This window comes from Acipenser ruthenus, chromosome 3 (genome assembly GCF_902713425.1).
Source record: "Acipenser ruthenus chromosome 3, fAciRut3.2 maternal haplotype, whole genome shotgun sequence".
Taxonomy (NCBI): Eukaryota; Metazoa; Chordata; class Actinopteri; order Acipenseriformes; family Acipenseridae; genus Acipenser; species Acipenser ruthenus.
The window spans coordinates 52,469,548-52,541,636 of record NC_081191.1 but is presented as its reverse complement, the minus strand read 5'-3'; the positions used below and the strand labels follow the sequence as shown (position 1 = coordinate 52,541,636).

Genomic DNA, 72,089 nt, shown 5'->3' with positions numbered 1-72,089 from the left:
AGGACCTAATACTGATCCCTGTGGTACACCACTGGTTACCTCGCTCCATTTTGAGGTTTCTCCTCTAATCAGTACTTTCTGTTTTCTACATGTTAACCACTCCCTAATCCATGTGCATGCATTTCCTTGAACCCCTACTGCGTTCAGTTTGAGAATTAATCTTTTATGCAGGACTTTGTCAAAAGTTTTCTGGAAATCTAAATAAACCATGTCGTATGCTTTGCAATTATCCATTTTCAATGTTGCATCCTCAAAAAAGTCAAGTAGGTTAGTTAGACTAAAACCATGCTGACTGGCTCCCTGGATATTGTTACCATATAGGTAATTTTCCATTTTGGATGTTATTATAGTTTCCATAAGTTTACATATAATAGAAGTCAGGCTTATTGGTCTGTAGTTACCTGGTTCGGTTTTGTCTCCCTTTTTGTGGATTGGTATTACGTTTGCTATTTTCCAGTCTGTTGGTACAACCCCTGTGTCAAGAGACTGTTGCATGATCTTGGTTAGCGGTTTGTAAATAACTTCTTTCATTTCTTTGAGTACTATTGGGAGGATCTCATCCGGCCCAGGGGATTTGTTTATTTTAAGAGCTCCTAGTCCCTTTAACACTTCTGCCTCTGTTATGCTAGTTATTTAAAATTGGATAGGATCAGGTCGACATGTCGGGCATGTTGTCCGTGTCCTCCTTTGTAAAAACCTGTGAAAAGTAATCATTTAATATATTTGCTATTTTTTTTTTCTTCATCTATGATTTTGCCATTTGTGTCTTAGACATTTAACCTCCTCTTTGAATGTTCTCTTGCTGTTATAATATTGGAAAAACATTTTGGAACTGGTTTTAGCCCCCTTAGCAATATTGAATTCTATCTCTCTCTTGGCTTTTCTAACTTCCTTTTTGACTTGTGTTTGCAGTTCCAAGTACTCTTTCTGTGTACTTTGTTTTTGGTCCCTTTTAAACGCTCTGTAAAGTGCCTTTTTCCGCTAAATATTTTTTTTTAAATTATCTTTTAAACCATTTTGGCCATTTTGGAATGTCATTGTTTTGTGCATCTAGTACTACATTTTTAAAAAACAGCCATCCTTTTTCTGTGGATGTGTGGCAATGCTTCTCTTTTTCTACACGCATTTCGAATGTCATTGTATAACCGATTATTTTGCTCAGCGTCTGAATTTGGCAGTCTATAGCATGCTCCTATTATTATGCCCTTTGAATTTGTGTCCATTATTCTGACCCATATTGATTCGACATTGTTTTCTTTGTCCTGATTTAACACCTGGGCTTCAAGACTATTTCTTATGTATAGCGCTACCCCTCCACCTCTTCTGTCCTGCCTGTCTTTCCTATACAGTGTGTACCCACTAATATTATATTCGTCTCCATCACTCTCAGACAACCAAGTTTCTGTAACACCTATAACATCGTAGTTACTTGTTAGTGCAGTAGCTTCAAGTTCTAACATTTTGTTTCTGAGACTTCTAGCATTAAGATAAATACATTTAATAGTTGTCTTACCTGAGTTGTTGCCCTTGTTTTGATGTGGTCTCCCTTCTGTTTTTTTGTTGTTTTCTCCCCCCTTCCTTTCTAGTTTAAATGCTTCTGGACCTCCTCAAGGATCCTTTCTCCGAGTAGATTGGTTCCCTTTCTGTTTAAGTGCAGTCCGTCCCACCTATATAGATAGTCCTTGTTGTAGAATGTGCTCCAATGTTCAAGAAAGGTGAAGCCTTCCTGTGTGCACCACGATTTCAGCCATGTATTTTGATTATGTATTTCCAGCTGTCCATATGGTCCTTTGCAAGGTGCCGGCAGTATCCCAGAAAATACCACAGTTTTGGTCTTGTCTTTTAATTTCCTTCCTAGCTCTCTGAATTTGTTTTGCAGGGATCTTGGTCTGTCTCTTCCAATGTTGTTTGTACCGATGTGGATGACTACTACCGGGTCGTCTCCTGTTCGTTCTAGGAGCCTGTCCATTCTCAGTGATGTGCTTGACAGAGGCTCCTGGAAGGCAGCACACTGTTGTAGTAAGGGGTTCCAAACTGCGAACTGAACTTACTGTATTTATCAATATGGAGTCCCCAACAGTCATGACTTCCCTTCTTTTTGCTGCCTGGCCAGCACTGTTTATAGGGTCCTGGATGTTGTTTCTTTCATTCTCTTGATGTTGGTTTTGGTCATCTAAATGTTGGTGGCTCAAATTTGTTGGATGTCTGGATTTCTGGTGGTTGTGTTTGACAAAGTTTCTTTAATTCCCTGCTTCTGCCTATCTGAAACCAGCTGTTTCGACTCTCTTCCATCTCCCTGGTGGCTTTCAGTCTGCTAGGGGTGCAGACTTCCAGGAATTGTGGGTGTGTCAGCTCCTCAAGCTCCTGTTGCTGTCTCATTTCCTCCAGCTCCTTTTCTAGCAGGTTTAATCATTGAAGCAACACAAACTTGGTTGAGCTCTGTTGGGTTTTCTCGGATTTCCCACATCATGCAGTTGTCAGAAATTACTGGCTTGACCATTTTTTTTTTTGGAAGTTTAGTTTAGCTTCTGCAGCTGTCAACCTGTTTTCAACTGCTTTTAACTGCGTTGAACTTATTCACACATACTTCTCCCACGACGTCGCTTCCACACGCTGTCGCTGGGAAGACTGCCTCCCTTTTGTTTGTTTGTGCTGCGGGCTCCACCCCTCCCCCGTGTCTCAGAACGCCGCAGAATTTGAATCAGCTGCTCCGAGTATCAGCTTGTTATCAGAAAAATACACGCAGCTGTAAGGCTTTTAGGAAGGAAATTAAAAGACAAGACCAAAACTGTGGTATTTTCTGGGATACTGCCGGCACCTTGCAAAGGACCATGTGGACAGCTGGAAATACAAAATCAAAATGCATGGCTGAAATGGTGGTTTACAATTTTAGAAAAGCAAACTATGAAGGTATGAAACAGAGACTAACAGAAGTAGATTGGAGTAAAATAGAGAAAACATCCACAGAAAAAGGATGGCTGTTTTTTAAAAATGTAGTACTAGAGGCACAAAACAATTAAATCCCAAAAGTAGACAAATCTAAATCTAAAACAAAATGGCCAAAATGGTTTAATAGATCAATTAAAAAAAATATTCAGCGAAAAAAGACAATTTACAGAGCGTTTAAAAGGGACCAAAAACAAAGTGCACAGAAAGAGTACTTGGAACTGCAAACACAAGTCAAAAAGGAAGTTAGAAAAGCCAAGAGAGAGATAGAAATCAATATTGCTAAGGGGGCTAAAACCAGTTCTAAAATGTTTTTCCAATATTATTACAGCAAGAGAACATTCAAAGTGGAGGTTAAATGTCTAAGAGACACACACATATGGCAAAATCATAGATGAAGAAAACAAAATAGCAAATATATTAAATGATTACTTTTCACAGGTTTTTACAAAGGAGGACACGGACAACATGCCCCACATGTCGACCTTTTCCTATCCAATTTTAAATAACTTTAGCATAACAGAGGCAGAAGTGTTAAAGGGACCAGGACTCTTAAAATAAACAAATCACCTGGGCCGGATGAGATCCTCCCAATAGTACTCAAAGAAATGAAAGAAGTTATTTACAAACCGCTAACCAAGATCATGCAACAGTCTCTTGACACAGGGGTTGTACCAACAGACTATAAAATAGCAAACGTAATACCGATCCACAAAAAGGGAAACAAAACCGAACCAGGTAACTACAGACCAATAAGCCTGACTTCTATTATATGTAAACTTATGGAAACTATAATAAGCTCCAAAATGGAAAATTACCTATATGGTAACAATATTCTGGGAGACAGTCAGCATGGTTTTGGAAAAGGGAGATCGTGTCTAACTAACCTACTTGACTTTCTTGAGGATGCAACATTGACAATGGATAATTGCAAAGCATACAACATGGTTTATTTAGATTTCCAGAAAGCTTTTGACAAAGTCCCACATAAAAGATTAATTCTCAAACTGAACGCAGTAGGGATTCAAGGAAATGCGTGCACATGGATTAGGGAGTGGTTAACAGGTAGAAAACAGAAAGTACTGATTGGAGGAGAAACCTCAAAATGGAGCGAGGTAACCAGTGGTGTACCACAGGGATCAGTATTAGGTCCTCTGCTATTCCTAATCTACATTAATGATTTAGATTCTGGTATAGTAAGCAAACTCGTTAAATTTGCAGATGACACAAAAATAGGAGGAGTGGCAAACACTGTTGCAGCAGCGAAGGTCATTCAAAATGATCTAGACAGCATTCAGAACTGGGCAGAGAAAACTGAAAAGTATTGCATGCAGGCAATACAAATGTGCATTATAAATATCATATGGGAGATACTGAAATTGAAGAAGGCAACTATGAAAAAGACCTAGGAGTTTATGTTGACTCAGAAATGTCTTCATCTAGACAATGTGGGGAAGCTATAAAAAAGGCCAACAAGATGCTCGGCTATATTGTGAGAAGTGTTGAATTTAAATCAAGGGAAGTAATGTCAAAACTTTACAATGCATTCGTAAGACCTCACCTAGAATATTGTGTTCAGTTCTGGTCACCTCGTTACAAAAAGGATATTGCTGCTCTAGAAAGAGTACAAAGAAGAGCAACCAGAATTATCCCGGGTTTAAAAGGCATGTCATATGCAGACAGGCTAAAAGAATTGAATCTATTCAGTCTTGAACAAAGAAGACTACGCGGCGATCTGATTCAAACATTCAAAATCCTAACAGGTATAGACAATGTCAACCCAGGGGACTTCTTTGACCTGAAAAAAGAAACAAGGACCAGGGGTCACAAATGGAGATTAGATAAAGGGGCATTCAAAACAGAAAATAGGAGGCACTTTTTTACACAGAGAATTGTGAGGGTCCTTCAAGAAGCTGTTTGATAAGATTCTATGATCAATATGCTACTAACAACCAAACGAGCAAGATGGGCTGAATGACCTCCTCTCATTTGTAAACTTTCTTATATTCTTAATGTTTTCTGATTAAATTAAATCTGGAATTGCTATAAAGATGTAATTCCTCCTTTCTGCTTCTAACTGCGTTGTACTTGTCCATTCATACTTCTCCCACGATGTCGCTTCCACGCGCTGTCCTTATATTAAAACCAATTTTAATAGCTACCTGTGACAGGGATGGCTGGACTCAGGCCAGAGAGGAGGTACTGCAGGTGTTTTCTTTTTTTCTTTTTAATTTTTTATTTTTGTTTGTGAGGATAGAGGATGGGGAGGAAGAGCTGCAAAAAGCAGCAGAAGCAGCAGCAGCCGCAACAGCAACCACAGCAGAGTAAGAGAGTTTGGACCCCTGGACTGGGCGACTGAGCGATTGAGCAGGAACAATGGAGGGCTGAAGGGGCCAGCTGGACAGGGATGGCTAAGTGGTGACGTCAGGCCAGATACAGGAAGAATAACACTCAAAGGTGTTTGCGCCGTTTTATTTTAACAAACACAAAAATAAAATAAAAGGTTTGAACAAAAACCACTGCTCACAGAGCAAAATAAAAAAGATCAATGAAAACAGATAACGAACACAAAACACAGGTCAGGCTGAGCAGATTGCTTTAGTTGATCCTATGGTTATTTTAATCACTATTTTTTTCTCCTCTCGAACACCCACCCCTTGCAGCCAAAGCAGCAGGTCATTGCCGGTTAACTGGCTATTAATTCTCTCATTACCCCTCGGCCATAGTCTGCACAGGTAGAATTATTATGCGTGACTGCCAGCTAATTCAATAATTACGAGCTGACAGTCACGCATTCCCATGAGGTATTTTAAAACAGAAACAATACATCATGGCAGATGGCACCTTGCTCGTCCTTGCCAAACAATCATATTTAAACATAATAATAATAATAATAATAATAATAATAATAATAATAATAATACTACAACAAAACATATACAAAATTATAAATGGCCCCTTTTCATGTGCAGGGCTCCTCGCCCTGCCACATATCCCCCCCCCCCCCCCCTTGTGCAACACACCCTTGGCCCCAATGGACATCTCCCGCCTTAGTCCCAAAGTCCCGGAAGAGGGGAAGCAAGTGGTCCATGGGGGCAGCCATGGTGGGAGATCATTCACCCCCCACTTCTTCGTGGCTGGCAGCTCCCTCTTCTGAGGCTCCACCCACATTCCATCTGGCAGCGAAACTGCTGCAGGAGAAGCTGGTCTCCTGACACCCCCCCCCCCCCCCCCCTTCTTCATGGCCGGCAGCTCCCCTGTGGGGCTCCGGCCACAGTATTTCCATGGCAGTGACCCCAAGCGAAGCAGAGCCGGCAGCAACCTTAGGCGAAGCGGGACCGTCAGAAGCCCTAGGAGACATAAAAGAAATATCTCTCCCAGGCAAAACACCACAGCAGGCAACCCCAGGCAATGCTGCGCAGCAGGCAACCCCAGGCGATCCAGACGTGACATCCCCGAGCGGTGACGTGCTGGCATCCCCCGGCGAACAGGCAACTCCGGACCCTCGGGAGGTGATGGTGGCAGTGAACCCTCGGGAGGCGACGGCGAGAGGGGAGCCCCTGGCCATGAAGGGGACAGCAGGCGCTCCACTTCTCCCAGTGGTGAAGGTAGAGGTAGCTCCTGCTCCTCTCCTCTTGGTGGTAGTGGAGGCAGAGGCAGCTGCTGCTCCTCTGCCTGTGAAGGCGGCAGGGGCTCCTCCCTCTCTGGTGGCAAAGGCGGCAGGGGCTCCTCCCCCTCTGGCGGCAGGGGCGGCAGGGGCTCCTCCCCCTCAGGCGGCAGGGGCTCCTCCCCCTCTGGCGGCAGCGGGGGGGGATCAGCAGGCATGCTCCCTCTGCTGGTGGAGATGGGCACAGCAGGCACCCCTCTGTTAAGAGGAAGCAGTTGAGTGAGGAATGCCCCAGCTCTCCACAGACTGGGCACCAGCAGATGATCATGACAGCGCGGAGGATGGCATCCCAGCTGCTCTCCTCTGGTGGCTTGGTCGGGCCAGCAGACACTCTTCCCCTGCTGGTGCAGGCTTAGATGGTGGACGTTTGGGCTCCTCCCTCTTGGGCATTGAGGACAACTGGGTCTGGTCTACTGCCCAGAACCATTCTGTGGCGTCCCCAACCAGGCCCTGGTTCCAGGCCTCCTCATATTGGGGATCACCATAGGGGCAGTCTTCCCTCACATGCCCGAACTCGCCACAGGCGTCACACATGGGGGCCCCTTCAGCCCTCCATTGTTCCTGCTCAATCGCTCAGTCGCCCAGTCCAGGGGTCCAAACTCTCTTACTCTGCTGTGGTTGCAGTTGCGGCTGCTGCCGCTTCTGCTGCTTTTTGCAGCTCTTCCTCCCCATCCTCTATCCTCACAAACAAAAATAAAAAATTAAAAAGAAAAAAAGAAAACACCTGCAGTACCTCCTCTCTGGCCTGAGTCCAGGAGTCCAGCTGGACACCACGCGTGACAAGGATGGCTAAGTGGTCGGTCAGGCCAGATACAGGAAGAATAACACTCAGGCAGTACTGCGGTGCAAAAGCGTTTGCGCTGTTTTATTTTAACAAACACAAAAAATAAAAGGTTTGAACAAAAAACACTGCTCACAGAGCAAAATAAAAAAGATAAACAAAAACAAATCACAAGCAAAAAACACAGGTCAGGGTGAGCAGATTGCTTTCACTGATCCTATGGTTATTTTAATCACCATTTCTTTCTCCTCTCGTTCGCTCTGTTCCTCCTCTCGAACACTCACCCCTTGCAGCCAAAGCAGCAGGTCATGGCCGGTTAACTGGCTATTAATTCTCTCATTAACCTTCAGCCATAGTCTGCACAGGTAGAATTATTATGCGTGACTGCCAGTTAATTCAATAAATATGAGCTAACAGTCACACATTCCCATGAGGTATTTTAAAACAAAAACAATACATCATGGCGGACAGCACCTCACTTGTCCTTGCCAAACAATAACAACTTCGGCTTTTCCCTGTCATATTTAAACAAAATTAATAATAATAATAACAATAATAATAATAATAATAATAATAATAATTAGAGTTGCAAGCAACTATACGGTTTCCAAGCAGTTATCATGAAATTTAAGCGCATTGGTTGTTATAGATGAAACGTTATCATCACAAATCATTTTGGACACAGCTGTGTCAATTTTGGCAAAAATATTGGAATCACTGGTTTGTAGTAAATTAAAATGTTATTTGGATGCAAACAACATTCTAACTAGCTTTTACAGTGAAATGCATTTAAGCAATCAGCTTCATTCAATTGCAGGCATTAGTTCCCTGAGGCCTGCACAACTCAGAAGTTTGAAGAATTTATATGCAGCGGTGTTTGTGTTACAGACAGCAAACATTTGGACAAAACACCTCTGTCCATTATGTGACCAATGAGCACCATCTAGTGATCAATGATGGGCATGTATGTGTTTTTATATTTGCATATATCTGCAATCTTTATGGAGTAATAAGCATGTTTTTTAAAATTGAACTAGTAGAGGTCAAAGGTCATGGTCATTGAAACTTTGATAGAGCATAGATGTGTTCCTATATGTTTTCCATACCAACCATGGCTTTATCTACATTCTCTAAGCACTTGTCCAATTTTACATTTGACCTTTAGGAGAGGTCAGAGGTCACAGGCAACAACATTTTTTTATAGAGCATACAGTATATGGGTTCCTATAAGTGTTACATAACAATCATGACTATCTGCAATCAATAAGAAGTTAGACCAGTTTTATAACCAGTTGCGTATTCTGATGATATCATCCGGCATGGCTGCCATGTTTTTCACAGTAACAACTTCCCTTGAACAAGCGTAACAGATGACCATAGTGAGATGTTTTATTCTCGTATGACACGGTGAAATTTGAAGTGTTTATGTGCAATGGTGCTAGTGTTATGAAATGTGCAAAATGTGGCCAAAACATCAGTATACCATCCATGTGACCAATCAGCTCCATTTAGTGGTGGAGATTACTTCCCATAGGTCTCTAGAACTGTGTAAAGTTTGAAGAGTTTCAATGCAACAGTGTTTTTGTTATGCAATACGCAAAATGTGGGCGAAACGTCAATATGGCCGCCAACCATGTGACCAATCAGCTTCATTAAGTTATAGGCATTACTTCTCATAGTCCTCTACTATTATACAAAGTTTCATACGTCTACTGCATTGTACCAATGACATATACTGCAAAATGATCAATGCTGAAATCTCATTGGCCCACAGCAGCCATGTTTTTGCTGTAGCAACTTCCCTTGAACAACCGTAAAAGATAATCATACTTAGATCACTTATGCTCATTTTTGCTTCAATCAGATAAGCGGTTTCTCAGAAGATGTTTGTGTGTTATTGATGTTACGCAATATGGCTGCCATACCACGCAACCGATCAGCTTCTGATGCACGTGCCCCAATCTTGGACTATCCCTTAACATGTATAGCAAGTTTCAGAACTCTGCATGTTACATAACAACCATCTGCAGTCAATAAGAAAATATGGGAAGTTTTACAGCCAGCTTTAAATGTGACCTTTAGCAGAACCATACTATATAAACATATTTATGTATTACACATTACACTTCTTGCATTACCTGTAGTGCTCATATAAACACACCAGTTTTGTAAAACAACAAAAGTCACTTCTAATAAATTACAAACATACAAACCTTGCAATTCTGTTCAATCCACAACAAATCAAAACTAATTTATATCAACACGCATCCTATATTAAATAATAAAACATAAACACTTTATATAAATAGTATATAAATAGAGTATTTCAAAACTACTATGTGTAAAAATCATACATGCACAGCACACTGAGCTATTTCAGTATAACGTTTAAAAGGGACATTATTTAATACAGGGTTAAAGTAGGTTTAAGAAAGAGCTGAAGTTAATATTCAAATATAAAAGTAGTATTATTAAACTGCTTTTATGTAACGTTTACCAGGGGCAGTATATAATACCAAATTAGTCGTGGGTTTTTAAAAAATGACTACAGTTAAATGCTTTAGCTAAAAAGTATTCACAAGTTAGTCACCATAAATATAAAACAAAGAAGAGAGAAATGGGACATTTGAGAGACAGTCTTACTAAACTCTGTAGGTATTGTGTGATCACTTCCAGAATTTGTTTCCAAAGCATGTCTGGGTTAGGTCTGTGGAAAAGGTGGCAACCCTACTTACAGTGTGGGAGTCCGTATGTGTCGCCTACAGTTGTGTATATGCCTGCATGACCACGAGGTTATTTAAAGTAAACAAACAACATTACTCTGGTCAGCTGCAATTATACTAAAATGTCAGCTTTTTGGGGGGATTCTCCATGAATAACCGTGCGATCTTTACCGTTACAATTGTATTTCATAGAGCAAGCGATTCTGAAGAGTTTTGTGTATGACTTTTATTCATTATAAAAGTTAGTCAATCGAAATTGCTCAAGCGTACAGGTGGAAAATGTGGATGTGAAATGAGTGTGTTTTCATCTGTGGTTCACGTTGAGCTGCTAAACAGCAATTTAAATGACAGTGTTTTAGAGAATATTTATTGTAAAATGTCTGTTTTAGGAGGATTCACTGTGAATAGCCATGCGATCTTCACAGATACAATTCTATTTGATAAGAGCAAGCAAACACTTACTGTGTGTGAGCATGTGTGCAGTTGTGTAAAGCCTGCATGTCCACGAGGATATTAAGTTAAGTAAACAAACAACATTACGCAGTTTGTTTGTTTTTCCAGTGGGTACTGTTGAACTGCAACTGAATCAGACCTGATTTATCTCTAAACACAGCCCTATAAATACAACTTAATATAATTAATATATGACATCTGTCATATATTAACATTCTCCTGAAATTATATTCATGGTAGCTTAATAAAACTAATTTGTTCATAAGTATTACAAAGCGCGTATAACTTTTGTCTCAAGACCTTGAATTTTGCAATTAGGTTTGTTGTTAAATTTGCAGACGACACAAAAATAGGAGGAGTGGCAAACACTGTTGCAGCAGCAAAGGTCATTCAAAATGATCTAGACAGCATTCAGAACTGGGCAGACACATGGCAAATGACATTTAATAGAGAAAAGTGTAAGGTACTGCACGCAGGCAATAAAAATGTCCATTATAAATACCATATGGGAGACACTGAAATTGAAGAAGGAATCCATGAAAAAGACCTAGGAATTTATGTTGACTCAAAATGCTCCTATATAGTAGAAAGTGTTGCATTTAAATCAAGGGAAGTAATGTTAAAACTTTACAATACATTAGTAAGACCTCATCTAGTATATTGTGGTCAGTTCTGGGCACCTCACTACAAAAAAGATATTGCTGCTCTAGAAAGAGTGCAAAGAAGAGCAACCAGAATTATTCCTGGTTTAAAAGGCATGTCATATGCAGACAGGCTGAAAGAATTGAATCTATTCAGTCTTGAACAAAGAAGACAATGCGGTGATCTGATTCAAGCATTCAAAATTCTAAAAGGTATTGACAATGTCGACCCAGGGGACTTTTTCGACCTGAAAAAAGAAACAAGGACCAGGGGTCACAAATGGAGATTAGATAAAGGGGCATTCAGAACAGTAATTAGGAGGCACTTTTTTACACAGAGAATAGTAAGGGTCTGGAACCAACTCCCCAGTAATGTTGTTGAAGCTGACACCCTGGGATCCTTCAAGATGCTGCTTGATGAGATTCTGGGATCAATAAGTTACTAACAACCAAATGAGCAGGATGGGCTGAATGGCCTCCTCTCGTTTGTAAACTTTCTTATGTTTATACTAAAAACACTTTAAAACATACAAATAACCAAACGAATATTGTATTAAACAAAATTTGTGCGGTAGGTTTATACTAGAAACACTTTAAAACATGCAAATAACCAAACGAATATCGTATTAAACATAATTTATATATTGATATGATTAGTGTGTCAGCTTACCTGCAGCATGTAACATGGCCGAATTGAAGAAACATTCTGTGCTCACTTCCCCATGGTTGCCATGGCAGCTGTCAGCAGTGGTCGGAATGTGTAATTGCAGAGGTGGAAAGTATCATTTCAATGTAAAAATTGACAAAACTGGCCTGTCATCCGTATTGATTGGCTCATATTGTTTAATGTAACAACTTTTCCTGAATAACTTTTTTAGAAGACAAAACATAGATAATGACTTGCAATACATATTCATTATGAACAATGACCCTAATGGTACTCCTTAAGGCATTATTACCAGTAATGTTCACGTTTGACCTTTAGGAAAGGTCAGAGGTCACGGGCAATGACATTTTTTCATAGACTGCATATGACTTCCTATATGTCTTCAGTAATAACTATGGCCCTATCGGCATTCCCTAAGGAGTTATAATTTCAACGTAAATTCCAATATGGCCGCCACGACGTGTGAGCAATCTGTTTCAATCTTCAGCAGTTATTACTTTCCAATGGTCTGTACAATTGTGTTGACATTGAAGAGCATAAGTGCAACGGTGTTCTTGTTATGGGCTGCGAACGTTTTTTTTTACAATTATCAATATGGCCGCCAAACCATGTGACCAAAATGTGTCATTTTCATATTGCCAGTACTTCACGTGAGTCTCTATGGTCATATAAAGTTTCATGACTGTAGTTTATTGCACCTTGGATTTATGCACGAATGTATGAAAATAGAGCCATCGTGAAACGGTTATTTGCGCGCCACGGCCATGTTTTCTAACGAAAAAGCATGGATTTTACAAAAGGTAGAAAGGACCTGGTCATGAACATGGGTGCCAATTTAGGTGTCAATTGACATTGCGGTTTAAGACAAGAAGATTGTTGACTATTTGGCGCCAATCCAGCGTAGCGGGCAAAGTAATTGTTCAATCGACCTCAATTGAACATACGTTTTTTTTTATAGGCCATTGCTGCACTATCTGCTGCCATTGTCAAAGTTCCACCTTAAGTTGTTTTTAAAGGCAAGAGTTTTGAAAAATTCCCCAAATTTCCACGAGATCCAATATGGCGGTCGAAGCATGTGACTTTTTCATTTGGGGACGCCAGTCTGGTTGTCCAGCCATAGGCATCTACTTACGTATGCGTTTTCATAACTCTGCGATGTTGTTTGTGCGGAAAAATAATGGTAGAGTTGCGAGCAACTTTACGGCTTCCAAGCAGTTATTGTAAAATTTAAGTGCATTGGTTATTATAGATGAAGCTTTATCATCACAACTGTGCTAACTGTGTTAATTTTGGCACAAATATTGGAATTATTGTTTAGTAGCCAATTTAAATTTTATTTGGATGCACACAAAATTCTAAATAGTATGCAGTCATATACTTTGAAAATAATGCATATAAGAGGCTAACATTGTTCTAAATTCAAAATCGCTCTGTTTGAGTTTGTGTGCGTGTGGTGACCTATTCTTAATTTTGCAATATAAAATAAAGTCTACAGCATGTATTGGTTCTTGTATATTTTAATGCCACTATCATTTAATGTGCATTTTTAAAGCAATAGAAAGTGATAGTGTAATGACTGGCTATCAGGGGTGCCTGGCAAATGCACAATTCACCATATTTAATTGTGACCAAACCGCTACTCGGACATAACATGTGCACGATTCATGAGTAACACCACTCGAATCCTATGCCAAGGAATTATAAACAGGACAGAGGAGAGAAGAAGCTGGAACAGAACCCAGAGAGACAGTACTGGGTCATGTATATTTTAATGCCACTATCATTTAATGTACATTCATAAAGCAATAGAAAGTGATAATAGTGTAACGATTGGCTATCTGGGGTGTCTGGCTTCGTTGCCACACATTCAGAATTTGCGATTGTTGTTTTATCAGTTTAGTCTTTAATAATTATAATTATAACTATCACTGTAGTTATGAAATAAAAAAAAAACATATCAGTAAAACGAATAGTGCAGTTTTTTTTGGCTTGTGTTCAGCTACGACAGCATTTAAAAAAAAAATGTGATTACAGAACATTTGTGTACAGCCCGAGAAGACGGTAATTTCTTTGTGTGTATCAGTATTGCCTGCATGTCCACGAGGTTATAAGTAAACAAACAGCATTACGGCTGAGAAGCTCGAATTATACTAAAATGTCCGCTTTTTGGGGGGATTCTCCATGAATAACTATGCGATCTTTACAGTTATAACGCTATTTTATATAGCAAGCGATTGTGAAGCGTTCTGTCTATACATTTGATTACCAAAAATAAATATTTCAATGAAAGATACGGCCCCAAAGTCCCCCCCCCCCCCCCCCCCCCCCCCCCCCCCCCCCCCCCCCCCCCTCACATGCATCTTTTAAATGGATTACACACGCGGTTTCATTTCAACAGATTCGTGACTGTTCTGTCGTAAAAATAACACTGTGTAACAATTTTTTTTTTTTTTTTTTGGTTCCTGGGTAGTGTTATTTCCTAATTGCTTATGCCTCAAAAGTATAGAAAATGGCTATTATTCACCACAAACTTTGCTTTTGTGACCAGGACAGTGATATTTTGAAATTTACCTATTTTCCAGAACATTCCAGATAGATTCAGTGCTGAGTAAACTTGGAGTAACTTCTAGAACTTTCCAGTAATATAAATAGTAGTATAAATACAGGGGCCTTAAGCCCACCAGTTCAGTTTAGTTCCAGCTGCCTAAGTGGATACATATCTGCATTTTTCTGAGATGGCATCAAGAGGCTGCAAGCATCCGGCAGACGCATTTTGCTATGTCTGCGGCCAATTTATCAAGACAAGAGCGAAAAAGTACTCCGTGGAAGCATCTGCTAAGATGTGTGAGGCGGGACTGGCCACAGCAGAGTTCTCTGTGGGGAGGAACAACGTCAAGTGGGAGCCACTGGTGGACCCCCGGAAGGTGCTGATGCCACCACTGCACATCAAATTGGGCCTTATGAAACAATTTGTCAGAGCTCTAGATAAGGAGTCGGCAGCCTTCAAGTACCTTCAAGACTTCTCCCCTAAGCTGACTGAGGCAAAGGTCAAAGCCGGTGACTTCGTTGGACCACAGATAAAGAAGATCCTGGAGTGCAATGAATTCCCCAAGAAGCTCACTAGTAAGGCGAAAGCGGCTTGGAACAGCTTTGTCGCAGTGGTTCGGGGCTTCCTGGGCAATCACAAGGCCAAAAACTATGTGGAGCTGGTTGAGACTCTGGTGAAGAACTACGGCACAATGGGCTGTAGGATGTCCCTCAAAGTCCATATCCTTGATGCTCATCTTGATCAATTCAAGGAGAACATGGGAGCGTACTCGGAGGAGCAAGACGAGCACTTCCACCAGGATATACTGGACTTTGAACGCCGCTACGATTTCCATTACACGAGAGTAGATGTTAAAACTTCATGCTGATTTGAACTCGGCTCTCGCCAAGATAAGCACCAACTAAGACGTAGCTTTACAGTAAACTAATGTGATCCATATGCGTCTCCATCCATTTACGTTTCCTTCCATATGATGATGTAGATATCCTTCTGTCTGGTGTTAATGGCTGAAGTGTAATGCTGGCTCCAGGGATCAGCTTATTTTGCCTCCCTGGCGCATCAGCACACACAACGGCTGCGATGCTGGCTCCAGGGATCAACCAAAGTGCGGCCTCCCCAGCGCATCAGCATGACAACCGTCTGGATTGAGCTAAGTAGGGTACATCTCTGGGGTTTTCAAGTGGGCACCTTCCATCCTCAGTGTTTCGTCGACTAGCCCACGACACCTCAAGAGGGCTCGACGGTGATTCTGGCGTCCCAGCATCACCCCCCTCCGTCCCCCACTCAACTCAGCCCAGCTTACTTACCTGTCCCCAGCCAGAATCTTTCCGTCTCAACCACAGCCAGTTGCTGCTCCTCTCTGCTGCTTCAGATAAGTTCTTCACTGTGCGACGCAACTCTTGGCCACTGAATCCGACGTCTCTGAGAATGTAGAATGTGCCACAAATCCTCGACAACCCACTTCCACTGGGTAAACCCGAACTCTCCATCCTCGCTGTTCCGCTTCAGTGGCTAGTTGAGCATACCGCAGTTTCTTCCTCTCATACGCCTCATCTACAGCGTCCTCCCATGGCACTGTTAACTCTACCAGGTGAACAAGGCGTGCTGATCCAGACCACAAGACAATATCTGGTCGAAGGTTAGTGGTGGCAATCTCAGGTGGAAAAATAAGCCGTTGACCAACATCTGCCAGCATATTCCAGTCTCTAGCAGCTTCCAGTTGTCCTGGGCGAGGATTGGTTTTAACACCTTTTCTTGGTGGTTGCTCTCCTGGGCGGAGGAATGTTGTCTTTTGTGTGTAATGTTTTGATGGAACAGGTGGCAACTTATTGGTCATGTTACGCTTGTCTTCCAATGCTAAGGCCAAACATCGCAGCACCTGGTCATGGCGCCAAGTAAACCGTCCTTGGCTAAGAGCCACCTTACATCCTGTCAAAATGTGCCTTAATGTTGCAGGTGATGAACACAAAGGACATGAGGGATCCTCTCCTACCCAGAGGTTTAGGTTCTGTGGTGATGGGAGAACATCATATGTTGACCTGATGAGGAAACTGATCCTGCTCTGTTCCATTGACCATAGGTCTTGCCAGCCAATCTTGCGTTGTTCCACACTCTCCCATCTCATCCATTCTCCCTGTTTGGCCTGGGAAATGGCCTTTATACACCTCATCCTCTCCTCCTGCTTTTGCACCTCGTTGACTACCAGCTTCCTTCTTTGAGCTGGGGCCGCCTTGTGCCATGTAGGAGGAGTTGAACTGAAACCAAGACCCCCTCTTCCATGCTGAACTTGCCCCATGATATCACCAATTCGAAGGGCAGCCTTTGCATCTTCCACAGCTTTCTTTGCCGCCCACTTTCTTCCAGTTTTCAACACAGGTGCTGCCTCCCTTACGCATTTATCGCGTGACTCTACTAATGTCATTTCCAGTCTGACCTTGGCGCACTTAAACTCCTCGGTTAGAGCAGAGACTGGTAGCTGCAGTATTCCTTTACCATAAAGTCCCACTCTGCTGAGGCAGCGTGGAACTCCCAACCATTTCCTGATGTATGAACTGATTAAAGCTTCCAGCTTCTCTACTGTTGTCAAAGAAACCTCGGCAGTAGACCAAACTGAAAGCACCAGAGTTTTAGTTTACCTGGTAGAGCGCAGCTGTCTATGCTCTTCAACCCTTCCACTGCTTGTTGTCTAACTTCTCCCACACGAACTGTGTCCTTTAGATCCCCGTCGTACCATCTCCCAAGACTCTTCACTGGCTTCTCAGACACTGTTGGTATTGCCTCACCATTAATGAAGAATGTTTTATCTACTACTTTGCCTTTAATTATAGAGATGCTCCTTGATTTAGTGGGCTTGAATTGCATTCGTGCCCATTCAATGTTATTGGTTAACTTGCCCAATAATCGATTAGTGCAGGCTACTGTTGTAGTCATGGTTGTCATGTCATCCATGTATGCTCGAATTGGTGGTAGTCGCATTCCAGAAGCCAAGCGCTCTCCTCCTACTACCCATTTTGATGCCCTAATGATTACTTCCATTGCCATGGTAAAAGCCAGTGGAGAAATGGTGCATCCTGCCATTATTCCAACCTCTAGGCATTGCCATGTAGTGCTGAATTCTGAAGTTGAAAAACTGAATTGCAAATCTCCAAAATAGGCTTTCACTAAATTTGTTATTGTCATCGGTACACTGAAAAAATCAAATGCTGCCCAAAGTAGTTCATGTGGCACTGAACCATATGCATTAGCCAAATCCAGGAATGTCACATGGAGCTCCTTCCTCTCCTTTTTAGCTGATTGAATTTGTTGCCAGATCACATTGATGTGTTCTAAGCAACCTGGGAAACCTGGAATGCCCGCTTTTTGTATTGAAGTGTCAATGAAGCAGTTCTTTAATAGGTAAGCTGACAATCTCTGAGCAATAATGCTGAAGAAAATCTTGCCTTCTACGTTTAATAGGGAAATGGGACGAAACTGACTGATGCTTGTAGAATCTTTTTCTTTAGGTATAAAGACTCCACCTGCTCGGCGCCATGCTCTTGGTACAACCTGTTTTTCCCATGCCACTTTCATCAATTTCCACAGAATTCGTAGAACTCCTGAAGCACTCTTGTACACTCTGTACGGAACTCCATTAGGCCCTGGAGATGATGAAGCCCTTGCTTTTTTCACAGCTTGCTCTATTTCTTTCCACTTAGGTGCACAGTCCTCCATTTGGTATTCTGGTGGATTGATAGGTGGGATGTCTGACGGAATTGACATAGGCTCCTGCCTTTTTGAATCTGTATGTGTTTCCTCCAAATATCTCTCCAGCTCAACCTTAGATGCTTTTAGTGTGCCATTCTTCTCACTGGTGAATAACTTCTTTACAAATTTGAATGGGTCTTTATAAAAGTTAGTTCTCGCACGCTCCTTCTTTTTGTAGCGTTTCCGTAGGCGCTCAGCTCTGCGCAATGTTGCAAGCTTATCTTTTATGACCCTTTGTAAGAGATTGAGTCCCTCCTTCTGACTTTGTTCTGCTCTTCTCCATTGGTTCCTCAGCTGTCTCCTTTCTCTAACTAAGCGTTCAATCTCCTGCTGCCGTCTAGACTTTCCAGGAATAGTTTGTACTTTTTCCTTCCTTTTTTCAACTCCAAACCTCTCACTTCCATATGCGTAGATGATGTCCCCAAATTTATCCAGCTTCTTTTCAACTGTTCCACTTAATCTTTCCAATGCAACGCAGAGATCTGTGTTTACTGTGTCCCATGCAGTTTTCTCACAAGCTCTTGGCCATTTAACTCCAGGCTTGTGCCCGTTGAGGTTCTTTTCTCTCTTATGCTGGTTTGTCTGACCGGGTTCACAAGGATCATTAGGTTCATCACTAACTGTGTCCATGCAAGTCCTCCTCACATCTATGACAGGGGTGCTGATATCCTGCGAACTGTGGTTTGCTTCCTGTCGCTGGATTTCATTCGACTGACTTGACTGACTTCGTAAGAAGTACTGATCAATGCGAGGCCCTTGTCCCTTCTCCCTCAAGCATTTCATTCTCCCTTGATGAATCTTCAAACCCCTGACCGTTGTCGCCTTGCTCCAGCCGCAGACACAAACCTGGAGTTCCATGTCTTTGTTAACTGCAGATCTTGAACTAGTCTTTTGTGAAGTACTCTCCATACTCATATCCGTTTCCGTTCCCAAGTCGTTAACCGTGTTGTCCAACGTTGAGTCATCTTCCGCCCCCGCTCTCGCAGACTCTAGGGGTATTTTTCTCTTTAATTTCTTAGAAGCCTTGGGCGGGTGTCTCCAGCATCCTGTAAACACAGAGCTGGATACTGCCGACAAGGGTAGCTAACCCTTACCAGCCCCAATGGGGTCTCTTTCCTCCTGTCAGCTGTCTCTCCAGGCTGTCACAAGGTCTTTCCCTTGTTGCCAGCTGCACTATTCACAGCAGTCACTGGACGTATCCAGATCTTCATGATTTCCATTACACGAGAGTAGATGTTAAAACTTCATGCTGATTTGAACTCGGCTCTCGCCAAGATAAGCACCAACTAAGACGTAGCTTTACAGTAAACTAATGTGATCCATATGCGTCTCCATCCATTTACGTTTCCTTCCATATGATGATGTAGATATCCTTCTGTCTGGTGTTAATGGCTGAAGTGTAATGCTGGCTCCAGGGATCAGCTTATTTTGCCTCCCTGGCGCATCAGCACACACAACGGCTGCGATGCTGGCTCCAGGGATCAACCAAAGTGCGGCCTCCCCAGCGCATCAGCATGACAACCGTCTGGATTGAGCTAAGTAGGGTACATCTCTGGGGTTTTCAAGTGGGCACCTTCCATCCTCAGTGTTTCGTCGACTAGCCCACGACACCTCAAGAGGGCTCGACGGTGATTCTGGCGTCCCAGCATCACCCCCCTCCGTCCCCCACTCAACTCAGCCCAGCTTACTTACCTGTCCCCAGCCAGAATCTTTCCGTCTCAACCACAGCCAGTTGCTGCTCCTCTCTGCTGCTTCAGATAAGTTCTTCACTGTGCGACGCAACTCTTGGCCACTGAATCCGACGTCTCTGAGAAACCGGGTTGTAGAATGTGCCACAAATCCTCGACAACCCACTTCCACTGGGTAAACCCGAACTCTCCATCCTCGCTGTTCCGCTTCAGTGGCTAGTTGAGCATACCGCAGTTTCTTCCTCTCATACGCCTCATCTACAGCGTCCTCCCATGGCACTGTTAACTCTACCAGGTGAACAAGGCGTGCTGATCCAGACCACAAGACAATATCTGGTCGAAGGTTAGTGGTGGCAATCTCAGGTGGAAAAATAAGCCGTTGACCAACATCTGCCAGCATATTCCAGTCTCTAGCAGCTTCCAGTTGTCCTGGGCGAGGATTGGTTTTAACACCTTTTCTTGGTGGTTGCTCTCCTGGGCGGAGGAATGTTGTCTTTTGTGTGTAATGTTTTGATGGAACAGGTGGCAACTTATTGGTCATGTTACGCTTGTCTTCCAATGCTAAGGCCAAACATCGCAGCACCTGGTCATGGCGCCAAGTAAACCGTCCTTGGCTAAGAGCCACCTTACATCCTGTCAAAATGTGCCTTAATGTTGCAGGTGATGAACACAAAGGACATGAGGGATCCTCTCCTACCCAGAGGTTTAGGTTCTGTGGTGATGGGAGAACATCATATGTTGACCTGATGAGGAAACTGATCCTGCTCTGTTCCATTGACCATAGGTCTTGCCAGCCAATCTTGCGTTGTTCCACACTCTCCCATCTCATCCATTCTCCCTGTTTGGCCTGGGAAATGGCCTTTATACACCTCATCCTCTCCTCCTGCTTTTGCACCTCGTTGACTACCAGCTTCCTTCTTTGAGCTGGGGCCGCCTTGTGCCATGTAGGAGGAGTTGAACTGAAACCAAGACCCCCTCTTCCATGCTGAACTTGCCCCATGATATCACCAATTCGAAGGGCAGCCTTTGCATCTTCCACAGCTTTCTTTGCCGCCCACTTTCTTCCAGTTTTCAACACAGGTGCTGCCTCCCTTACGCATTTATCGCGTGACTCTACTAATGTCATTTCCAGTCTGACCTTGGCGCACTTAAACTCCTCGGTTAGAGCAGAGACTGGTAGCTGCAGTATTCCTTTACCATAAAGTCCCACTCTGCTGAGGCAGCGTGGAACTCCCAACCATTTCCTGATGTATGAACTGATTAAAGCTTCCAGCTTCTCTACTGTTGTCAAAGAAACCTCGGCAGTAGACCAAACTGAAAGCACCAGAGTTTTAGTTTACCTGGTAGAGCGCAGCTGTCTATGCTCTTCAACCCTTCCACTGCTTGTTGTCTAACTTCTCCCACACGAACTGTGTCCTTTAGATCCCCGTCGTACCATCTCCCAAGACTCTTCACTGGCTTCTCAGACACTGTTGGTATTGCCTCACCATTAATGAAGAATGTTTTATCTACTACTTTGCCTTTAATTATAGAGATGCTCCTTGATTTAGTGGGCTTGAATTGCATTCGTGCCCATTCAATGTTATTGGTTAACTTGCCCAATAATCGATTAGTGCAGGCTACTGTTGTAGTCATGGTTGTCATGTCATCCATGTATGCTCGAATTGGTGGTAGTCGCATTCCAGAAGCCAAGCGCTCTCCTCCTACTACCCATTTTGATGCCCTAATGATTACTTCCATTGCCATGGTAAAAGCCAGTGGAGAAATGGTGCATCCTGCCATTATTCCAACCTCTAGGCATTGCCATGTAGTGCTGAATTCTGAAGTTGAAAAACTGAATTGCAAATCTCCAAAATAGGCTTTCACTAAATTTGTTATTGTCATCGGTACACTGAAAAAATCAAATGCTGCCCAAAGTAGTTCATGTGGCACTGAACCATATGCATTAGCCAAATCCAGGAATGTCACATGGAGCTCCTTCCTCTCCTTTTTAGCTGATTGAATTTGTTGCCAGATCACATTGATGTGTTCTAAGCAACCTGGGAAGCAACCTGGGAAACCTGGAAGGACAGTATAACGAGAACATGATGGGAGACTACATTTGGGGCTGATTCGTGAAAGTGATTTACAGTATAATCGTAAATCTCGAAAAACTACTCACTTCTAAATCTTTTGTAGTCATTTTTGTATTACTTTAGTATAAATACATGTTAATTTGGATTCATATGTTGTTTTTTTCTGACTTTATGTGAACGAAAAGACACAAATTCGCCCGTTTTCTCATTGGAAATAGGTAAATTTCAAAATATCACTGTCCAGGTCACAAAAGCAAAGTTTGTGGGGAATAATAGCCATTTTCTATACTTTTGAGGCATAAGCAATTAGGAAATAACACTTACTACCCAGGAACAAAAATTGTGTTACATAGTGTTATATAACGATTTTTAAGCAAACTATATTCATGTGACTTGTAATGTTTTTTTATGCATTTAATTGTTTTGATTGTGTTGGTTTAGAAAAGCATAGTGCAGGTTTTTTTTCGCGTGGATGCAGCTGCAACAGTTAAAAAAATGTTTTCTTAGTTTACAGTATGTGTCTGTATACTGTACTGTGTACGTCTCAATATAATCCTTTCCACTGTAATTACTGTTTTTTTAAGTTACTTGTGTTAGTAAAACTGTTCTTGTTAAACACCAGTGAAAAATGGCTGCTTTAGGAATTTTTTTTCTTACATTGCTGAGTTTTCCATGTTAACAGCTGCCCCTAGTGGTGGGAATGTGTCATTTCAGGGTAAAATATGGGCAAACTGGCATGTCACCCATATTGATTGGTTCATGGCGGTCATGTTTGTTGATATAGGAACTTTTCCTGACTAATTTTTTTAGAGGACAGTACAAAGATAACGTATAACCAAGATTCACATCAATCGGCCAAAGGGCTCATGAGGAGGAGTTGTAGGGCAGCAGTGTGGAGTAGTGGTTAGGGCTGTGGACTCTTGACCGGAGGGTTGTGGGTTCAATCCCAGGTGGGGGACACTGCTGCTGTACCCTTGAGCAAGGTACTTTACCTAGATTGCTCCAGTAAAAACTCAACTGGATAAATGGGTAATTGTATGTAAAAAAAATGTGTAAAAAAAAATGTGTAAAAAATAATGTAAATTGTATGTAAAAATAATGTGATATCTTGTAACAATTGTAAGTCGCCCTGGATAAGGCGTCTACTAAGAAATAAATAATAATAATAATAATAATAAGTTGTTTAAGCGTTTTACGCAAAATCCAACATAGTGGCCACACCATGTGACCGATCCATTTTTCCTTAAGTAGAATCATGGACATGAGTGCACTATGTACAGATTTTTTCACAGCTGTGCTATTTTACTGTTCATGAGAACAAGACTTTTGAAAATTGCACAAAAAATGTCATTAAATCTAAGATGGCTGCCACACCATGTGACCAAAGACCGTCATATTGACCATGGCAACAACATCCCATAGTCCTCTATATCCGTGTCAAATTTCATTCATTTTGGTGCAGCATAGGCAGTCATATAGTTATAGCCAGTTGCGTATGTTGATGACGTCATGCAGCGTGGACGCCATGATTTTCACAGTAGCAACTTCCCTTGAACAAGCGTAACAGATGACCATACTGAGATGTTTTATTCCAATTTTTGTTTCAATCGGATAAGTGGTTTCAGAGAACATAAGAACATAAGAACATAAGAAAGTTTACAAACGAGAGGAGGCCATTCAGCCCATCTTGCTCGTTTGGTTGTTAGTAGCTTATTGATCCCAGAATCTCATCAAGCAGCTTCTTGAAGGATCCCAGGGTGTCAGCTTCAACAACATTACTGGGGAGTTGGTTCCAGACCCTCACAATTCTCTGTGTAAAAAAGTGCCTCCTATTTTCTGTTCTGAATGCCCCTTTATCTAATCTCCATTTGTGACCCCTGGTCCTTGTTTCTTTTTTCAGGTCAAAGAAGTCCCCTGGGTTGACATTGTCTCTATACCTTTTAGGATTTTGAATGTTTGAATCAGATCGCCGCGTAGTCTTCCTTGTTCAAGACTGAATAGATTCAATTCTTTTAGCCTGTCTGCATACGACATGCCTTTTAAACCCGGGATCATTCTGGTTGCTCTTCTTTGCACTCTTTCTAGAGCAGCAATATCCTTTTTGTAACGAGGTGACCAGAACTGAACACAATATTCTAGGTGAGGTCTTACTGATGCATTGTAGAGTTTTAACATTACTTCCCTTGATTTAAATTCAACACTTCTCACAATATATCTGAGCATCTTGTTAGCCTTTTTTATAGCTTCCCCACATTGTCTAGATGAAGACATTTCTGAGTCAACATAAACTCCTAGGTCTTTTTCATAGTTCCCTTCTTCAATTTCAGTATCTCCCATATGATATTTATAATGCACATTTTTATTGCCCGCATGCAATACTTTACACTTTTCTCTATTAAATTTCCTTTGCCATGTGTCTGCCCAATTCTGAATTCTGTCTAGATCATTTTGAATGACCTTTGCTGCTTCAACAGTGTTTGCCATTCCTCCTATTTCACATTTAACGAGTTTGCTTACTATACCAGAATCTAAATCATTAATGTAGATTAGAAATAGCAGAGGACCTAATACTGATCCCTGTGGTACACCACTGGTTACCTCACTCCATTTTGAGGTTTCTCCTCTAATCAGTACTTTCTGTTTTCTACCTGTTAACCACTCCCTAATCCATGTGCATGCATTTCCTTGAATCCCTAATGTGTTCAGTTTGAGAATTCATCTTTTATGCGGGACTTTGTCAAAAGCTTTCTGGAAATCTAAATAGACCATGTCGTATGCTTTGCAGTTATCCATTTTCAATGTTGCATCCTCAAAAAAGTCAAGTAGGTTAGTTAGACACGATCTCCCTTTCCTAAAACCATGCTGGCTGTCTCCCAGGATATTGTTACCATATAGGTAATTTTCCATTTTGGATCTTATTATAGTTTCCATAAGTTTACATAGAAGTCAGGCTTATTGGTCTGTAGTTACCTGGTTCGGTTTTGTCTCTTAGACATTTAACCTCCTCTTTGAATGTTCTCTTGCTGTTATAATATTGGAAAAACATTTTGGAATTGGTTTTAGCCCCCTTAGCAATATTGATTTCTATCCCTCTCTTGGCCTTTCTAACTTCCTTTTTGACTTGTGTTTGCAGTTCCAAGTACTCTTTCTGTGTACTTTGTTTTTGGTCTCTTTAAACGCTCTGTAAAGTGCCTTTTTTTGCTGAATTTTTTTTTTTTAATTGATCTATTAAACCATTTTGGCCATTTTGTTTTAGATTTAGATTTGTCTGCTTTTGGGATGTAATTGTTTTGTGCCTCTAGTACTACATTTTTAAAAAACAGCCATCCTTTTTCTGTGGATGTTTTCTCTATTTTACTCCAATCTACTTCTGTTGGTCTCTGTTTCATACCTTCATAGTTTGCTTTTCTAAAATTGTAAACCTTAGCTTTAGTCATTACTTTTGGTGTTTTAAAAAATACTTCAAATGAGACCATGTTGTGGTCTGAGTTTGCCAATGGCTCTCTGACCTCTGTTTTAGTTATTCTGTCTTCATTATTTGAAAAGACTAAGTCAAGGCATGCCTCCCCTCTAGTCGGTGCCTTGACAAATTGCGTTAGGAAGCAGTCATTTGTCATTTCCACCATTTCAATTTCGTCCGTCGTGCCCCCCATCAGGTTTTCCCATTTTATACAGGGGAAGTTGAAATCCCCCATTAGTATGGCTTCTCTTTTTCTACACGCATTTCGAATGTCATTGTATAACAGATTATTTTGCTCAGCGTCTGAATTTGGTGGTCTATAGCATGCTCCTATTATTATGCCCTTTGAATTTGTGTCCATTATTCTGACCCATATTGAAGATGTTTGAATTTTGATGATTTTATATTTTTATGGTAATTTTATGTCATTAATCAATGTGGTTGCCAAACCACACAACCAATCAGCTTCATATTCACAACAGTTAATCATGGACTATCCCTCAACATGTATAGCAATTTTCAGAACTCTGCAGTAAGCGGTTTCCGATACATAGTCATTTTAACAAATTCCGCAAAATCCAATATGGCTGCCGAACCATGTGACTTGCACAAGTTTGGACACCAGTCTGGTTATCTGCACATAGCCAGCTACCTAGACACCCAATTTCATAAACCTGCGATGAGGTCTCAGTAGAAAGAAGAAAAATAATAATAACTAGAGTTGCAAGCAACTTTACGGCTTCCAAGCAGTTATCGTGAAATTTAAGCGCATTGGTTATTATAGATTAAGCGTTATCATCACAACTGTGCTAACTGTCAATTTTGGCACACATACTTGAATTATTGGTTAGTAGGCAATTGAAATTTTATTTGGATGCACACAAAATAGTATGCAGTCATATATACTTTGAAAATAATGCATATAATAGGCTAACTTTGTTATAAATTCTAAATCGCTCTGTTTGAGTTTGTGTGCGTTTGTGAGCGTGTGCAAGTGTGTGGTGCCCTATTCTTAATTTTGCAATATTAAATAAAATCTACATCATGTATTGTTTTTTGTACATTTTAATGCCACTATCATTTATTGTGCATTTTTTTAAAGCAATAGAAAGTGGTAATTGTATAACGATTGGCTATTAGGGGTGCCTGGCAAATACACAATTCACCATATGTAATTGTCAGCAAACCGCTACTTGGACATAACATGTGCACGATTCATGAGTAACACCACTCGAATCCTATGCCGAGGAATTATAAACAGGACAGAGGAGAGAAGAAGCTGGAACAGGACCCAGAGAGACAGTACATATGGAGCATTTATGGTGCTCTGCAGGTAATAGTCCTTTTGGAGAGTTGGCTCAAATAAACAAATTATTTCATAATAAACCACATCCAAAGTTATATTATACCACTCAATAGTTAACCATCTGGCCCAACAAACATTATAGCTGGCTGAATCAAAAACATCATATTGCACACTTGATAAACTCTTATAGTTTGCACATAAATAGTAATTATTGCACATCAATAGTAGCCCAGTTATATTGCACACCTTAAAAACCCTTTGCGGTCCATTTATTCAGTGGGTCTCACACGCACAGTTTATTTAGACGCGCTGTTTAAAAGTATTTGTTCACAGTAAAACGGTTAAAAGGCACTGCATATCAACAAGACACTCACAGTACATCCCCAGCCCCACCCCACCCCTTGTTCGCTATATTTTTCAAAAAACTCTTAATAATAGTACATACCGATAAATCATCTCTTGATCACTCGTTTTATCACCAAACTCCTCAATAATGCGATTCAAGTCATTATTTTATTACTATAACATCTAAAAAAAAAGCTCTGCAAATGTCTGTGATATTCTTTGAGCGCTGGATGCGGAAGCAGCTATCTTGTTTGTTTATGTCCGTGTTATTTATGTGGTGTCGGGGCTATCGGTATTCATGAGATACGCCCTTTTTTTTGGTTCCTCTCGGCTCCTATCGGTCTCACTCTGCCATTGAATGGTTTTCTCAGCTTTTTCCGGAGAAAAAACGACTAGAGACCTGTTTTTTGCGTCTTTTTGATGATGTCGGACAGGGTCCGACATTGGACCGGAAAGGGAAAATTGCGATGTCGGACCAGGTCCAACATAGGACCGCAAATGGTTAATCATGTATATTACACATTAGTTATATTGCACACCTTGGTTAATCATGTATATTGTGATCATTAAAAAAAAAAAAAAAAACTCCATACGTCTTTTAAATACACTGACTGCTTCCTTGCCACCTATTGAGGATTTGCGATTGTGGTTTTTATCAGGTCATAATTATAACTATGAATGTTATGAAATGAAAAAAAAAGACGCAATATCAGTAAGTATTTTTGTCAGTACAGTATACCCATTCACTTGAATTCCGTATGTAGATACTATTGAATCAGAGCCGATTTATCTGTAAACACAGCCCTATAAATACACCATAATGTAATTAGAATAAACGGTAGAACGTAACTGACATATATTAACATTCTGTCGAAATTATATTCATGGTAGCTTTAATAAAACGTTTGTTCATAAGTTTTACAAACTGTGTATAACTTCTCGAGACTTTGAATTTTCCCATTGACTTGTCAACACATTGTGGCGGTAGGTTTATACTAGAAACGCATACAAAAAAACAAAGAGGCATTATTGCAGGCAAGACGCGGCGTGCTAGTTTTTAAATAATAAAATAAAAGGTTAAACAAACACTTTGCTCACAGAGCGAAAATAAAACATAAACAAAACAAATGACGAACACAATACACCACAGGTCCTTTAAAGTCAGGCTGGGAAGTAGCTTTGGCGGTTCCTTTTTAAATTGTGTTGTCTTTCTTTTATTTCTACTCTCCGCTGTCGCTGTCGTTCCTTCTCTGAACTCCCCAGCACGAACTGGATGCGCTGGAGGTTTTTATACAGGTGACCATTTCACGATTAGCAACAATTTAAACAATTAACTAACTCTGGAGATGGCCACCTTCTGCACGAGTGTGTGTGTGTTGTGTGCGCGAGCTGCATTTTTCCTCCCAGCGTTGATGCAGCTGCAAGAGTTTTGGAAGCCTAATAATCCTACAAAAACAATAGGCTTCCCCAGCCTACGGCTTGGAAGCCTAATAACTAGAGTTGTTTGCAACTATAAAGGCTTCCAAGCAGTTATCGTAAAATGTACACGCCTTGATTATTATAGATGAAACGTTACCATCACAACTGTGCTGTGTCAATTTTCTAACAAATATGAGAAGACTTTTGAAAATTGCCTGACATTTTTATTAAATCTAAGGTGGCTGCCACACCATGTGAGCAAAGGCCGCCATATTGACCATGGCACAACATCCCATAGTCCTCTACATCCGTCTCAAATTTCATGTGTTTTGGTTCAGCCGATAAGAAGTTATAGGCAGTTTTATAGCCAGTTGCGTATGTTGATGATGTCATGCATCTCGTTTAACCTTTAGGAGAGGTCAGAGGTCACAGGCGATGACATTTTTTCATAGAGCACATATGACTTCCTATACGTGTTCCATTATAACTATGACCCTGTCGGCACGCACTAGGAGTTAGAATGTCAACGTCAATTCCAATATGGCCGCTGGCACGCCCTAGGAGTTAAAATTTCAGTGTAAATTCCAATATGGCCGCCGCGTTGTGTGAGCAATCTGTTTCAATCTTCAGCAGTTATTACTTTGCAACGGTCTGTGCAATTGTGTTGACACTGAAGAGCATAAGTGCAATGGTGTTCTTGTTATGGGTTGCAAAATTATTATTATTATTAGTTTATTTAGCAGACACCTTTATCCAAGGCGACTTACAGAGACTCGGGTGTGTGAACTATGCATCAGCTGCAGAGTCACTTACAATTACGTCTCACGATTATCAATATGGTCGCCAAACCATGTGACCGAAATGTGTCATTTTCATATCACTAGTACTTCACGTGAGTCTCTATGGTCATATAAAGTTTCCACTACGTACTGCACCTTGGATTTATGCATGAATGTATGAAAATAGAGCCGTCGTGAAATGGTTATTTGCGCGCCGCGGCCATGTTTTGTAACGAAAAAGTGTGGAAACGGTAGAAAGGACCTGGTCATGAACATGCGTGCCAATTTAGGGGTCGATTGACGGTGCGGTTTAAGACAAGAAGATTGTTGAATATTTGGCGCCAATCCAGCGTAGCGGGCAAAGTAATTGTTCAATCAACCTCGATTGAACATATGTTTTTTATAGGCCATTGCTGCACTATCTGCTGCCATTGTCATAGTTCCACCTTAAGTTGTTTTTAACGGCAAGAGTATTGAAAAATTCCCCAAATTTCCACGAGATCCAAGATGGCGATTGAACCATGTGACTTTTTCATTTGGGGACGCCAGTCTGATTGTCCAGCCATAGGCATCTACTTACGTATGCGTTTTCATAACTCTGCGATGTTGTTTGTGCGGAAAAATAATAATAATAATAATAATAATAATAATAATAATAATAATAATAATAATAACTAGAGTTGTTAGCAACTATGAAGGCTTCCAAGCAGTTATCGTGACATTTAAGCGCATTGGTTAATATAGATGAAACGTTATCATAACAACTGTCCTAACTGTATCAATTTTGGCTCAAATATGAGAAGACTTTTGAAAATTGCTCAATTTTCATTAAATCCAAGATGGCTGCCACACCATGTGACCAAAGGCCGCCATATTGACCATGGCACAACATCACATAGTCCTCTACATCCGTCTCAAATTTCGTGCATTTTGGTGCAGCTGATAAAAACTTATAGGCAGTTTTATAGCCAGTTGCGTATGTTGATGTCATGCATCAAGTTTGACCTTTGAGAGGTCAGAGGTCACGGGCGATGGCATTTTTTCATAGAGCACATATGACTTCCTATACGTGTTCCATTATAATTAAGACCCTGTCGGCACGCCCTAGGAGTTCAAATTTCAACGTACATTCCAATATGGCCGCCGCGCCGTGTGAGCAATCTGTTTCAATCTTCAGCAGTTATTACTTTCCAATGGTCTGTGTAATTGTGTTGACATTGAAGAGTATAAGTGCAATGGTGTTCTTCTTATGGGTTGCAAAAGTTTTTTGTATAATGCGTGTAGAAAAGGAGAAGCCATACTAATGGGGGATTTCAACTTCCCCCACATAAAATGGGAGAACCCGGTGAGGAGCACGAAATTGAAATGGTGGAAATGACAAATGACTGCTTCCTAACGCAATTTGTCAAGGCACCGACTAGAGGGGAGGCATGCCTTGACTTAGTCTTTTCAAATAATGAAGACAGAATAACTAAAACAGAGGTCAGAGAGCCATTGGCAAACTCAGACCACAACATGGTCTCATTTGAAGTATTTTTTAAAACACCAAAAGTAATGACTAAAGCTAAGGTTTACAATTTTAGAAAAGCAAACTATGAAGGTATGAAACAGAGACCAACAGAAGTAGATTGGAGTAAAATAGAGAAAACATCCACAGAAAAAGGATGGCTGTTTTTTAAAAATGTAGTACTAGAGGCACAAAACAATTACATCCCAAAAGCAGACAAATCTAAATCTAAAACAAAATGACCAAAATGGTTTAATAGATCAATTTAAAAAAATATTCAGCGAAAAAAGGCACTTTACAGAGTGTTTAAAAGGGACCAAAAACAAAGTACACAGAGAGAGTACTTGGAACTGCAAACACAAGTCAAAAAGGAAGTTAGAAAGGCCAAGAGAGAGATAGAAATCAATATTGCTAAGGGGGCTAAAACCAATTCCAAAATGTTTTTCCAATATTATAACAGCAAGAGAACATTCAAAGAGGAGGTTAAATGTCTAAGAGACACAAATGGCAAAATCATAGATGAAGAAAAAAAATTGCAAATATCTTAAATGATTACTTTTCACAGGTTTTTACAAAGGAGGACACGGACAACATGCCCGACATGTCGACCTGTTCCTATCCAATTTTAAATAACTTTAGCATAACAGAGGCAGAAGTGTTAAAGGGACTAGGAGCTCTTAAAATAAACAAATCCCCTGGGCCATATGAGATCCTCCCAATAATACTCAAAGAAATGAAAGAAGTTATTTACAAACCGCTAACCAAGATCATGCAACAGTCTCTTGACACAGGGGTTGTACCAACAGACTGGAAAATAGCAAACGTAATACCTATCCACAAAAAGGGAGACAAAATTGAACCAGGTAACTACAGACCAATAAGCCTGACTTCTATTATATGTAAACTTAAGGAAACTATAATAAGATCCAAAATGGAAAATTACCTCTATGGTAACAATATCCTGGGAGACAGTCAGCATGGTTTTAGGAAAGGGAGATCGTGTCTAACTAACCTGCTTGACTTTTTTGAGGATGCAACATTGAAAATGGATAATTGCAAAGCATACAACATGGTTTATTTAGATTTCCAGAAAGCTTTTGACAAAGTCCCGCATAAAAGATTAATTCTCAAACTGAACGCAGTAGGGATTCAAGGAAATGCATGCACATGGATTAGGGAGTGGTTAACAGGTAGAAAACAGAAAGTACTGATTAGAGGAGAAACCTCAAAATGGAGTGAGGTAACCAGTGGTGTACCACAGGGATCAGTATTAGGTCCTCTGCTATTCCTAATCTACATTAATGATTTAGATTCTGGTATAGTAAGCAAACTCGTTTAATTTGCAGACGACACAAAAATAGGAGGAGTGGCAAACACTGTTGCAGCAGCGAAGGTCATTCAAAATGATCTAGACAGCATTCAGAACTGGGCAGACACATGGCAAATGACATTTAATAGAGAAAACTGAAAAGTATTGCATGCAGGCAATACAAATGTGCATTATAAATATCATATGGGAGATACTGAAATTGAAGAAGGCAACTATGAAAAAGACATAGGAGTTTATGTTGACTCAGAAATGTCTTCATCTAGACAATGTGGGGAAGCTATAAAAAAGGCCAACAAGATGCTCGGCTATATTGTGAGAAGTGTTGAATTTAAATCAAGGGAAGTAATGTTAAAACTTTACAATGCATTCGTAAGACCTCACCTAGAATATTGTGTTCAGTTCTGGTCACCTCGTTACAAAAAGGATATTGCTGCTCTAGAAAGAGTACAAAGAAGAGCAACCAGAATTATTCCGGGTTTAAAAGGCATGTCATATGCAGACAGGCTAAAAGAATTGAATCTATTCAGTCTTGAACAAAGAAGACTACGCGGCGATCTGATTCAAACATTCAAAATCCTAAAAGGTATAGACAACGTTGACCCAGGGGACTTCTTTGACCTGAAAATAGAAACAAGGACCAGGGGTCACAAATGGAGATTAGATAAAGGGGCATTCAGAACAGAAAATATTAGGCACTTTTTACACAGAGAATTGTGAGGGTCTGGAACCAACTATATTTATATATATATATATATATATAAATCACATCCCCTCATTTAGATTATGTTAATTCTTTGCAGTTGATGAACTGGGAATACTCAATTTTTGTCTTGTAGTCAATGCAGGATATGATTAAATAGTCAGTGGTTCCACTTGCGTCAGAGGGTCAGCTTGCCGTAGAGTTTGTCTGTATTCCTAGTCAGACAAACCAGTCTTGCTCAGTGTCTTGTGGGAATCTCTTGCTATAAATTTGACCAGTGCCAGCAGACCAAATCAGTTAATTGATTGACCTTTCCTCTTTCTTCAATGGCAATCCAATTGGTCAAGTTCTCCTTACATCCTTAAGATTCTCACAATTTTAACCAAATTCTGAGGTGTTCCTTTTGTATATTGTGAAAAGCAACTAGGTTAGGCTGTTGTCCAACATCTGACCTTGAGAACCAGTTGCATCCATGTTTGCCTGTCTCTTATTTATTCAGAGGCCTATTCCAGCCTCAGGAATTCTGGCGAGTCTGCCTCCCCCCAAAACTTCTCAGATGTTACTATGGTGTCCAGGGGCCTATTTCTTTCCAAGCTACACTGTTACAAATGTCTCACATTCTTTATTGTGCTAGATCATTACAGCAAAGTTTAACCCTTTAAATACTCTAATGGTCTACAACATGTTTGTTCCTTCTGTCCACATATTTCCCTCAAGTATTCTCGTTCCTGGAAAGAGTCTGGTGCATCAGAATGGAATTGTTCCATGGTTTCAAAAACCTTCCTCATGTGTCTGGAGTGCCTGTACACAAACTGTTCAATACCAGGTATGCTGACCCATATTGATTTATCGTTTTCTTCGTCCAGATTTAACACCTGGGCTTCAAGACTATTTCTTATGTATAGCTCTACCCCTCAGCCTCTTCTGTCCTGCCTGTTTTTCCTATACAGTGTGTACCCACGAATATTATGTTCGTCTCCATTACTTTCAGACAATCAAGTTTCTGTAACAGCTATCACATTGTAGTTACTTGTTAGTGCAGTAGCTTCAAGTTATAACATTTTGTTTCTGAGACTAGCATTTAGATAAATACATTTAATGGCTGTCTGTGACAGCGTACACCCCGCCCCTGTATTATTATTATTTGTATATGTGTATGTTTTGTATTATTATTATTATTATTGCTATTGTTATTGTTATTGTATTTGTAGGCGGGTGGACAAAGCCGTCCGTCCTAATCATTATTGTGTTTATGTGCGGGTGGTCGAGCACCGTCTGTGTTTCATTATTTACTGTTCGAAACTGGCGAGAGAGCCGGTCTTGTAATGTGTAGTAGGTGGGTATGGGGTTAAAACCCCTTGCCTATAACTCTCGTGGGAATGTGGCTGGAGCCTTAATAAGGTAATTTATTAATAGGTAATTAAGGCTCCAGCCACGAATACAAAAGACCCACTCTCGGCCACACAAAGCCATCTGTGACACTGTCTTACCTGTTGTTGCTCTTGTATTGATGTGGTCTCCCTTCTGTTTTTTTGTTTTCTCCCCCCTTCCTTTCTAGTTTAAATGCTTCTGGACCTCCTCAAGGATCCTTTCTCTGAGTAGATTGGTTCCATTTTTATTTAAGTGCAGTCCGTCCCGCCGATATAGATAGTCCTTTTTGTAGAATGTGCTCCAATGTTCAAGAAAGATGAAGCATTCCTGCCTTATTGAGTCTCTGGAATGTTCTCTTATTTTCTGTTTATTATCTTTCACAAATCAAATCTTTATAATTCCACAGGCTTTCTGTTCACACGTTTCTTTTTTTAATAAATCAAGTTCCTTTAAAGATCATATAAGTTCCTTTATAGATTATATTTTCTTTACATAAATTAATAAAATAACTGCAAGAAAACCCTCCCCTCCTACCAACAATGGTATTCGGTTTGGTTAAATTAAAAAGTCTTGAACATAACCAAGGACTTACAATAAACAAAAGAAGACTGTTTTAAAGTTTTTAAAGCTTCCTGGAGGGCTTCACTTTGTGGGAAGAGTCAGCGTCCCGCTGGGTTTTCTCTCTCTCTCTCTCTCTCTCTGGATCTATTTGATAAAAAGTGCACACAGAGTGTTAGCGTCCTCTTTTAACAAGCAGTGTGCTTGTCTCCTTCCACAAACCAACCCTGAGCTGTTACCACCTGGGCCCTATATACACAAGGGAACGCCCTCCAATCAGCAGCGCTCTAATCATCGGCCGATTCGAGAATGTTCCAGCGTGTTCCCGGGTTGCCGTTGCCAACAAAGACCATTGTATCTGGACTGCCGCCCCAGCGGTGAAAGCCTCCCGTCAATCAAACCGGGACTTCAGCCCCCTGATGTCAGTCCTGCGTCACGTGATCCTAGTTGAGAACCTCGTGGTCGATTCACAGCCCTCTGAAGGCTGGGAGGTTGAATTGCAGTATAGGATCGCTTTACCTTGTCACAAACCCTTATAAAAGTTTACCACAGTGTTTTTAAACCATATTTTGTAGTTTTACCATAAGAACATAAGAACATATGAGCTCACTGCTCTGCCTGTCCCCCTTGTTCCCTTGGAACAACAGGCACCACGAGGATATGCTGTCCACCGCTGCCTCTAATGAGGCTGGTGGCCCAGACTTCCCCTCTGAAGAGGTAGACTCTGACAGCCCATGTATCACTGATGGCAGAGCTCTTGTCATTAATTAAGAGGGCCACTGCAAAATTACAAGTGCCCTGGCCTGTGGACTGGACAAGGAAAGAGTCCATCTTTGACATAAGAACATAAGAAGATTTACAAACGACAGGAGGCCATTCAGCCCATCTTGCTCGTTTGGTTGTTAGTAGCTTATTGATCCCAGAATCTCATCAAGCAGCTTCTTGAAGGATCCCAGGGTGTCAGTTTCAACAACATTACTGGGGAGTTGGTTCCAGACTCTCACAATTCTCTGTGTAAAAAAAGTGCCTCCTATTTTCTGTTCTGAATGCCCCTTTATCTAATCTCCATTTGTGACCTCTGGTCCTTGTTTCTATTTTCAGGTCAAAAAAGTCCCCTGTGTCGACATTGTCTATACCTTTTAGGATTTTGAGTGTTTGAATCAGATCGCCATGTAGTCTTTGATCAAGACTGGATATTATTATTATTAGTAGAGTCACGCGATAAATGCGTAAGGGAGGCAGCACCTGTGTTGAAAACTGGAAGAAAGTGGGCGGCAAAGAAAGCTGTAGAAGATGCAAAGGCTGCCCTTCGAATTGGTGATATCATGGGGCAAGTTCAGCATGGAAGAGGGGGTCTTGGTTTCAGTTCAGCTCCTCCTACATGGCACAAGGCAGCCCCAGCTCAAAGGAGGAAGCTGGTAGTCAACGAGGTGCAAAAGCAGGAGGAGAGGATGAGGTGTATAAAGGCCATTTCCCAGGCCAAGCAGGGAGAATGGATGAGATGGGAGAGTGTGGAACAACGCAAGATTGGCTGGCAAGACCTATGGTCAATGGAACAGAGCAGGATCAGTTTCCTCATCAGGTCAACATATGATGTTCTCCCATCACCACAGAACCTAAACCTCTGGGTAGGAGAGGATCCCTCATGTCCTTTGTGTTCATCACCTGCAACATTAAGGCACATTTTGACAGGATGTAAGGTGGCTCTTAGCCAAGGACGGTTTACTTGGCGCCATGACCAGGTGCTGCGATGTTTGGCCTTAGCATTGGAAGACAAGCGTAACATGACCAATAAGTTGTCACCTGTTCCATCAAAATATTACACACAAAAGACAACATTCCTCCGCCCAGGAGAGCAACCACCAAGAAAAGGTGTTAAAACCAATCCTCGCCCAGGACAACTGGAAGCTGCTAGAGACTGGAAAATGCTGGCAGATGTTGGTCAACGGCTTATTTTTCCACCTGAGATTGCCACCACTAACCTTCGACCAGATATTGTCTTGTGGTCTGGATCAGCACGCCTTGTTCACCTGGTAGAGTTAACAGTGCCATGGGAGGATGCTGTAGATGAGGCGTATGAGAGGAAGAAACTGCGGTATGCTCAACTAGCCACTGAAGCGGAACAGCGAGGATGGAGAGTTCGGGTTTACCCAGTGGAAGTGGGTTGTCGAGGATTTGTGGCACACTCTACAACCCGGTTTCTCAGAGACGTTGGATTCAGTGGCCAAGAGTTGCGTCGCACAGTGAAGAACTTATCTGAAGCAGAAGAGAGGAGCAGCACTGGCTGTGGTTGAGACGGAAAGATTCTGGCTGGGGATCTCAAGCACAATAGAAAGAAAGAAACGCTGATGTACAGGTAAGTAAGCTGGGCTAAGTTGAGTGGGGGACGGAGGGGGGTGATGCTGGGATGCCAGAATCACCGTCGAGCCCTCTTGAGGTGTCGTGGGCTAGTCGACGAAACACTGAGGATGGAAGGTGCCCACTTGAAAACCCCAGAGATGTACCCTACTTAGCTCAATCCAGACGGTTGTCATGCTGATGCGCTGGGGAGGCCGCACTGTGGTTGATCCCCGGAGCCAGCATCGCAGCCGTTGTGTGTGCTGATGCGCCAGGGAGGCAAAATAAGCTGATCCCTGGAGCCAGCATTACACTTCAGCCATTAACACCAGACAGAAGGATGTCTACATCATCATATGGAAGGAAACGTAAATGGATGGAGACACATATGGATCACATTAGTTTACTGTAAAGCTACGTCTTAGTTGGTGCTTATCTTGGCGAGAGCCGAGTTCAAATCAGCATGAAGTTTTAACTTTATCTACTCTCGTGTAATGGAAATCATTTTTTATTATTATTATTATTATTTACCGGAGGGTTGTGGGTTCAATCCCCAGTGGGGGACACTGCTGTTGTACCCTTGAGCAAGGTACTTTACCTAGATTGCTCCAGTAAAAACCCAACTGTATAAATGGGTAATTGTATGTAAAATAATGTGATATCTTGTAACAATTGTAAGTCGCCCTGGATAAGGGCGTCTGCAAAGAAATAAATAATAATAATAATAATAATAATAATAATACTTTTGAGATGTAATTGTTTTGCGCCTCTAGTACTACATTTTTAAAAAACAGCCATCCTTTTTTGTGGATGTTTTCTCTATTTTACTCCAATCTACTTCTGTTAGTCTCTGTTTCATACCTTCATAGTTTGCTTTTCTAAAAGTTTAAACCTTAGCTTTAGTCATTACTTTTGGGGTTTTAAAAAATATTTCAAATGAGACCACGTTGTGGTCTGAGTTTGCAAATGGCTGTTTTAGTTATTCTGGCTTTATTTGAAAAGACTAAATCAAGGCATACCTCACCTCTAGTCGGTGCCTTGACAAATTGTTTTAGGAAGCAGTCATTTCCACCATTTCAGTTTCTTCCGTCGTGTTCTCCACCGGATTTTCCCATTTTATACGGGGGAAGTTGAAATCCCCCATTAGTATGGCTTCTCCTTTTCTACACGCATTTCTAATGTCATTGTATAACAGATTATTTTGCTCAGCGTCTGAATTTGGCGGTCTATAGCATGCTCCTATTTTTATGCCCTTTGAATTTTTGTCAATTTTTCTGACCCATATTGATTCAGCGTTGTTTTCTTTGTCCAGATTTAACACCTGGGCTTCAAGACTATATCTTGTGTATAGCGCTACCCCTCCGCCTTTTCTGTCCTGCCTGTCTTTCCTATACAGTGTGTACCCACTAATATTGTATTTGTCACCATCATTTTCAGACATCCAAGTTTCTGTAACACCTATCACATCGTAGTTACTTGTTAGTGCAGTAGCTTCAAGTTCTAACATTTTGTTTCTGAGACTTCTAGCATTTAGATAAATACATTTAATAGCTGTCTGTAGCAGGGCGGTAGTAAGTCCTGCTGTTTAAATATATTTCTTTAATTTAGAATGGGGTTTCCCCCTCCGCCCCTGTGTTATTTTGTATTTATTTGTTTATGTATTTATTATTTATGATGGCGAGGCGCCGTGCGGTTTTGTTTTGTTTATTTTAAAACGTGTTCTGGCAGAGGCGAGATTGGTGCTCGTCCTCTGCCAGGAGTAATTAATAAACTCGTGCAGAAGGTGGCCATCTCCCGAATTAATTAAGTGATTAATTTTGTTGCTAATTGGGAGATGGTCACCTGCATATAAGCCTGCAGCTCTCTGCGCTCTGGGTGGAGTACTGAGTGGGTGTTAGAGAGGAGAGAGTGAGCAGTGAGAGAAAACGAAACTAAAAGGAAAAAACGTACAGGAACAGTGAAGGCTACTAAGGTTAACTTTTTTTTTTTGGAAGTTTAGTTTAGCTCGTGCAGCTGTCAACCAGCTTTCAAACTGCTTCTAACTGCTCTGTACTTTTCCACTTGTACTTCTCCTACGCTGCTCCTGAAATGTCATCCAACAAATTGGTTTTGCCGACTAATTTTTTTTTTGGCCTAGGAGCCATTGGCTCCTAAGGCAAAAAGTTAGTCTGGAGCCCTGTCTAAACAGCATTTTCTGAATAAATAACTAGTTATGATTAATTTAAACTCTGTTTTTCTTTCTGTGCCCAATAATTAGTTTTATACTTGAATCCTATGCAAAATTACACAACATCCTACACTTTTGCCTTGAATTAAGTTTAGTGTTGCCCTCTACAAATTTATTGAACTAAAGGCCATTTTGGCCTTGCCCTTTTCTTTTGCCAATTTAGCCCTGCTAAAGTATTTATTGTTACTGTCAAGATGCCTCTTGAGCATATAATGTTTTCTTTCAACAAATTCAGTTGACAATCTCCCTGCAGGCCCACCGAGAGGACAGGGAAATTTCCCCGGGGCCCGACGCCTCGAAGGGGGGCCCTGATGGGGGAATTTTTTTTAATATATATATATATATATATATATATATATAATATTTTAAAACACCTAGCCCTGCACAGTACTTTCTTCAGCTGGTGATAAACACAATTAGAGAATGATCGGTTATATTGCTTAAAATACAAATATATTTACCAATACTGGCTATTAGTTAAAAGCAGAGATGAGTGGTTTATTTTTGGCACGGGATAAATAAAATAGCATATAGCACCATTAAAATGTAATTTATGCTAAAAACGTATGTTATTTGATGTTAAGTAAGCTTCCGATTTAATGACTATTACACATGGAGTTTGTACAAAAAAAATATTTATTCACTTACCTAAAAAAAAAAGTTTGAACACTGTAAATAACTTAAACATAACTACTTTGAGAAATAATAAACTATCCTGCTGCAGATTGTAATTGAGATATTGAAACTTCTAGGCGTCGTTGACAGTTTCCTTCAAACCCATTATCATAATACTGTATCGGTTGAAATGATCAGGGGGCGGCAGCGGGACATACCAATCCTTCCCCGGGGCCCATGACGGCTCTTGGCGGCCCTGTCTCCCTGTGATGTGGTTGGCAGTGTTTGTGAATGTTCTGTATACAACAATTAAACAATTTCCCAAGAAACAAGAACAGAAGGATAATGGTTACAGTGTAGTGCTGTAAACATGCAAATCAGTTTTAAAATCTTTGTTTATGGCCTTCCCAAAACCCTCGGTGGAATCCAGTAGAAATACTTTGAGACAGTCTGGAATAGGAAATGTAATGGTTGTGAATGCTAATGAGCACAAAAGCTCAAGAAGTTAATGACCTCAGTGTGTGGAAAAACATCCCATTCTATTTTCATCTATCATACAGTTTCATCATTTAACACAACAAGGAATTCTAGAGGCCACAGAAAATAATTGTGGCCTGCTAAACAGGGTACAGTCTGAATTACTAGTATTTAAGATAACAGACTGTATTCAAAATAAATGCTTAAACTCACTGATGAATGACTGACATATCTTTTATTTCTGTTGAATGTCATCACAAACACTTTGGCAGATTTCATTTACAGCAAACAATATTAATAAAATGCTCAAACATACATAATTCTATGTCCTTACCTTCAATCACTGTAAACATTTTAAAGAAAACCGGATTATTATAGTTCCCTATCAAGTACGAAATGTTACCATTACCAAATGGGTATTTACCCCCGCAAGAGCATAAAAGGACTGCAGACACACGTACCAGTATAATTTTCCTTTCAGATCCTGACGGGAGAGCATACAGATACCGGTTACTTTTATCTGCATATATTTTGCTACTAACGCGATAATAATTATTTTTGAAACATTGTATTTTTACTTTACAATTAAACAGATTTTTTTCTCTCTTGGGCAGGGCTCTCGCCCATCACCTGCTAAAGACGTGGCTGCATCCTCTGGAGATAGCTCTGTGCCAAGGCAGAATAGGAAAACTGCCCAAGGCAAGAGCCCACATAAGAAGCCATTGTTAGTCTTCTTCATCTTCCTTTGCCTCTCCTTCTCCCCTTCCTCCTCCTCCTTCTCCTAAAAAGAGGAGGAGGAAGAGTCACCATTCTAAGAGATCGGCTGACTCTGAACAAATGGAGATACTCTGGGCAGCTGTTTACCATCAGGGCACAGTGCTTTTAATGCGTGAGTTCACTGCTCTGCCCGTTCCCTTGGAACAACAGGCACCACGGGGATATGCTGTCCACTGCTGCCTCTAATGAGGCTGGTGGCCCAGACTTCCCCTCTGAAGAGGTAGACTCTGATAGCCCATTACCAGTCCATGTATCACTGATGGCAGAGCTCTTGTCATTAATTAAGAGGGCCACTGCAAAATTACAAGTGCCCTGGCCTGTGGACTGGACAAGGAAAGAGTCCGTCTTTGACATAAAAACATAAGAAAGTTTACAAACGAGAGGAGGCCATTCAGCCCATCTTGCTCATTTGGTTGGTAGAAGCTTATTGATCCCAGAATCTCATCAAGCAGCTTCTTGAAGGATCCCAGGGTGTCAGCTTCAACAACATTACTGGGGAGTTGGTTCCAGACCCTCACAATTCTCTGTGTAAAAAAGTGCCTCCTATTTTCTGTTCTGAATGCCCCTTTATCTAATCTCCATTTGTGACCCCTGGTCCTTGTTTGTTTTTTCAGGTCAAAAAAGTCCTCTGGGTCGACATTGTCTATACCTTTTAGGATTTTGAATGTTTGAATCAGATTGCCGCGTAGTCTTCTTTGTTCAAGACTGAATAGATTCAATTCTTTTAGCCTGTCTGCATACGACATGTCTTTTAAACCTGGGATAATTCTGGTTGCTCTTCTTTGCACTCTTTCTAGAGCAGCAATATCCTTTTTGTAATGAGGTGACCAGAACTGAACACAATATTCTAGGTGAGGTCTTACTAATGCATTGTAAAGTTTTAACTCTTTGCGTTCCATTTATTCAGCGCGTGTCAGGCGCGTCAGGTCCGATTTATTTTCACATGCGCAGTTGATTTTAAACGCGCTGTTTAAAAGTATTTTTTCACAGTAAAACAGGGTTAAAAGGCACTGCATATCAACAGGACACTCAGTACTGCATCTCCAGCCCCGCCCCACCCCTTGTTCGCTATATTTTTTTACATACCTCGTAATAGTAGTACATACCGATAAATCATCTCCTGATCACTCGTTTTATCACCAAACTCCTCAATAATGCGATCCAAGTCGTTATTTTATTACTATAACATCTAAAAAAACCTCTGCAAATGTCTGTGATGTTCTTTGAGCACTGGATGCGGAAGCAGCTATCTTGTTTGTTTATGTCCAAGTTATCTATGTGGTGTCAGGTCTATCAGTATTCATGAGATACGCCCCCCTTTTTTTCGGCTTCTCTTGGCTCCTATCGGTTTTTTGCGTCTTTTTGATGATGTTGGACAGGGTCCGACATTGGACCGGAAAGGGAAAATTACGATATAGGACCGCAAAGGATTAACATTACTTCCTTTGATTTAAATTCAACACTTCTCACAATATATCCGAGCATCTTGTTGGCCTTTTTTATAGCTTCCCCACATTGTCTAGATGAAGACATTTCTAGATGAAGACATTTTTTATAGCTTCCCCACATTGTCTAGATGAAGACATGTCTAGATGAAGACATTCCCCACCCCAACCTGCTCTCCTCCAATCACTGCAGCACATCATTCTCTCTTACTTTCATTCACCGCTCTTTCTCACAACTCACGCTCCAATTGACGCCTCCTGTTCTTGTACCACCCATCTGGCATCCTCCCCACCCCAACCTGCTCTCCTCTAATCATTGCAGCACATCACTCTCTCTGACTCCCCCCACCCCCCCACACACACACACACTGCTTGGGTTGGGCAGTGCCAGTGAATCCCACTTGTAACACCACGTGTGGAAGCGTGGGGGTGTTCACTGACACAGGAGACAGAAGATTTTATTTGCAAACACTGCACAGGTGCCCAGTTTTATTTCTTTTATTTTTTTATTTATTTTAGCCCCTCAGAGAGCGCTGTTGTCCGTGGCCTGAATACTGTCGACAGTAAAACAGGACCACAGGGTTACCAATACAGGTATACCGTTCTGTGCACATACAAGTGCTCGAAAATAATAATGAAAACAGAAGGCGAAAGAAAAAGGGAAAATAAAACACAGTAATAAAATTACAAACAAAAGTGCTGCTTACGCAGTGCCCCCACTGCCATTAAGCTGGTTAGAACGGGTCTCTGTCCTACACTCAGCTGTTCCTATACACTGGGGGTGGCCAGGATTCCCTGTATACCTACACACGTCCCCTCGGGTATGTAATTATTTATTTTACTTTGTAAATTAGTTTTTAAGGAAGGCTGTCTCCCTCAGCCGGGCTTGTCTTATCCTTGTTTCACTCTGGCCTCTTCTGCCAGCGTCACTGTATATCCCCAAACACGGCCACCCGAGTGCACAACCAAGCGCAGTTCTTATGGGCTGAGCAATCTCACAAGGTCCACCGCTCAGCCACAGAGAGAGGGAAAGCACACACACCCCCTCTTCCCTACCTCTCCGTGTCATCGCCATGACCGACAGGCGGATCCTACGAGACTGCTGCTCTCTACCTACAGTCCCATGCATGTGTCAGATAGTCAGTCCAGATCCCCGTTACATCACCTCTCTAAACTGCAATGTATTCAACATGTAAAGTGAGTGTGAATTGTTTGAGCATGTGGCAAAGTAAATATTGTAAATATTGGCAGGGATGGGGTTAAATTCTTCTCCCTGCCCAGGTTTATTGTGTCAGGTGGGAGTAATTAACAATCAATTATCACCCAGCCACCTGTCATAAAAGGAGGCCTGAGCTCCTCAATAGAGAGAGGTAGCTGAGGAAGCAAGGGTGTTTTTTCTTTGTGTGTTGTTTTTGTTAATTTTGCAATCCAGTGAAGGCAAAGCTCAGCCTGGAAGATTTATTTCTGTAAGTTTTGCTTTGTTTATTGTTTGTGTTTTAAAGACTTTTTTTTTGGCCCTTGTGCCTCTTTATTTTGTGTCTTTTATTTATTAAAAGTATTTTGTTTGAATTGCAGTCTGTCTCTGGGCCTCATCCCTTGCGCCATCCTGTCACAGAGCAGTTTAATAAATGTATTTAATTTAATTTAATTGTGGTGGTGATTCTAGCCGGAGAGCCTCGTAGCAATGATTAATCGTATTGCTTTAATTTTTTTATATAGTAAACAGTATCTATAAAAATAGTGCAACACCATTATATTGCATTGACTTGCTTATAACTTAACTTTGCACTCTTTCATTTAATCTTGTGGCAGCAGGTAAAGTTTCTATGTGTTTAATATTTCTTGCTTCACACAGTCCCACCCAGTCAGAGACTCAGAAAGCCAATCAGCTGCTGTATAGGACTGATTGATGGAAACGATCCTCACAGGCATGTGTGTGCTTTTGGTAAGAAGTAAAATAGTGGGTTATGGCAAATATGCAGCTCTCCTTTCTTGTAAAGGTAAAGTAAACAGTTCTGTTTTTGGATGTTTCTATTGTGGGGGGCAGGGGGCTAGCGGTAAATTGGGTAAGTTTCAAACTGAAGTCTTATTCAGGGATATATTTCCATACGGTAATAAAAATACTATGAACTAAAAGGCTCAAAACAATAGATTGTGCGCGTCCCTTGTTAGTAGCTCCCAGTATGTTTATCATTCAACAGTTTCCTTCAGTTTTTCTTGACAGTTTTTGTAGATTCGGTATTTGGTTTGGCATTCGGCCGAATCTTTTGAGATAGATTCGGTATTTGGCCGAATCTCAAACTTGGATTCGGTGCATCCCTAATTTGTATTGCTATTGTATGGAAATAATACTACAATACTGATTCTGATAAGTTTTCTCATCATTCACAATACATTATATAAGATAAACTTCACTTCAGATTAGCTAGAAATACCATTCATAGCAAAGCCACTGTTCTCTTGTGGCGCTATATCAGCTTGTATTGCACAGCAACCCCTTGACAGCAATGGTGTAATAGCTCTGCACAACATCCAATCACAGCAGATCCAACTCAGTAACTGGTGTCTCATGTCGTATCCATTTCTAAGAATCTAAAATGATTTGGACTAGATCAATACAAGAGAAAAGGCTTTTATTTGATTTTATGAACAGCACGATCAATGCACTTTATGAAAATTAAAAGATTTGGTCTGTAACTGCAGTAAATATTAATTTCTTAGCAGACACCCTTACCAGGGTGACTTACAGTTGTATACAAAAAATACATATCAAGAAGTATAGTACAATTAAGAGCAAGATACAAAATACAATGACTTCAGTCCTAATAAGAGCAAATATAAAACACAGTACAATTTGATATCGGGGCAGATAACAGTGCTGATAGTTACTTCAGGGTTAGATACGAGTGCAAGTGAAATACAAAATACTACAGATTGGGTTAAGTGCAGGATTAAATACAGTAAAATAGGGAGCAGATAAGTGCAAGTTAAAAAGTGCAGTAAAAGGTAAAGCACTATATAATCCAGAAGGGAAGAGTTGAGTTTTACAGGTGTTGTTGAAGAGGTGAGTCTTGAGGAGGCGCCAGAAGGTGGTCAAGGACTGGGCAGTCCTGACATCCATAGGAAGGTCGTTCCACCACTGCGGGGCCAGGGTGGAGAAGGAACGGGCTCTGGAGGCAGGGAAGCGTTCAGGAGGTACAGCCAGTCTTCTAGTGCAGACAGAGCAGAGAGGTTGGGTGGGGGTGTAGGGAGAGATGAGGGTCTGGAGGTAGCTGGGTGCAGTCTGGTCAAGGAATCGGTAGACGAGTACAAGAGTCTTGAACTGGACGCGAGCGGTGATCGGGAGCCAGTGGAGTGAGCAGAGCAGTGCAGTAGCGTGGGAGAAGCAAGGCAGAGAGAACACCAGGCAAGCAGCGGAGTTCTGGATGAACTGCAGTGGACGGGTGGCAGATGCAGGGAGGCCGGCCAGAAAGGAGTTGCAGTAGTCTAGGCGGGAGAGTACCAGAGCCTGGATGAGGAGTTGGTGAGGGTCGGATTCTTTGTATGTTGCTCAGGAAGAAACGGCTGGTGTGTGCTAGAGTGGAGATGTGCTGGGAGTAGGAGAGGCAGGGGTCCAGGGTTACTCCGAGGTTCTTGGCTGAGAAGGAGGGAGAGAGTGTGGTAGATTCCAGAGGAATGGAGATAGAGATCAGAGGAGGGGAAAGATGAGCAGGGGAAGAAAAGGAGGTCAGATTTAGAGAGGTTGAGAGGTGATGCGAGTGCATCCAGGAGGAGATAGCAGACAGACAGGTTGAGATAGGGGAGGGGAAGGTGGGGTCGGGGGGAGGAGGAGAGAAAGATCTGAGCATCATCAGCATATAAATGGTATGAGAAACCATAGCTTGCGATGAGGGGGCCCAGGAAACGGATGTAGAGAGAGAACAGGAGAGGACCCAAGACTAATCCTTGGAACTCCTGTTGAGAGAGGGTAAGGTGTGGAGGTTGAGTCACGCCAGGTTACCTGGTAAGTGCGGTTGGAGAGGTAGGAGGAGAACCAGGCCAGAGCAGTGCCAAAGATTCCCATGTCAGCGAGAGAGAATAGGAGAATAGAGTGATCGACAGTGTCAAAGGTAGCAGAGAGATCAAGGAGAATTAGGACAGAGGAGAGAGAGGCAGCACAGGCAGAGTTTAGTGAGTTAGTGACAGACAGGGGATCAGTTTCAGTGGAGTGAGCAGAGCGGAAACCAGATTGGAGAGGAGCGAGCAGAGAGTGCTTAGACAGGAAAGCAGAGAGCTGGCGGTGTACTGCCTGCTCGAAGGTTTTAGAGAGGAAGGGTAAGAGGGAGATAGGATGGTAGTTCTGGAGGGAGGTGGGGTCGAGGGTAGGTTTTTTGAGGAGGGGAGTGATAGAGGTTTGTTTGAAGGCAGAGGAAAATAGGCCAGAGAGGAGAGAGGTGCTGAGAAGGGAGGAGATGAAGGGGAGGAGAGCAGGAGCAGTAGCTTGAAAGAGGCAAGTGGGGAGGGGGTCCAGGGCGCACGTGGTGGGTTTGTGGCCCTAGAGGAGGGAAGAGAAGGACAGGTTGAAGTGTGGGCGTGGGGGTGGGGGTGGGGGTGGGGGTGGGGGTGGGGGTGGGGGGGAGGTGTTAGAGTTTGTGGATATCAGAGATTTTAGAAGAAAGAGAGAGGCAAAGTCATCAGAGGAGATACAGGGGGGGTGGTTGAGGAAGGAGGAGAAAGTAGAGAATAGTTTCCAGGGGTTGTTAGTGGAGGATTGGATAATAGATTGGAAATAAGAGCGTTTAGCAGAGGAAAAGGAGGAGAGGAGGGAGCAGTAGAGGTCTAGGGCAGCAGGGAGTTTGGGTCTCTTCCATTTCTTTTCAGCAGAGCGCAGTTTGATTCTTGCTGAGCGGAGCACAGACAGCCAGGGGAGGGGAGGGGTTGTTCAGGTCGGGAGGTGAGGGAACAGAGGGAGGTGAGGGAGAAGAGGGTGAAGGTAGCAGTCTCTACAGAGTTGGGAGAAGTAGTCGATAGGACGGAGGTGAGAGAGAGCGGTGGAGGCAAGGACTGAGGTGGACAGAGAGCAGAGGTTATGGTGGTAGTTGACAGTGGGGGTAGGTGGAGTAGGGAGATAGTGGAGAGACATAGAAAAAGAGATGAAATAGTGATCAGAGGTGTCCAGAGGGGTGACAGAGAGGGTGGAGGGGCGGAAGGCCCTGGAGAAGGTGAGATCCAGTTGATGGCCAGCTTTGTGGGTAGGAGGGGATGGAGAGAGAGAGGAGCTGAAGGAGTGAAGGAGGAAGGAATCCAGCAGAGTCGATGGGGTTGGAGAGATGGCTATTGAAATCACCTAACAGGACAGGTAGACAGAGAGGGGGTTGGACAGCGTTTAAATCAAAAGGTGTTAACTGAGAGTGAGGAGAGGTCAGATGGGATAGAAAAGAGTAAAGAGGGAAGACCAGTCCCACCTACCCGTCCAGTGAGACGTGGACTATGGGACAGGACGTAGAGAGAGGACAGGGCAGCAGGAGTTAGTGTTATCAGGAGAGAGCAAGGAAATCGAGAGAGTTGAGAGGCAAAGGCAGAGATGAAATCAGCTTTGTAGCAGAAGACTGACAGTTCCAGAGGGCACCAGAGTGGGAGGGGGGAGAGGCAGAGGGATGAGGTTAGAGGGGTTAGGGGAGCAGCAGCAGTGAGAAGACAGAATAACAGGGATGTGAGAGACAGTCATAGCAGGACAGGTGAGACAGATAGATACAGTAGTAATGGGAGCAGGAGCGGTGGGGGGAGGGTACAGACCTGTCTAGTAGTTGGCATCTTCCAGAGCGCTGCTAGGTTCGGATTTTCTCCAACAGCCTCTCCTCGCTGGACTCCCACAGCTAGACTCACCATGTTAAAGTGCCTTTGACACTGTTGATCACTCTATTCTACTATCATCTCTTGCTGACCTGGGGATCTCTGGCCTGGTTCTCCTCCTACCTCTCCAACCGCACTTACCAGGTAACCTGGCGTGGAGCAACCTCCACACCTCACCCTCTCTTAACTGGAGTCCCCCAAGGGTCAGTCTTGGGTCCTCTCCTGTTCTCTCTCTACACCCGCTCCTTGGGCCCCCTCATCGCATCCTATGGTTTCTCATACCATTTCTATGCTGATGATGCTCAGATTTTCCTCTCCTTCCCCACCTCTGACTCCACCATCTCCTCCCGTATCTCTACCTGTCTGTCTGCTATTTCCTCCTGGATGCACTCGCATCACCTCAAACTCAACCACTCTAAATCTGACCTCCTTTTCTTTCCCTCCTCCTCCCCCTCCTCTGATCTCTCTATCTCTGTTCCTCTGGAATCTACCACACTCTCTCCCTCTTCCTCAGCTAAGAACCTTGGAGTCACCCTGGACCCCTGCCTCTCTTATTCCCAGCACATCTCCACTCTGGCACGCACTTGCCGATTCTTCCTGAGCAACATCCGAAGAATCCGACCCTTCCTCACCAACTATGCTACCCAGCTCCTGGTCCAGGCCCTGGTACTCTCCCGCCTAGACTACTGCAACTCCCTCCTGGCTGGCCTCCCTGCGTCCGCTACCCGTTCGCTCCAGCTCATCCAGAACTCTGCTGCCCGCCTGGTGTTCTCTCTGCCTCGCTTCGCCCACGCTACTCCACTACTCCGCTCGCTCCACTGGCTTCCGATCACCGCTCGTATCCAGTTCAAGACTCTTGTACTAGCCTACAGATGCCTTGACCAGACTGCACCCAGCTACTTCCAGACCCTCATCTCTCCCTACACCCCCACTCGACCTCTCCGCTCCGCCTGCACTAGAAGACTAGCTCTACCTCCGCTACGCTCCCCTGCCTCCAGAGCCCGCTCCTTCTCCACCCTTGCTCCGCAGTGGTGGAATGACCTTCCTACAGATGTCAGGACTGCCCAGTCCCTGACCACATTCCGGCGCCTCCTTAAGACTCACCTCTTCAAAGAGCACCTGTAGAACTCCTCTGTTTGTATCCTGGGACACTATCACCCTTCATGTAAATGTGCTTTATTTTGCTCTTATCTGCCCCCTATTTTACTGCATTTAATCCTGTACTTCAGAATACTGTAATCTGCCAAGTGCTTAACCTGTAGTACTTTGTATTTAATCATATCCTGATGTAACTATCACTATTTAATCATACCCTGATGTAACTATCACTATTATCTGCTGTATTATTGAATTGTGGTTGTCACACTTATACTTTGCTTGAACAAAAGTTATTGTATTTCTTGCTCTTATTGTATTACTTGTATTGTAACACTTGAAATGTATTTGCTTACGATTGTAAGTCGCCCTGGATAAGGGCGTCTGCTAAGAAATAAATAATAATAATAATAATAATAATAATAAAGAAGTCTGTACTAATGAAGAGACTTCTGTAACTAAATTCTGAACTTTGCTTCTTGGGAATGGGGACAGTAACCAATTATAGAATATTCCAGTTAGGCCTGGGTTTAAATGCAGCCTAGGCAATTTATTTTAAAATGCTAAATCACTGGAAGTTTTGTAAGATTTAGTTAATAATCATAGACAGTTTGTTTAATAGAAGTTGTATTCATTTTTTTAAAAAAGCAAAATAATCTAACTTTCTCTTTTTTACACAATAAAAAATATGAGATGCAACATGTGTACTATCCTTTTTCTCCAATAACTAACACAGGCACAATATAAAACCAACCAACTGCATCGCCTTTATCTACTTAGTAACTTGCTATTGAGCATGAGAGTGTATAATACCTCTTTACATCACATCACAAAATATAGTACAATCAATGAAAATACCTACTTCGAGGTCTCTCTCATTTATATCAAGTACGGTGTTAGGCCAAGGAAAAAGCTCTGCAGATTTGTTTTTGCAAAAAAAGGCATCCTGCATTTACATTTAAAATGTATTAATTATTATAAACAATTAAAGAGCAGGGTTTCTGAAAACATGATGTAATTCAAACAGGTATGACTTTAGTGACACTCCTGAGTTCAAGTTAAAACTGCATACAATTTATTTGATTGTTACTTTGGTTAAAATTAGCATATATGACATTTACTAATACAGTAGTCTTCAGCTAAGAGAACACCCCTCAGGAAGCAAGCGAAGTGTTCTTATAGCTGGTGTTATCCAAGACGGAGTTAGCCACCAGACACAATATGAATCAATAAATATGTATTACTTGTCATGACGCGCATGCATCAACATATGAAATAACTGAAGTAAAAGAAAATAGGCAAGTGTATGTTAATACAATTATAATATTAAAAGTAAGAGACAAACTAACGTTAATAAACTGTCAAACTAAATTAACACAGCACCTCTACACACGTTAAAAAAAATGCAGCAGCTGTATACAAGACATGCAGATTATTTAATAGAATGGTGAAACAACTCGCCAGAACGGATAACACCAAATTGCTCGGCGACTTGTGTCCGATTCAGGTTCACCCCCCAGTGTCTAGTGTTTGGTCCCAAAATGTTTTACTACTCCTAGAGTACATACTACTGAAGCTGCCAAGCTCCCACCAAATTTGTGTTGCTATGGCAACAAGATTGTGGTCCCTCAAGAAATGCCAACTTGGTCACGTAAAAACATTTTAAAAAAATGTAAATACAAATTATTATTCAAACCATTTTTAGTGTTTGTGTGAAGACTTTACCATCTGATCTTTTTAATGATGCAAAAAATATTATTTTTTTCTATTTTCTGCCTAGAAATGTACACAATTAAATGGAGACAAGTACAATACATTGGTATTTTTTGTTTGATTTTACAAAAATATATTTTTCAAGATATTTTTTTTAAAAACAATGCTACTGATGATCTTTAGTATAGTGGATAAACATAACATTGAACATTTAAAAAAAATGTTAAGCAGTTTTATTTTTATTTTGCAATTTAATCTTGTGGCAATACCGTGACCAAGATGACAAGAATACGAATTGAGTAGTGACTAGTATTCTTTGAAATTTTTTAATGATTTTTAAATAAACAATATAGAATTAAAAAACATGAATACATCTATTTATCAAATAGAATATTTTTAAAAATGTAACAGTGCGAACAAGTGCAATATTTCAACAAGAAAAAAAATAACACATCATCAAGTGCAATATGTCAACAAGATAAATATAAAACAATCTAATACATATTGATTATTTTATCAAAATCAAACCTGTTAACAATAATTACACAATGCAAAAAAGAATTTAACTAAATATTATTTAAAATTAACATTAAAATATTGTAGGGTAATAACTTTCATAATGTAATAAAACTGATTTAACGTGGGCTCCCGAGTGGCGCATCCAGTAGAGGCGCTCCACGTGGAGTGCAGGATGTGCCCTATAGTCTGTATGTCACGAGTTCGAGTCCAGACTATTCCTTTGCCGACCGAGGACGGGAGCTTCCAGGGGGCGGTGCTCAATTGGCCGATCATTGTCCGGGGGGAGGGAGAGTTAGGTCGGCCAGAATGTCCTCGGCTCACCGTGCACCAGCGACCCCTGTAGTCTGGCTGGGCGCCTGCAGGCTTGCCTGTAAGCTGCCTGAGAGCTGCGTTGTCCTCTGACGCTGTAGCTCTTGGGTGGCTGCATGGCGAGTCCACAGTGTGAAAAAGCGGTCGGCTGACGGCACACGCTTCGGAGGACAGCGTGTGTTCATCTTCGCCCTCCCGAGTCAGAGCAGGGGTGGTAGCGGTGAGCTAAGCCTAAAAATAATTGGCCATTCCAAATTGGGAGAAAATAATCAAATAATCAGTGTGCATGCCTACAAAATTGCACTGCATCTACAGAAAACATAATATCCCCCCCCCCCCCCTTCCCCCCTTAAAAAATAATAATAAAGGCATCAGCTACATGTCTAAATAATAATTCATAACCGCTTAATCCTTTAGAGGGTCGCAGTGAGCCAGAGCCTAACCCGGCAGACACAGGGCGCAAGGCAGGACTACACCCTAAGCAGGACACCAGTCCATCGCAGGGCACCACACACACACAGAGGGCAATTTTGAGTGACCAGTCAACCTTGCACTGTGGAAGAAAACACACACAAACACAGGGAGGTTAGCAGCGCTAACCACCACACCACCGTGCCACCCTAAATAATAATAATACTAACTCCACTACTAATAATAACAACAACAACAACACTAAAAAGTAGTTCGCAGCACTAGTCAGCCAACTTGGTCACACAGATTTGTATGATAAACTGTGACCAAGCTGACAGTTGACAAGTTTCCTGCCAAAAAATGAGTTACAGAAAAGGCCCCATCTCACTGTAATGTTAGACCAAAATATACAAATAACCTTTGCCTTTTATGTACAGTTTGAATATTTTAAACAACTTTTGTCAAAACAGCACTGTATCCGTTGTGAAAGGATCTCTATCAGTGCCAAGAAGGTGTTCTTTTAAGCAAAGTTCCTGTTCCTTTAGCCAGACCATTTACAATGGGAAAAGTCTGTTTCACCTTAGGCGAAGTGTTCTCTTAGGAGGTGTTCCTATATGCAGAGACTACTGTATGCTTAATAAATATCACTTATTTTAAAACAGATGTTTTTCGAATGCACAGAATTCCAAAAACAAACAAAAAATAAAGAAATAAACTTAAGTGTTTCAATTTTAACCCAACTGGAACAGAACAGTAAATAGAGAATTTAAATTGATTTCAAACTTAAATATGACAATATAAATATGAATGATTTTTATGCTTTCAAACAATTAAATATATTGTATGAAGCATTATGTGTGTGTAATCACACACACGCACGCAGGCACGCACGCACGCACGCACGCACACACATTATATAGATGTTGATGCTTAAGATACAACCACCACTTACATGCATCAACCAAAAACAGTTCAGAGCAGAAAAGCAGTCACAGGATTTGGGTCAAGCCTAGTATCTAAATTAGTACCTGTACATGCTTTTAATAAATCATACTTTGTTTACCTGAAATTCATTCCTCCCCCCAACATTTTATCAAAACAGGTCACATCATTAAAGTCTATAAAAGACTAAATCATTCTAACTTTTGCCAGCATTTAAATGACAGAGCTTTTGGGAAATTTACTTTTAAGCTTTATTTTTCATTCTGAACTTTTAAATATTCTAACCCAGTGCACGAAGTTCATAACCGCATGCATGCACTGTACAGCACAATGCTATGGGCATGTAAAATCAAGAGAAGTGAATGTGCTCAATCATTTATATAAAACACAATATTAATGCTAAACACAAGATATTAATGCTACAACATGATCAGTCACGTTCTTTTCTTTACTTTTTCTATTTTACAGCAAACAAGCCCATTAAATAATTAACATCTGTTTAAAATGTCCAATTTGAATATGTAATATGTTTGCTTAACAGTAGAATGCAGAGTAATACATTATCCAAATACATTTTACAAATAACTAAACCTGTTAGTTAAACACTGTTGAGAATATGTTTAAGCTTTCCAAATTCAATATTATTATAATTGACAAACTACTTATGCATATAAAGTACTTTTGTTTAATTGCTGTGAGATCCACATAGATGTTACAGGTACAAATAAGGCTTTGCCTCAAAATAAACCAGTTTGATGGCACTGTGTGATCTGTAACTCATTCATAATAATAAATGATAGGCCTACTTACTGTTTGATAATGAAAGGTCAACATTTATGGCTGTGTATAAATGCTGTATACATTGCAGACCAGCCAATGCATACATTTAACTGTGCAAACTAGGAACACAAATATTATTTAAAATAAGTACATCCACCCCCACCTGTCAGCTTTACATGTGGCCTTTACATTTCAAGGCCTGAGTACCACAACAATAAGTACTTTTGGTTAGAAAAAAACAAGTAAAGAATTAGTTAAGTATAAAGCAAAACTAATCTGACTTTCCATCCACTTGTGATTTGAATAAAACCAGTGCGTGGCCCAAGGGCTTACAGCTCAATTTCCAAAGCCTCAATTTTTAATCCCAGTGTGCATTGTGATCAGTCCTGACTTCCTCCTCGGAATGTAAATGGCTGACCAGCTCCTGGATCACAGCGTTTTTACCAATCTGATCGTTTCTCCTCCTTTCCATGATCAAATCTTCCATACTCTGAAACTCCAGAATGTGACTCTTTTTCTCTGAAAGTTGTATTTTTAAGCTGTAAGGTTGTTTGCCTATCCTGATCTCCCCTCCAATTTTGAACTCCCGTTTGCCAAATTTGCACCAAGCAGCAAAACATTCAGAGTTTCTCCAACTTAGCTCCCGGTCTCTTGCCCCGACCTGTTCCATGGCATTCTGCACCACCATTTCGGGTTTTTGAGGTTTGAATTTGTAAACATCGTTAACAATTCTACCTCTCCTCCCTTGACTAGCATCTGTCATAAAATCATTCTTGATCTCAGCTCTGTGTAAGTGGACAACCTGGAAATCTCCAACGTACACAGTCCAATGGGGGTACTGATTTTTAGCCACAAACTCCACCAAATCTCCCGGTTTGCACTTGTTTAATAAATTTTCTGGAGAATATGTACTCAGGTCTCCAGCGCTGAGGCTTTTCTCGTATACGCACTCATCTCTGTAGAAAACAGAACACTCCAGCTCGTTGCATTTGTCATAGTTCTCTTCCTGATTCGGGTCCTTCTCTGATCCCCCAACAACATTATCCTCCAAATCATCGTCATCGTTAGAAAATATATACGACACCCCTATCCGAGGACCGTCTTCTTGATCCACCCCAGTCGGGTCTGATGTCGGAACTTCTGCGTAAGTTAAATGAGTCAGTTTCTCAACCTGATTACCCATTCCACTAGCAGCCACGAAACAAAAATAAAACAAGAGATGCAATTCCACTTAAAGGCAGGGAAAAACGAAGAGCAGACAGCCGGACTAACTCGTAATATCACCTGGACAAAACTAATTTCACGTAGCAACGGGTTTTCAATCCATCATCAATTATAATTAATAGATGAATGCAGCTTTTGTAAAAATCCAAAAGTATTGTTCTTTCCTAACCAAAGTGTTCAACCTATTAAAAGATAGATTACAGTTAGTATTGCATAGTTCCCTTAACAGATATATAAGTACTGATAGTATGTTCCATTCAGGTGTGGCCCACCTGACACGACAAAGTTAACCGCAAAAACAAACAACACACAAACAAAAAAACAAACTTCAGATTTCAAACTTACCTTTAGTTGATGTTTAAAACAGAATATTTTATATATATATATATATATATATATATATATATATATATATATATATATATATATATATATATAAAAAGCTGTGGTACTAGTATCCTCCAATATAAATTCATACAGTCGAACAGGCAGGCACACTGATCTTCTGTTGTGCAACTTGAGCTCCCAATGCATATCTGAACTGACTGGAGCTGAAATTACACCGCCTTAGATTTAAAGAGAGAGTGGCCTTTTTTAACGCGTTCCAGTAATCAGGCGAATGCAGCGTCGGAAGTTCATACGTGAAACCCAGCATCCACCAATAAAACGTTTGCACTGCTTATGCAGTAGAATTTTGTCTAGAGATTTATTTCACTGTATTATCTATCCTAAGGTAGTTTTAGATTTTTTTAAAATGCATGTTTCATGTTTATTTCCTATTGATATTCTAGGAAGCCAGCCCCCCCCCCCCCCCCCCCCCAAAAAAAAAACTTCTTAACAGTAATAAACCCAGTGCTTAATTGAGTTTTATCTCAAATGTTATCCTGCTCAACTTCCTTCCCCATCCTAAATAGCTTTGTGCTGTTATCTTTAAAAGTATTTGAACTTAGGCTAACAGTGATGAAAGGCTAGTAGTGTATTAACCCACTGTGTCACCACAGCATTGCATAGTTATTGATCATATTTTAAGAAAGAACATAAGAAAGTTTACAAACGAGAGGAAGCCATTCAGCCCATCTTGATTGAAGTCATGGGACAGCATGTCCTTTTTACCACAGTACATTTTCACAATAATTAAAACATTCCCCATGGTTAACTATACATTTGCCATTGTTTATGATGGTAAACTTTTTTTTTTTTATAATCTTTCAGAATCACTTTGAAAACCGACATAAGATTAAGGTGACCATATGGCTCCGTGTTCACAGAGACAATTTGGGACAGTTCAGGCGTTTCAACTCACAACCCAATGAATTCTGGTAAGGGTAGTCCTGCTTCTCTTAAAGGAAAGAATGGTACCTGACACAGGTAAAACATACCACAATGCCTTGGGTTATGTGTTGAAAAGTCTGAACTGTCCCAAACTGTCCCGGTGAACACAGAGCCATACGGTCACCTTACATTAGATGGATATAAGTACTGTATTCATAACATGTTTTCAGAACAGCTGTTAGGACAATACTACAAATTTCCACAAATATTGTAAATCTAGAATGAATGCTTATCTTAGTGTTCCATGTTAGATGAGGGACAACATAGGGAATGTAGTGGAAGGTGACAAAGCAATAAAAAAAATACTGAATGACTACTTTGTACAAGTTTTCATGAGCCAGAACGTCAACTACATGTCCCCTGTCACTGTAAGTCCCCAAACAATCCTAGATGCACTTAGTATACATCAAACCGAAGCACTAAGGAGACTTGAGGCTCTCAGAACTAACTCCCCTGATCCGGATGGCATATAAAGAGATAAAGCGGAACTAGAAAACTACAGACCCATCAGTCTCACCTCCATAACATGTATAATGTATCACTCATAATAGGGAAACTAGAGGAGTATCTACACAGCAATGGCATCATAGGAGACAGCCAACACTGATTCGGGAAAGGGAGCTCCTGCCTGACAAACATCACACTTCTTTGAAAAAGTCACTGCAAAGATGGACGCAAAAAGAGCCTATGATATCATATACTTGGACTTCCAAAAAGCCTTTGATAAAGTGCCCCATAAAAGGCTAATCCTCACGCTGAAAACTTTGGGAATACAAGCTAGAACATGCAAGTGGATACAAAACTGGTTTAAACACATGAAGCAGACTTTTAAGAGGGCAACTGGGGCAATGTACTCAGTGGGCTGTTGCAGGGCTCCATCCTTGGACCACTCGCATTTATCATCTACAGCAACAACTTATATCAGGAGATAATTAGCAAATTTGCTGATTACACAAAACTTAGGGGAGTGGCAGACACGATTACAGCCACCCAGGAAATCCAAACATGTTTAGACCGCATACATAACTGGGCAGAAACAGGCAAATTAAATACAACATCCAGGAGCCTCTGTCACGCACATCACTGAGAACGTGGACAGGCCCCTAAAACAAACAGGAGACGACCCGGTAGTAGTTGTCCACATCGGTACAAACAACATTGGAAGAGACAGGCCAATATCCCTGCAAAACAAATTCAGAGAGCTAGGAAGGAAATTAAAAGCAAGACCAAAACTGTGGTATTTTCTGGGATACTGCCGGCACCTTGCAAAGGAGCATACGGACAGCTGGAAATACAAAATCAAAATGCATGGCTGAAATCGTGGTACACACAGGAAGGCTTCACCTTTCTTGAACATTGGAGCACATTCTACAACAAGAACTATCTATATAGGTGGGGCAGACTGCACTTAAACAAAAAGGGAACCAATCTACTCGGAGAAAGGATCCTTGAGGAGGTTCAGAAACATTTAAACTAGAAAGGAAGGGGCGAGAAAACAAAAAAAAAAACAGAAGGGAGACCACATCAAAACAAGGGCAACAACTCAGGTAAGACAACTATTAAATGTATTTATCCAAATGCTAGAAGTCTCAGAAACAAAATGTTCGAACTTGAAGCTACTGCACTAACAAGTAACTACGATGTGATAGGTGTTACAGAAACTTGGTTGTCTGAGAGTGATGGAGACGAATATAATATTAGTGGGTACACACTGTATAGGAAAGACAGGCAGGACAGAAGAGGCAGAGGAGTAGCGCTTTACATAAGAAATAGTCTTGAAGCCCAGGTGTTAAATCTGGATGAAGAAAAAAACGAAGAATCAATAGGGGTCAGAGTAATGGACAAAAATTCAAAGGGCATAATAATAGGAGCATGCTATAGACTGCCAAATTCAGACGCCAAGCCACTGTTATACAATGACATTCAAAATGCATGTAGCAAAGGAGAAGCCATACTAATGGGGGATTTCAACTTCCCCCATATAAAATGGGAAAACCCAGTGGGGAGCACGACGGACGAAATTGAAATGGTGGAAATGACAAATGACTGCTTCCTAACGCAATTTGTCAAGGCACCGACTAGAGGGGAGGCATGCCTTGATTTAGTCTTTTCAAATAATGAAGACAGAATAACTAAAACAGAGGTCAGAGAGCCATTGGCAAACTCAGACCATAACATGAATCATTTGAAGTGATTTTTAAAACCCCAAAAGTAATGACTAAAGCTCAGGTTTAAACTTTTAGAAAAGCAAACTATGAAGGTATGAAACAGAGACTAACAGAAGTAGATTGGAGTAAAATAGAGGAAACATCCACAGAAAAAGGATGGCTGTTTTAAAAAAATGTAGTACTAGAGGCATAAAACAATTACATCCCAAAAGTAGACAAATCTAAATCTAAAACAAAATGGCCAAAATGGTTTAATAGATCAATTAAAAAAAATATTCAGCGAAAAAAGGCACTTTTGAAAAAAGGCACTTTTGAGTGTTTAAAAGGGACCAAAAACAAAGTACACAGAAAGAGTACTTGGAACTGCAAACACAAGTCAAAAAGGAAGTTAGAAAGGCCAAGAGAGAGATAGAAATCAATATTGCTAAGGGGGCTAAAATCAATTCCAAAATGTTTTTCCAATATTATAACAGCAAGAGAATATTCAAAGAGGAGGTTAAATGTCTAAGAAACACAAATGGCAAAATCATAGATGAAGAAAAAAATAGCAAATATATTGAATGATTACTTTTCACAGGTTTTTACAAAGGAGGACACGGACAACATGTCCCACATTTCGACCTGTTCCTATCCTGTTTTAAATGACTTTAGCATAACAGAGGCAGAAGTGTTAAAGGGACTAGGAGCTCTTAAACAAATCCCCTGGGTCGGATGAGATTCTCCCAATAGTACTCAAAGAAATGAAAGAAGTTATTTACAAACCGCTAACCAAGATCATGCAACAGTCTCTTGACACAGGGGTTGTACCGACAGACTGGAAAATAGCAAACGTAACACCGATCCACAAAAAGGGAGACAAAACCGAACCAGGTAATTACAGACCAATAAGCCTGACTTCTATTATATGTAAACTTATGAGATTCTGGGATCAATAAGCTACTAACAACCAAATGAGCAAGATGGGCTGAATGGCCTCATCTTGTTTGTAAACTTTCTAGGAGTTTATATTGACTCAGAAATGTCTTCATCTAGACAATGTGGGGAAGCTATAAAAAAAGGCCTACAAGATGCTCGGATATATTGTGAGAAGTGTTGAATTTAAATCAAGGGAAGTAATGTTAAAACTTTACAATGCATTGGTAAGACCTCACCTAGAATATTGTGTTCAGTTCTGGTCACCTTGTTGCAAAAAGGATATTGCTGCTCTTGAAAGAGTGCAAAGAAGAGCAACCAGAATGATCCCGGGTTTAAAAGGCATTTCATATGCAGACAGGCTAAAAGAATTGAATCTATTCAATCTTGAACAAAGAAGACTACGCAGGGTGTCAGCTTTAACAACATTACTGGGGAGTTGGTTCCAGACTCCCACAATTCTCTGTATAAAAAAGTGGCTCCTATTTTCTGTTCTGAATGCCCCTTTATCTAATCTCCATTTGTGACCCCTGGTCCTTGTTTCTTTTTTCAGGTCAAAGAAGTCCCCTCGGTCGACATTGTCTATACCTTTTAGAATTTTGAATGCTTGAATCGGATCACCATGTAGTCTTCTTTGTTCAAGAATGAACAGATTCAATTCTTTTAGCCTGTCTGCATACAACATGCCTTTTAAACCCAGGATAATTCTGGTTGCTCTTCTTTGCACTCTTTCTAGAGCAGCAATATCCTTTTTGTAAGGAGGTGACCAGAACTGAACACAATATTCTAGATGAGGTCTTACTAATGCATTGTAGAGTTTTAACATTACTTCCCTTGATTTAAATTCAATACTTTTCCAAATACAGTACTGTGTAAAAGTTTTAGGCAGGTGTGAAAAAATGCTGTAAAGTAAGAATGCTTTCAAAAATAGACATGTTAATAGTTTATATTTATCAATTAACTAAATGCAAAGTGAGTGAACAGAAGAAAAATCTACATCAAATCAATATTTGGCGTGACCACCCTTTGCCTTCAAAACAGCGTCAATTCTTCTAGGTACGCTTGCACACAGTTTTTGAAGGAACTCGGCAGGTAGGTTGGCCCAAACATCTTGGAGAACTAACCACAGTTCTTCTGTGGATTTAGGCAGCCTCAGTTGCTTCTCTCTCTTCATGTAATCCCAGACAGACTCGATGATGTTGAGATCAGGGTTCTGTGGGGGCCATACCATCACTTCCAGGACTCCTTGTTCTTCTTTACGCTGAAGATGGTTCTTAATGACTTTCGCTGTATGTTTGGGGACGTTGTCATGCTGCAGAATAAATTTGGGGCCAATCAGATGCCTCCCTGATGGTATTGCATGATGGATAAGTATCTGCCTGTACTTCTCAGCATTGAGGAGACCATTCATTCTGACCAAATCCCCAACTCCATTTGCAGAAATGCAGCCCCAAACTTGCAAGGAACCTCCACCATGCTTCACTGTTGCCTGCAGACACTCATTCGTGTACCGCTCTCCAGCCCTTCGGCGAACAAACTGCCTTCTGCTATAGCCAAATATTTCAAATTTTGACTCATCAGTCCAGAGCACCTGCTGCCATTTTTCTGCACCCCAGTTCCTGTGTTTTCGTGCACAGTTGAGTCGCTTGGCCTTGTTTCCACGTCGGAGGTATGGCTTTTTGGCCGCAAGTCTTCCATGAAGGCCACTTCTGACCAGACTTCTCCGGACAGTAGATGGGTGTACCAGGGTCCCACTGTTTTCTGCCAATTCTGAGCTGATGGCACTGTTGGACATCTTCCGATTGCGAAGGGAAGTAAGCATGATGTGTCTTTCATCTGCTGCAGTAAGTTTCCTTGGCCGACCACTGCGTCTACGGTCCTCAACGTTGCCCGTTTCTTTGTGCTTCTTCAAAAGAGCTTGGACAGCACATCTGGAAACCCCTGTCTGCCTTGAAATTTCTGCCTGGGAGAGACCTTGCTGATGCAGTATAACTACCTTGTGTCTTGTTGCTGTGCTCAGTCTTGCCATGGTGTATGACTTTTGACAGTAAACTTCAGCAACCTCACCTTGTTAGCTGAGTTTGGCTGTTCCTCACCCACTTTTATTCCTCCTACACAGCTGTTTCTGTTTCAGTTAATGATTGTGTTTCAACCTACATATTGAATTGATGATCATTAGCACCTGTTTGGTATAATTGTTTAATCATACACCTGACTATATGCCTACAAATCCCTGACTTTGTGCAAGTGTACCTAGAAGAATTGATGCTGTTTTGAAGGCAAAGGGTGGTCACACCAAATATGGACTTGATTTAGATTTTTCTTCTGTTCACTCACTTTGCATTTAGTTAATTGATAAATATAATCTATTAACATGTCTACTTTTGGAAGCATTCTTACTTTACAGCATTTTTTCACACCTGCCTAAAACTTTTGCACAGTACTATATATCCGAGCATCTTGTTGGCCTTTTTTAGAGCTTCCCCACATTATCTAGATGAAGACATTTCTGAGTCAACATAAACTCCGAGGTCTTTTTCATAGATTCCTTCTTCAATTTCAGTATCTCCCATATAATATTTATAATGCACATTTTTATTGCCTGCGTGCAGTACCTTAAACTTTTCTCTATTAAATGTCATTTGCCATGTGTCTGCCCAGTTCTGCAACAGTGTTTGCCACTCCTCCTATTTTTGTGTTGTCTGCAAATTTAACAAGTTTGCTTACTATACCAGAATCTAAATCATTAATGTAGATTAGGAATAGCAGAGGACCTAATACTGATCCCTGTGGTACACCACTGGTTACCTCGCTCCATTTTGAGGTTTCTCCTCTAATCATTACTTTCTGTTTTCTACATGCTAACCACTCCCTAATCCATGTGCATGCATTTCCTTGAATCCCTGCTGCGTTCAGTTTGAGAATGGATCTTTTATGCGGGACTTTCTCAAAAGCTTTCTGGAAATCTTTGCAGTTATCCATTGTCGATGTTGCATCCTCAAAAAAGTCAAGTAGGTTAGTTAGACACGATCTCCCTTTCCTAAAACCATGCTGACTGTACTGATACTGTTACCACATAGATCATTTTCCATTTTGGATCTTATTATAGTTTTCATAAGTTTACATATAATAGAAGTCAGGCTTATTGGTCTGTAGTTACCTGGTTTGGTTTTGTCCCCCTTTTTGTGGATCGGTATTACGTTTGCAATTTTTCAGTCTGTCGGTACAACCCCTGTGTCAAGAGACTGTTGCATGATCTTGGTTTGCGTTTTGTAAATAACTTCTTTCATTTCTTTGAGTACTATTAGAAAGAAAGTTTACAAACGAGAGGAGGCCATTCACCCCATCTTGAATTGAATTGGGAGCATCTCATCCGGCCAAGGGGATTTGTTTATTTTAAGAGTTCTTAGTCCCTTTAACACTGCCTCTGTTATGCTAACGTTATTTAAAACTGGATAGTAACAGGTCGATATGTGGGGCATGTTGTTTGTATCCTCCTTTGTAAAAACCTTTGAAAGTAATCATTTAATATATTTGCTATTTTTTTCTTCATCTATGATTTTGCTATTTGTGTCTGTGAAAGGGTAGCCTTGCGGGCCCAGATGTTAATCGGCAGGCAAAGAGACTCAGAGACCAGGAAACCTGCAGTTGAAGCGCTGCTGCATGGTTTAATCAATAAACAGAAAATAAAAATACAAGACAAAACACTGCTCACCGAGCAAAAATAAAATGTCAAACAAAAACAAATCTTGCACACAATAAACAATTACAAAATAACTGGCGCAAGGGCCAAAACAAAAGTTTAAACACAAACAAAACTGTTCAGGCTGGGCAGAGCCTTAACTGAACTCGAAGTTTGTCCAAAAAAAATACGGCAGCACACCACCAAACTGTTCATTCACCAACTCCCACCACCAAACAAAGGATTTTCCCCTTTTTTATACCCTGTGGCTGGAGCCTAATGATCAATTATTCAATTAGCTCCAGCCACATTCTCACATGTATTTTGGCAGGGATAGGAAATTAACCCCATCCCTGCCAACCACCACCAAATCACCACACAACAATATTATTATTTACAGGCAAGGCCCTGCCCTGCCACAGTCTCTCTTAGACATTTAACCTCCTCTTTGTATGTTCTCTTGCTGTTAAAATTTTGGAAAAACATTTTGGAATTGGTTTTAACTCCCTTAGCAATGTTCATTTCTATCTCTCTTTTGGCCTTTCTAACTTCCCTTTTGACTTGTGTTTGCAGTTCCAAGTACTCTTTCTGTGTACTTTGTTTTTGGTCCCTTTAAACGCGCTGTAAAGTGCCTTTTTTCGCTCAATATTTTTTTAAATTGATTCCCACTCGGCCATTGAATGGTTTTCTCGGCTTTTTCCGGAGAAAAAAACGACTAGAAACCAATTTTTTGCATTTTTTTGATGATGTCGGACAGGGTCCGACATTGGACCGGATAGGAATAATTGCAATGTCGGACCAGGTCCGACATAGGACCGCAAAGGGTTAAACCATTTTGGCCATTTTGTTTTAGATTTAGATTTGTCTACTTTTGGGATGTAATGGTTTTGCACCTCTAGTACTACATTTTTAAAAAACAGCCATCCTTTTTTGTGGATGTTTTCTCTATTTTACTCCAATCTACTTCTGTTAGTCTCTGTTTCATACCTTCATAGTTTGCTTTTCTAAAAGTTTAAACCTTAGCTTTAGTCATTACTTTTTGGGTTTTAAAAATCACTTCAAATGAGACCATGTTGTGGACTGAGTTTGCCAATGGCTCTCTGACCTCTGTTTTAGTTATTCTGTAATTATTTTTCATCCCCCAAATGACAATTAACTTGAAATAGCCACTTTATAAGTGGTATAAACCACGACAGGCCATACTGTAGCAACCTGGACAACTGGGGACTCAGAAGGCCCGCTGCTGTTGGTGTTATGTGTTGTACACGTTGTGTGCATTGTTAAGATGGTATGCATGCGAGTATGTATGCACAGCCGGGAGTGAAATGGGTTAGTTAGATTGCACGGCTGCAGAGGACTGTGTGCATGCACGTGATGGGTGCGTGTGTGTAAATGGTAGAGGGGAGCTGTTAAAAAAGTGTGTGTGTGACAGCTTTGAGTAAGAGGCAATACCTGCCTGCAGTGTATGAGGGGAAGCCAGCTGCAGTTCTGTTTGTATTTAGTAAATAAAAGACTAAACGACACTCACCTTGTCATAGACTTTATTGCTGGCGCCAGAAAGAAAAGGGACGGCATTACAGTGGTGGGATATGGAGATGGAGATGGAAGCGATAGAGTCAGAGCTGAAGCGAGTGACCCAGAGAATCGCAGCGAAATGTCCTGGGTCGTCTCACCTAGCCCAGAAGCTGGAATGGGGATTCAAAAGGATCTGAAAGTCGAGAAGGAGACTGAGAACAGTGTTCAGCAAAACCCAGAGGGAAAACAGCAGTCACGAGAGAGTAGGGGAGAGGAGATGACCCATAAGAAAACTGCACACCAGGAGGTATGGGAGTCCCGTTCAGTTACACGGAGACAAGATGGTGGCGCGGCATCACTGGAGGCTTTAGACAACAAGAAGGGGGAGTTTGCCAAGCCAGAGGACGGGCCAGAGGTGAACTGGAATGTAAATAGAGGGCAAGGCTACACTCCAACCTTGAAATATGACGGGAAGGTAAGCTGGAAAGCACTTATATTACGGTTTGAAGCTATGGCAAACAGCTAGGGATTAAATGAATGGGAGAAGGCATCACATCTATTTGACTGCATAACTGACAAGGTGCTTAAATACCTGCAATCTGACATAACAGGGATAATCCATAATTATGCATTGCTTGTGTCTGCATTGGCTATGGAGGTTGGGGGAGGCAGTTTAGATAGGCTTCGTAATGAGCACTGTGTTGTGCACAGCAGGGACAGGGATGGAAGTGTTTATGCCGAGCCGATCCAGATAGATGTGGCAGCCCCAATCGCAGTGCCAACCCATATTGCGATGCCAGCCCCAGTTAGTGTGCCAAACCGGATTACTAACCTGAGTGAAAATGCCAGAATGAGAGGGGCTAATGCCGCCGAAGTAAGGCCTTACCACAGCACAGTCAAAGCAGGTCGTGCCAATGGAACTGCTAACTGGGAAGCCTATTTAATAAAATTTAAATGGACTACTCTGATTAATCAATGGAGTCCCAGCAAGAAGGCAGGGCAGCTGGCAGCTGCTTAGAAGGGGAAGCCACTCAGGCGCTATTGGATCTCAGGACTATAAAGCCTTGCTCACAGTCCTGGACCGCCGGTTTGGTAGAACTGAACCTGCTGTAGGGTTTAGACAGCAGCTGGCTGTTAGGACGCGAAGACCAGAAGAGAGACTAGGCGTCCTTGCCGCAGGCGTGCTGTACCTGGCCCACAGAGGGAACATAAGAACATAAGAAAGTTTATAAACGAGAGGAGGCCATTCAGCCCATCTTGCTCGTTTTGGTTGTTAGTAGCTTATTGATCCCAGAATCTCATCAAGCAGCTTCTTGAAGGATCCCAGGGTGTCAGCTTCAACAACATTACTGGGGAGTTGGTTCCAGACCCTCACAATTCTCTGTGTAAAAAAGTGCCTCCTATTTTCTGTTCTGAATGCCCCTTTATCTAATCTCCATTTGTGACCCCTGGTCCTTGTTTCTTTTTTCAGGTCAAAAAAGTTCCCTGGGTCGACATTGTCAATACCTTTTTAGAATATAATAGTCCTAGGGATCTGTTTACTGTATTCTTTCATTGTTTAGTCATCTGCGTGCCCTGCTAAATAAGAAAGCAGGCCTTGTGGACACTGACAGTATCCCATACAGATTAAAAAGCAGTTTTACTGGGTCTCCATTTATCCTTGTTGTTACATTCCTTAAATTCATTTTTTTCCTTAGAACATAAGAACATAAGAAGAACATAAGAAGAACATAAGAAAGTTTACAAACGAGAGGAGGCCATTCGGCCCATCTTGCTCGTTTGGTTGTTAGTAATTTATTGATCCCAGAATCTCATCAAGCAGCTTCTTGAAGGATCCCAGGGTGTCAGCTTCAACAACATTATTGGGGAGTTGGTTCCAGACCCTCACAATTCTCTGTGTAAAAAAGTGCCTCCTATTTTCTGTTCTGAATGCCCCTTTATCTAATCTCCATTTGTGACCCCTGGTCCTTGTTTCTTTTTTCAGGGGGTCAAAAAAGTCCCCTGGGTCGACATTGTCTATACCTTTTAGGATTTTGAATGTTTGAATCAGATCGCCGCGTAGTCCTCTTTGTTCAAGACTGAATAGATTCAATTCTTTTAGCCTGTCTGCATACGACATGCCTTTTAAACCCAGGATAATTCTGGTTGCTGCTCTTTGCACTCTTTCTAGAGCAGCAATATCCTTTTTGTAACGAGGTGACCAGAACTGAACACAATATTCTAGGTGAGGTCTTACTAATGCATTGTAAAGTTTTAACATTACTTCCCTTGATTTAAATTCAACACTTATCACAATATATCCAACCATCTTGTTGGCCTTTTTTATAGCTTATAGCATTGTCTAGATGAAGACATTTCTGAGTCAACATAAACTCCTAGGTCCTCTTCAGTTTCATCTCCCATATTTATAATGCACATTTTTATTGCCTGCATGCAATACTTTACATTTTTCTCTATTAAATGTCATTTGCCATGTGTCTGCCCAGTTCTGAATGCTGTCTAGATCATTTTGAATGACCTTTGTTGCTGCAACAGTGTTTGCCACTCCTCCTATTTTTGTGTCGTCTGCAAATTTAACAAGTTTGCTTACTATACCAGAATCTAAATCATTAATGTAGATTAGGAATAGCAGGGACCTAATACTGATTCCTGTGGTACACCACTGGTTACCTGAACCAACCACCTGCCGTGCATCAGCACCTTGCCACTGAAGCCTTCATACGCGGGTTAACCCCTTCGGCTCTGCGCCAGCAGGTCAGGATGGCCGCCCCCACCTCTCTGGAGCAGGCTGTGTCCCAGGCAGAACGGGTTGAAGCTGCGCTCAAGGAAGACGACCTGGCTGGTCCTGCTGCCCCCATAAGCAAGCTTCAAGCTGACACAGCTCCCCCTACTGCCAGACAGACCCAACTTGAAGGTCCAGAGAGCAATAGTGACATTTAAGCTACAAGGAGGCCCACACAGGCTCCTCAACGAGCCAGAGGTCCTGAGCCCCCCCCTCGGTCCGCCAAGTCCAGCTCTATCAAGGAGGCCGCCGCCCGTCGAGTCTATATGGACCACTCCCTCTTTTCAACCCCACTGACATCGACCCCCCACAGCACCAGAGAGCCGCTTCCTCATCATCATCCGGCCCAGGGGACCTTCCCCGGACCCTCTAATTACGAGCTTCTCAGCCCTGCTCCGCAGCCAAACCTTCCACCGTTGTGGAGGTCTCCAGCCAGTGCAGCAGCAGCAATCGTCACAGTTTCGCCAGTTAGTTTGAGGATGTGGGCCGCACACACCTGGTCCAGCACGACATCGATATGGGAACAGCGCGGCCAGTGAAGTTGAGGCCCTGCCGACAGCCGTTGAGCCGCCAGGAGGTGGCCTAGGAGACGCTAAGGGAGATGCTGGATACAGGCATAATAGAGCCATCAGACAGGCCCTGGACGGCACCGGTCATCATGGTCTGTAAGAAAGATGGGAGATGGCGGTTCTTTGTCGACTACCGGCACCTCAACAAAGTTACACTTAAGGATTCAAACCCCTTGCCCAGTATCGATGAGTCCTTTGACCTAGTCGCAGCGTCCCAGTGGTTTTCATCGCTGGATCTGCGAAGTGGGTAGTGGCAAGTCGCCATCATCCCAGAAGCCCGTCCCAAGACCACTTTCTCCACCAGCCGTGGGCTCTGGCAGTTCACGGTGATGCCCTTCAGATTCTGCAATGCCCCTGCGATGTTCGAGAGCCTTATGGAGAAGGTGCTGACAAGAGTGCCTCCGACAGAGTGCCTGGTCTACCTAGACGACCTTCTGATCCACGGTCGTACATTCAACACCACTCTAACATCTTTGAACAGGTACTCCACCACGTCACAGAGGCTGGGCAGAAGCTCCATCCAGACAAGTGCCAGTTTCTGTGGCAGGAGGTCAGCTTCCTGGGGCATTGAGTGGCCGCTGACGGTATCAAGACAGAGCCAGGCTTGATTGACGCTGTGAGATACTGACCAGTGCCCACTGACCCCCGACAGCTGTAAGAATTCCATGAGCCTGGTGTCCTATTACAGATGCCACATTGTCGGCCCCGCTCCACAGCCTACTAAAGAAAGAGGAACCGTTCGTCTGGACTGAGGACCAACAGCGCGCCTTCAGTGGCCTCAAATCAGCCCTGACCCAATCCCCCATCCTGATACCCCAAGACGGCTCCCTTCTTCTTGGACACAGATGCCAGCAACAACGGTATTGGAGCGGTGCTCTCCCAGGTCGGCCCGCGTGGGGAGCAAAAGTCATTGCCTACTACGTCCGAGTACTGAACAAAGCTGAGCACCAGTACCGCGTGACCCATAAGGAGCTCTTGGCCGTCATTGAAGCCACCCTCCACTTCCACCACTACCTCCTTTGCCTCCACTTCACAATCAGGATGGATTGATTAGTTCTGAATACTTTTAATCCGCCCCAACTACTGAGTGACAGCACATTCCTACATTTCTATTGGAGACTCTGCTTGCAAGATTTAAAACGAGATTACAATCAGGATGGAGGCTTGTTAGCAGGATTTAAAGCATATTACAGTTAAGATTTAAAACAGAATTGTGGCAAAATGTACAAAAATGCGTACACACAAAAACCCCAGAAGAATGTGCCAGTGACAATAGGGAATTCATTGTGGAAGACAGCAAAGGAAAGAAGGTACAACTTAAATGTGCAAGTACTGTCGAGTTACTATACATATTTTGACACACACACACACAAAAAAACGCTAAAATCATAACTGAAAACACTAATTTCATACAGTATATCAAAAACGAAAGCCCTGAAAAAAAAAACGATTTACATAAAACTCGAAAATAGCTAAAAAATAAGCACCGAAAAATACAATTACTAAAACCCGAAAAACAGAAGCCCTAATTATATTGCAAAAGGTGTGCTATTTCTATTAATTTGTTCCAGAATGGCTGTAATGGGGAAGCAATATGGCCAGAGGAGATGTATAGAGGCTAAGGCAAGAAGTACAGCAGTACACAGTACTTATAGTTGAACAAAGTCTTTATATTTCACGAGACACCAGTTGAGCAAAAACAAAAACAAAAAATAACAAAAAAACCTAAAAAACTTCACAATCAGGATGGAGCACACAGCCGGAGGGACAAGTAGCGAGGTGGATTGAACTGCAGGCGTTTGACTATGTCATCCAGCACTGCGCAGGAGAGAAACATGCAAATTCTGACCCCTTGTACAGAAAAGGCCCCATGAGGCCGATGACTGCAGCCATTTTGCAAGGCAAGAGCAGAGAGAACATGCACTCAGCACCAGGAGTTGGGACTGGACGGGGGACGAGGGGAACCAAGAACCACTGCGCTGCAGTGAACTGACCCAGGTCGACGACAGGGACTGGAGAAGATGGCAGGAGGCTGACGAGAGCCTGGAGCTGATTCTCCACTGGCAAGAACGGCAGCGGCAACCCACCTGGGCAGATGTCGCTCCCCTCTCCACCACTACTAAGGGCCTTTGGTCGCAATGGTCGCCTGGCCATCCGGGACGGAGTCCTACAGCGCCGTTGGGTAGAGCCAGCAACAGGCGAAACAGTGTGGAAGGTGGTGGTTCTGAAGAACATGCAGGTACAGGTGCTAGCTGCCCACCATGGTGCCCCCAGGTACAGGCAGTTTGGAGTGGCAAAGACCCTGAAGCGCATTCGTCGCGGCTTTTATTGGGGATGCTGCCGCTGGGATGTGGAGGACTACTGCCGGCGGTATGACATCTGCACTGCCAGGAAGGGCCCCCAGGGCCGGTCGCAGGGTCTCCTCCAGCAGTACCAGGTCGACGGTCAAATAGAGAGGGTCGTCGTGGATGTCATGGGTCCATTTCCTCGGTCCGAAAAGGGGAACTGCTTCATGCTGGTGGCCCTTGAGTATTTTACCAAGTGGCCAGAGGCTTACGCCATTCCAGACCAGGAGGCGATCCGCAGTCCAGGAGTCCACCGACTGTAAGACCGGATGGAGACAGCTCATGACTTTGCACAGCACCACCTCCAGGCTGCTGATGTATGATAAAAGAGGTACTGTGACCAGAGGACTCAAGGGTGCCACTTCACTGCCGAGGAGGCCATCTTGATGTTCAGCCCCGAGAGACAGGTCAGAGGTACCTGAAGCTGGACAACAAGTGGGTGGGGCCATGTGAAGTGCTGGAACGGGTTGGGGAGGTAGTCTACAGGGTAGAGTTGCCACCAAGGGGCCGGAAGATCATCATACACCAGGACTGCATGGCACCGTACTTAGGGACGGGAACTGTGGGCGGACCTCCGACAAGACTGACCTGAGGAGCTTGACCCCCACAACCAGTAACACATTTACCCCAAACCAGGAGGGGGCACAACGGAGCCCCCAGCCACGCCCAACAAGAAGCAGAAAGATTCTGGGTTGCTTTCATGACTTTGTGATTCCCTCTGGGACGAGGGACTAAGGAGTGGGCTGTGTAGCGACGCAGACAACTGGGGGCTCAGAAGGCCCGCTGCTGTGGGTGTTATGTGTTGTACACGTTGTGTGTATTGTTAAGCTGGTATGCATGCGAGTGTGTATGTGTAGCCGGGAGTGAATGGGGTTAGTTAGATTGCACGGCTGCAGAGGACTGTGTGTGTTTACGTGATGGGTATGTGTGTGAGTGGTAGAGGGGAGCCATTAAAAAAGTGTGTGTGAAAGCTTTGAGTGAGAAACAGTACCTGCCTGCAGTGTATGAGGGGAAGCCTGCTACAGTTCTGTTTGTAGTTAGTAAATAAAAGACTAAACAACACTCACCTTTTCAGCGACTCTATTGCTGGCACCACAAAGAAAAGGGACGACACTACAATACTGTATGAATATATTTTCATAACAGACCTGTATTTCTTTTTTTTTTTAAATTAAACATAAAACCTGAACTTCTTGCTTAAGGGAACTTTTTATTTAAAATCCTAGAAAAACTGAAACTGTGTAACATCAGAGTCAGTGAGGTTTATCTGAGGTAATACAGTGAGAACAAGACCAACTCACCACAAAGCAGTTTTTTGTTTCAAACTCTTTTGTTTGAGTTAAATAAGATTTTTCTATAACATAAGATTCTTA

The 72,089-nt window shown here is 41.9% G+C and overlaps 1 protein-coding gene across 1 annotated transcript; it reads right to left on the bottom strand.

Annotated features, from left to right (window-relative positions):
- Nucleotides 1–50,123: 50,123 nt before the first annotated feature.
- Nucleotides 50,124–55,823, bottom strand: LOC117394212 (protein LRATD2-like). The gene is made up of 2 exons (XM_033992291.3): nucleotides 55,757–55,823; nucleotides 50,124–55,593 (listed from the first exon to the last, which is right to left on the bottom strand). The coding sequence occupies exon 2, from the start codon at nucleotides 55,368–55,370 to the stop codon at nucleotides 54,546–54,548; it is 825 nt and encodes a 274-aa protein (XP_033848182.1). The 5' UTR covers nucleotides 55,371–55,593; nucleotides 55,757–55,823; the 3' UTR covers nucleotides 50,124–54,545.
- Nucleotides 55,824–72,089: the final 16,266 nt, after the last annotated feature.

What these genes read in the sequence shown, in the direction of transcription:
- LOC117394212 (XM_033992291.3), bottom strand. Translation starts at nt 55,370, where the DNA reads ATGGGTAATCAGGTTGAGAAACTGACTCATTTAACTTACGCAGAAGTT.